Below are 72,089 nucleotides of genomic sequence, written 5' to 3'. Positions count from 1 at the left end.
ACTAGGAGATCGGCAACGGTCGGAGGCGTGCTCACACTATCAACAAACTATTTCGGTATAATGACTTGTATATTTTGGGAATATGGCATGTATAGCATTATAATCATTTTGTGTATATAATCTTATGATATGGCTCATGGATGGCATGGAAATTTTTTAGAATGATTAGCTATTGGAGTGGCTAATCAAGATTATATTTGATAACACGTATGCTTTATGTGCTAACTAATCTATGGAAATCGATAAAATGGTGAAATTGGCTATAAAACAGAATCACACAGCTACAGTGACATGAGTTTGAAAAATCACTAAAAATAGTAGAGATATAATTAGATGATGAATAAAATACTTAATTGAATATTAATGAATCTATTTTCATGTGGAAGAAACAGAATAAGTAAAAGAGTTGTATTTTATGAGATATTTACGTTTTGGTGAAACAGGGTCAGAGCAATTTTCTGGATTCCCTATTCTGACTTTAGAAATTCATAATAAATTTTATAAAAATAATTAGGACTCAAAATTTATATGTTTGGATTCCTTATTGAGTTTATTTTTAATAGAAACAAACGAAATGTTCATTGGATCTATGTACAAGAAGAAATTTGATTTGTAGTGTACAGGGGTCAGAGTAGTAGAACCCTGAAACATGGGAGATTTTAACTAATAAACTGTACTAATTGGCCCTACCAAAAATTCTAGAAAAAAAATAGTAAGTAGATATATGAGTATAGTTTGAGGAAAAATTTACAGAATTTTATTTTGAGTTTTGTAACTCGAGATATGATTTTTTTAGCGACTATGATACAGATGGACAGTTTACTACTAGAATTGTTTGAACTTGTTTAAATGCTAAAATAAGTTTAGTAATGTCTCATGCTCTACTCCGGCAACGGTCTCGGGTAAGGGGCATTATAGCTGATTACATATGCATGGGCCATATATTGAATGGTTTATCTGATGATTTGTTCGACACCTACCAAAACGAGGTCACCATTAAAGAATTATGGGACAAATTGGAGACAAGATACATGATCGAAGATGTTACAAGTAAGAAATTTCTTGTCAGTCATTTCAATAATTATCAAATGGTTGATGGTTGTTTTGTTATGAAACAATTCCGTGATATTGAAAAGATACTAAATTAATTCAAACAATATGATATGAAAATGAATGAAATGATTGTTGTATCCTCCATAATAGACAAACTTCCTCTATCTTGGAAAGATTTTAAAAGAAGTCTAAAACATAAGAAAGAGGAAATATCTCTTGAGGCTTTGGCAAATCATCTTCTTATTGAAGAAGAATATCGAAAGCAAGATCAAAACCTAAATTCTGAAAATGCCAAAGTGCATGTTACGGAGGAAGTACAAACTACTAAACCATTCAAGAGAAAGTTCAAACAGACTGATAGAGCACTTAAGTTCAAAATCAAACAAAAGGGCTCATGCTATCATTGTGGTAAGTAGAGACATTTCAAGAATGAATGTCGATTTTTAAAGAAGAAATCATCTTTTAAGGTTGATAATAACGAAAAGTTCATTGCAATGATATATGAAATTAATATGGCACAAGATGATAATACATGGTGGATTGATACCGGAGCAACCAAACATGTGTGCAAAGGCAAAAGCATGTTCACAAAGTTCACACAATGTGAAAATGACAATGTCTTGTACATGAGAAATTCTTCCACCGCAGCAATCAAAGGCAAATGGTCTGTTGAACTACAATTCACTTCTAGAAAGATTTTAACCTTAAATGATGTATATTATGTACCAAAAGTTAGAAATAATTTAGTGTCTAGAAGTCTATTGAATAAGTTTGGTTTCAAACTTTTTTTTGAGGTAGATAAGTTTATTTTGTCTAAGCGAGGAATTTTTGTAGGGAAAGGGTATATGTTTGAGAGTATGTTCAAACTAAATATTATTAATAAGAATAAAAATACTATTTCTACTTATATGGTTCAATCTTTTTGTTTATGGCATTATAAATTAGGTAATTTGAATTATAGAAAATTGAATGGCATGTATAAGTTAGATTTAATTCCTGATAATATTAAAAAATGCAATACATGTATGTTGACTAAAATTACAAGAAACCCTTTCCCTAAGGTTAAAAGGAAAACAAAATTGTTTGATTTGATACATAGTGATTTTGTTTCTTTTATTGATGATTATTCTAGATATTGGTGTGTATATTTATTGCATTCAAAAGATGAAGCGCTTGATAAATTTAAAGTTTATAAATTTAAAGATGAACTTCAGTGTGAATCATTTATTAAGTGCTTAAGATTGGATAGAGGTGGAGAATACTATAATACAAGTTATTTTGAATCCACTGAAATTGTTCATCAAGTTTCAGCCCCTTACACACCACAACAAAATGGTGTAGCTGAAAGGAAAAATAGAGTCTTGACTGAAATGGTAAATTCAATGTTATCATATTTAGGTCTTGGACAAGGTTTTTGGGGAGAAGCTATTCTAACAGCTTGTTATATATTGAATAGAGTTCCTAATAAGGAAACTAAAATAACCCCCATTGAACAATGGAAGAAAAGGAAACCAAACCTTATTTTTTTTTGAAGGTTTGGGGTTGTAAAGCTATTATCAAAGTTTCAACACCTAAACGTAAAAAGTTAGGTGAAAGAGGAATTGAATGCATATTTATAGGATATGCACATAATAGCAAGCATATAGGTTCATGGTAATTGAACCAAATGATTCAATTTCAACTAATACTGTTATTGAATCAGGAGCTGCTATTTTTGATGAAAATAGATTTAATTCTATTTCAAGACAATTACAGCCACAATAATTGATTCATTCTTCAAATGAGAATGCGATTCCATTGGAACAAATTGATAATAATGACGAATCTTGTCAAAAATTAAGAAGAAGCAAGGGGATTAAAAAGGTCAAAGATTTTCAACCAGATTTCATTATGTTTCTTGTAGAAAGAAAAGCTGAAAGTATATGCAATAAGATACCTTATTGTTATAATACGAAATCTGATCCTATTACATTTGAAGAGGCAATGAAATCTTAAGAATCTGCTTTTTGGAAAGAAGTAATAAATGATGAGATGGATTTAATAATGGGAAATCAAACTTGGATCTTAGTTGATCTTCCACCGGGTTCCAAACCAATAGATTGTAAATGGATCTTCAAAAAGAAAATGATGGTCGATCGAACCATTGATAAATTTAAAGTAAGGTTGGTAGCCAACGGTTTTACACAAAAACAAGGTATTGATTACTTTGATACCTATGCTCCAGTAGTAAGAATTGCTACAATTAGACTCTTAATATCACTTACCTCTATATATAATTTGGTTGTTCACCAAATGGATGTTAAAACTACATTTTTAAATGGTGAATTGGAAGTGGAAGTGTACATGAAATAACTAGAAGGATATGTTGTTCCAGGACAAGAGCATAAGGTATGTAAGCTTGTTAAATCTTTATGTGGACTTAAACAAGCACCAAAAAAATGGCACCAAAAGTTTGACAAGGTTGTTTTAGCTAATGGCTATAAAATAAATGAATCCTATAAATACATATATAGCAAATTTGAAAATGGAAAAGGTGTCATAATTTGCTTATATGTAGATGACATGCTCATTTTTTGCACAAATTTGGAACAAATAGAGAACACAAAGAAATTCTTGTCAAACAACTTTGCTATGAAGGATATGGGTGTAGCAGATGTTATTCTTGGGATTAAAATAACTCGAGATAAAAACACAATAGCTTTATCACAATCACATTACATTGAAAATGTGCTTAAAAAGTTTGATCTTTTCAACATATACCAGTATCTACACCCATGGATCCTCAAATAAAATTAGTATCTAATGCTAATAGGAAAATTGATCAATTGAAATATGCAAGTCTAATTGGTTGTCTTATGTACATAATGACTTGTACAAGACTAGATATTGCATATGTTGTTGGGAAATTGAATAGGTACACAAGTAATCCAAGTAGTTTGCATTGGCAAGCTTTGAATAGAGTACTTAGGTACTTAAAGAAAACTATTAACTATGGATTGTGTTATAATGGATATCCTCCAGTTTTAGAAGGGTATTCAGATGCTAGTTGGATTACAAGTTTGGAAGATCATGCATCTACTAGTGGATGGATCTTTATTCTTGGTGGAGGAGCCATTTCTTGGGGTTTCAAGAAACAAACATGTATTACTGATTCCACCATGGCAGCAAAATTTATTGCATTAGCCGCTGCATTTAAAGAAGTAGAATGGTTAAGAAATTTGCTTTATGATGTACCTTTATGGCCTAAGCCAATTTCACCAATTTCTATCTGTTGTGATAGTGAGGCTACTCTAGCAAAGGCATATAGCCAAGTATATAATGGAAAGTATAGACACATTGGATTAAAACATAGTTATGTCCGATAATTAATCTCTGATAGAGTGATCACTATTTATTATGTGAGGTCAAGTGAAAATTTGGTGGATCCTTTGACAAAACGTCTTGTTAGAGATGCAGTAAAAAAGACCTCAAAAGGGATGAGACTCAAGCCCATTAATTAGAGTACCTATGATGGAAACTCAACTCAACGCTTGGTATAACACCAAGTCTTAAGTTCAATGAGACAAAGTACATCATTAGTATGTGACTGTTAGCACTATAAATAAATCCATCCTGAGATTAAAGTGCTGGGTACCTGTAATGATAAGGAAAGGATAAGTAATGTACTCTTAATGGACTCATAACATAAATATTTTAGAGTGTTATAATTACAGGAGCACTCTTGATGGGATCTACCTATGTGAGTGGAAGTCTGGCCGCTTTTAGGAGCTTAAGGGCTTGGCTCTGGCAGCACTCATGAAAGGAGGACACAGACAAATGGCCATAATGGTGTCTCTAGATACTAAGCATTGATCGATGTTGAAATTATTGTGTGAGATGTGTTCGATTAATCAAATGGAATAGTTGGTTCAAAGCTTAGTCTACCATGCAATTTCGATTAACTTTAACATGTTTTCACTAAGTGAACGTTCAATCGTAAGATACCTTCATTTATGCAAATTGATTTCCAAGAATATCAAAATCTAAAATATTTTGAAAATGGAGAGAGATTTTTGGAATTTTTTCAAATATTATAGTGTTCTAATAACTATAAATGAATGGGTGTAATTAATCAAAAGTTATATTATTTGATTTTTTGGAGAAGAATTATAACTATTTAAATAATATTAGTTGAATAGTTATAATATTAGATGAATAATTATGTGTTTATTTTAAAGGCATTATTATTCAGAAAGATACCTATTGAAAGATGTCTTTATGAAGAGACATGAAAATTCCTATAAATAGGAATGAGATTTCATTTGGAAAACACATAAACAAATTCTAATATTCTTTCTTTCCTTCATTCATTTTCTAATATTATTAGATTATTTTATAAAGTTTTACTGTAGAAATCCTTTGTAGAAATTGAGTTTTTCTTGTTATACATTGCTCAGTGCGTAGTGGACTATTCTTGTCAGTGCAGAACAAAAATAGTCATTGGCTTCATTGTATCTATTCATGTGTTTGAGATTTTCCTCACCAGATATTTGTACTAACATAATCAAATCCCATAAATAAAGAAAAACAAGATGGAGATAAATGTGAAAAAGATTTAAAAAATTAAAATTAGAAAAATGGGGAAAAAAGATGAGTGGAATTGATTTTCTATTGCGGGACAAAAATGCTGAACTGCCTGAATGGAGAAATTGAAGAGAAAGCAAGTGGATTTAGAGGATAGTTTGATTTATTTATTCTTTTTATTAGGAAATCAGCCGAATCTCTATAAAAGACTAAAATTGGCCCATCCACTATGATGATAGTTTAAAAGAAGTAATTGAGAATGAATATATATATTTCAAAGTTATTGTGAAATTTCTTTCATAGCTCTAGAATGGACTTGGTCATTAACGCGTGATACTGAATGTTGTCAACACTAGCGGTGATCAAGTTGACCTTTGTCCTTGAAGGTTTGCAAGCAGCTTCCTTTTAGGTTTCTGATAAACCGTAATTTATACATATTTCCATCCCATGCTTAGCACATTTTATGGATGATTTTTCCTTAGATTTGGTGAATTTGATGCTCCTAATGCCTTAATTTCAAGTTTTATACTTAGGTGAGTATAGGAGAGTGAAAGGAACGAGAAACAGACAAAAAACGGAGAAAATGGGCCAACGTACAAAATCAACACAGCCTAGACTTCCTCACACGGGCAGAGCCGTGTCAATTTGGTAGAATCGAAGCACGACTCACACGGGTAGACCACACGTCCGTGCCTATTTAACAGGCTTGACCACGGCCTGAAGTAATCATACACGGGCGTGTCCTTGTCGAGCCCAAGTAGAGTCCTATTCGAAAAAAAGCCACTTTTGAGGGCTCTTAGGCATTCCAAAGCCTATAAATACACCTTAGAAGAGGAGAAGAGGGGGGATGCATAGGAGGAAGCAAGGAATTGCTCAAGGAAAGCCGATCGATCCATTTCAGAAGCCGGATTCACCATCAAAACTGAAGATCTCCCTTCAAATTCCCTTAGGAGTTTTGGGTTTTCTTATGTTTTGTTATTTTTATTCTTTTGAGATGTTTTATTTCATTAGTATGAACTAAAACCCTTAAATACCTAAGGGGAATGAAACCTAAGACGAATCTTGTTATTATTATCTAAATTGTATGATAAATATTTGACTTGTTCTTAATTATGTGTTCTTAATTCTTGTTTTGATATTCCAGGATATTGATTCAAGTTAAGCTCTTATTCAGAGGAGGAATAGACCCTATCTAAGAGTAAATTTGTCATAATTAAGTGGAGTTGATTGCACGCCTAGAGATAGGGTGACAAGATTTTGCCGGATTAGGGTGAAACCTAATAAGGGGATCCATAGATCGAGTTAACGCAACCCTAGGGCGTTAATTAGAAAGAGATTTCAATTATTCAATCTAGGGTTAGATATTGTTAGTCTCGAAAGAGATAATAATATAACTTAGGGATCTCTACGGAACAAGTTGAATGAATAGATCGTCTGATTCAGAGTCAAATAACAGGTGAAGTCTAGGAGGATCTTTCCTTAGGTATTGTCTTAATCAATCGAGTTTTCCAAAAAGTATTTTTCCCAAATTTCTTTTCTGTGATTTCTTAGTTTAATTAGTTAGATAAACAAAACCCTTTTATTTTTTTAGGCTAGATAATAAAAAGAAAGTTAATGCTAGTACTTTTAGTTCCTTTAGGTTCAATAATCCGGTCTTGCTAAAGTTATACTACTGTTCGATAAGTACACTTGCCTTCATCGTGATAATAGTTAGTTTCAAGAACGATTCATTATAAATATTTAAAACCTGTCACGAATATCACGTATCAAGTTTTTGAAGCCGTTACCGGGGAACTAAGATATTAGAAACACTCAATTTTTATTACTTTAGCCATTTACTTTTACTGCAATTTAAATTTTATTCTAATTTTTATTACTAATTCTTCTTTTTCCCTTTTTCTGGCAGGTTCTTATAGTTTATGACTAGAAGAAACCTGTCAGGGCCATTACTTTTTGATAGTGAGATCGATCGCGCAGTTCGCAGAAACCAAAGAGAAATAAGGCAAAGCTTAAGATACACAGCGGACGAGCAAGAGGATGATATTCAAACTACAACTGAGGAGATGGCTGAAAATCAGGAAAACCTGATATCGCCTGCAATTGCTGTTAATACAGTAAATCAGAATCCTGCTTTACGCACTATGTATGATTATGCTAAACATACTTTAACAGGAACTGAATCGAGTATAGTTAGACCTGCTATTGCCGCAAATAATTTTGAACTGAAACCTAGCACAATTCAAATAATACAACAATTTGTTCAGTTTGATGGTTTGTAGGATGAGGATCTAAATGCTCATTTGGCGAATTTCTGGGAATTCTGCGATACATTTAAAATCAATGGCATTTCTGATGACGCCATACGTCTTCGGTTGTTTCCATTTTCGTTGAGGAACAAAGCTAAACAGTGGTTGAACTCGTTACCACGAGGGTCAATTACTACTTGGGAACAAATGACCGAAAAGCTTCTGTTAAAATACTTTTCGCCGGCTAAAATGGCTAAATTACGTAATGATATCTCTACTTTTGTGCAGATGGATTTAGAGACACTCTACGATGCATGGGAGAGATACAAGGATCTCTTGAGACGATGCCCTCACCATGGGTTAGTACTCTGGTTACAGGTTCAAACGTTTCATAATGGCCTGAATCCCTCGGCTAGACAAATGGTTGACATAGCCGTTGGTGGAACTATCAATAACAAGACACCTGAAGAGGCTTACTGATAAACCATAATTTATACATATTTTTACCCCATATTTAACGCATTTTATGGATGATTTCCCATTAGAATTGGTGAATTCGATGCTCCTAATGCTTTAATTTCATGTTTTATACTTAGGATAGTATAGGAGAGTGAGGAACGAGAAATGGGCCAAAAATAGAGAAAATGGGCCAACATACGAAATCAAAATGACCTGGACCTCCTCACATGGGCAGACTACATGGCCGTGTCAATTTGGCAGGCTCGAGCACGGCCTAAAGTAATTGCAGATGGGCGTGTCCCTGCCGAGCCCAAGTTGAGTCCAATTTGGAAAAGGCTAAGTTTGAGGGCTCTTAGGCATTCCAAAGCCTATAAATACATCCTAGAGGATGAGGAAAGGGGACACACAGAATAGAGAGTAAGAAATTACTCCAAGAAAGCCGATTGATCCATTTCAGAAGCAGGATTCATCATCAAGACTGAAGATCTCTCCTCAATTTCCCCTTCAAGAGTTTTGGTTTTTCTTTATGTTTTGTATTCTTTATTATTCTGAGATGTTTTCTTATTTAGTTATGAACTAAATCCCCTAAATACCTAAGATCAATCTTTTTATTATTTTCTGAATTGTATAATAAATATTTAACTTATTCTTAATTATGTGTTCTTAATTCTTGTTTTGATATCCCAGGATACTGATTCAAGATAAGCTCTTATTCAGAGGAGGAATAGACCCTGTCTAAGAGTACATTTGTCATAATTAAGCGGAGTTGATTGTGCGCCTAGACATAGGGTGACAAGACTTTGCCGGATTAGGGTGAAACCTAATAAGGGGATCCATAGATTAAGTTAATGCAGCCATAGGGTGTTAATTAGAGAAAGGTCTCAATTATTCAATCTAGGGATTAGATGTTATTAGTCTTGAATTGTAACGCCCCAATTTTCGGGAATTTTAAAAATGTTGGAAAATTTTAAAAATTCTGTGTCCTGTTTGTTTGTCGTAGGATTAAGTACGTTAGTGGGCCTCTAGAAGGCCCAAGCTTAAGGTAAAACCCGGTAGTTTTAATTAATCTTAATTCCATAAGAAAAAGGGGTCTGGTTAATTGGGCTTTTAAGTGTTGATTGTGTAAAATAAATCACAAGGAAGCATGTGGTAAAGTGGCTAAGTGACGCCACTGGGAATGCTATAAGTGGCTTGTGGATGATTGGGAGGACCCAGGTTCAAGTCACAATGACAGAAAATAAGGGATTAATTTTTATGAATGGAAAAGGTAAGTAGTGGAATTGAAGTGAAAGACTGTTAGGAAGAGTTGGAGTTGCTCAGGAGATTGAGTAAGGAGGGGATAAGGGAGAGAATTTAGGAGCTGATTAGGGAGAGCTGTGTTGGCTGAATAATGGACTCTTGAGGAGCAAGAGTTGGCCAGCCAAGGGGAGCTTTAGGAAGGCAAAATTCGGCTAGAGTTAAGTCAGTATAAATTTGGCATTAAGGGGAAGTTGGGCCGTTTGCTGACCAATTCCCTCTTCATTTTTCTCCCCTCTCTTCATCAACCTTTTTCTTATTCTCCTTTCTCCTCCATAGCCGAACCCTTCTAACCTCTTGTTCATCTCCATCCTTCCCTTCAGACGTTTCAAAACCTTCATAGCCTTTGGCCATAAAAAGCCGAAATCCTGAAAGCTACACTTTCTTCTGTGCCGATTTTTCCTAGCAAAATTCTCTTATTTTGCTTATCATCTTTGGCTGATTCTTTCCTCCTTTAAACCTCAAGTTTTTGTCGATAAGACCACAGTAAAACCCTATTAATTCATCTTTTTCTACACAGTTGCAAAAAAGCCGAAAACCCCACTTTCATAGAAACTTAGCCAAACCTTGAAAACACTGAAGGCTTGAATTTGGTGATCGTTTGAGGGTAGAGCGGCATTGGATTTAAGTAGGCATCAATTGGAAACATTGGTCGAAGGAATCGGTGGTAAGTAGTTTCAAAACATAGTCTTTCTTTCGTATTTTAGGAAAGGCCGAAATCCCTAAATGTTAGGGAGGCTGTCGATTTGGACTTGTATCCCTAAGGGGTTGTAATAACTGTTCTGCTTTGGTAAATGGTGTGATTTAGAGGCTGCTGATCAAGGGCTTGGACAAGTGGAATGATCAGATCTTTGGATTTAAGACATAGTTCGACAACAAGGTAAGAGCAAGAAGGTTCTAAGCATGTTTGGCCGAATATGGTAAGGGGCTATTTACTCAGTATTAATTCAATATCTAGAGTAATATGTTAGTGATTTAATTGTAGGCAGTTCGTGTGTGGATCTCGACAATGAATCGTCGCAAAATAGGTATGTAACTGACACCCTCTCATAGACTAGATCGGCAGAAGCCGAAAAGCCGAAATGCCGGAAAGTTGGTATTTTGGGAATTTGTGAGTGTACGAATGCTCGTAAGATAGTTGGGTTTGCATGTTTGGTATTCTGAAGTTAATAAACTGCAGTATGTGCGATTTCGTACATTTTGATAATGTGGGCTTAATGGGCCAAAAATCGGGTTCATGGGCCAACGGGCTCAATTTTGTAAGTATGCGCGGTAAGTATTCTGATAGTATGTAAATGGATAGGATATGCATGAAAACACTAGAAGTAGCTAAATCACTACAATACCCTTATGTATGGAAAATTACCATGATACCCCTAGGTGTAAATGACCAATATGCCCCTAAGGTTAATTTTGTCTGAAAAGCATGTTGATTTAAATCTGTATGATGTATTCCATGAATGAATATTTGTTGCATTGGGAAATGGGTTATATTTTGGAGGAAGCGTCCTGGTGGCTATGCCACAATTATTTGATCTGGTGGCTCTGCCACATATTTCTGTTCTGGTGGCTCTGCCACGATTATCTGTATTTGGTGACTCTGTCACATTATCTGTTCTGGCAGCCATGCTGCATAATTCTGTGGCGTGTAGTGGTTGGGTGGGTCGAGCAGTCTCTCCACATGGTGAAAGGTTGGTAAGGGGGTGTATGTGGTTGGTTATGTGTTGGGTTTTGCATATACATGAAATATCTGATATGATCTGTTATGGGCCTATGGGCTTAATTCTGTATTCTGTTCTGGGCTAAGGCCAATTTATTCTGTTTCTGTAGTTTGAGCTGATATGGGCTATGGTTGGGTTAATTTTACACACTGAGTTTCCCCAAACTCATCCCCTATTTTCATCCATGCAGGTAATCCCCAGCCATAGTGGGCTTGGAGCTGCGAGGGATTCGGAGTGGCCACTCGTTCTGCAATATGGATTTCTTCTGGTGATTTGGACTTCAATTTTCTTTACTTTGATGATTTGGGTTTTGTTATGTAATAAGGCCGCTTATGATTATTTTTAATTGGGTTTCAATTTATAACTTATTATGATGACCTTAAATTATATTAACTATCAAAATGGGCTAGATCTAGGGTTCGTTTTCCAAAAACATAAACTGATTTTGAAGTGACACGATTACAAACAAGGCTTCTGCTATGATAACGTTTTACAAACTTAAATACGTTTTATTCTAAAATAGACATAATTTCAATGGTAACCCAAAAATATACGCGATGTTAGAGTGTGGCAATGGCGGTGTGCATGTCTAGGATTGGATCCGAAAGAGCTTGGTACTTAAGCAGTCCGATGGACTCACCTCCTTTTTCCGGTTTCCTACCTAGTGCGCATCTTCCATTCACTTTAACCCTCAATGAATTAATCCTTTGAACATCAAGTACGATTTCCTAGACTTAGAATGAAGAAAATGTTTTAACGTTTTGATGTGGCACGTCGGATCCGGTCATAACGTCTAGGCCGGGTTTGGGGTGTTACATGAATAGGGATAATAACATAACTTAGGGATCTTTATGGAACAAGTTAAATGAATAAATCGTCCGATTCGGAGCCAGAATAACAAGTACAGTCTAGGTGGATTTTTCCTTAGGTATTGTCTTAATTCAATCGATTTTCCCAAAAGCAATTCCCAAATTCTATTCTCTGTGAATTCTTAGTTTAGATAATTAGTTAGTTAAAACAAAACCCCTTTTATTTTTAGGCTAGATAATAAAAAGATGGTTATTACTAGTACTTTTAGTTCCTTTGGGTTTGACAATCCGGTCTTACTATAACTATACTACTGTTCGATAGGTACACTTGCCTACATCGCAATAATAGTTAGTTTCAAGAACGATTAATTATAAATATTTAAAAGCTATCACGAAATCACGCGATCACTTATGAATTTATAGAAGAAATGTTACTGAATAATTATCAGTGGCAAGTTATGAGGATAAAGCCAACAAAAGCAGCCGACATTTTTAAAGTCGATTCAGTCACCATGCTTTCCAATCAGGTAGAACTGTTAAATAAAAAAACTGATGGCTTTCTTGGCTCTTCACAGGTTCACCCAGTAATGCAATGCGAAGCAAGTAGAGGATCAAACAATTCAGAATACCCACCATATGGCCACAATATGGAGAACGAGCAGTTAAATTACATGGGTAATAATCCTCGATCTCAAAACAATCCATATAGTAACACTTACAATGCAGGTTGGAAGAACCACCCAAATTTCTCATGGGGAGGCCAAGGAAATCAGAGACCACCTCAGGCTTCCAACAACCATCCCACCAGCAAGAGAAGAACCCAAACCTTGAAGAGATGCTCATAAAGTTTATATCAGCGTCAGAAACTCGTTTTTAGAATACCGAGACAGCACTTACAAATCAACAAGCATCGATCCAAAGGCTCGAAGCTCAGATTGGACAGCTTGCCAAATTGATTTCTCAACGACCATAAGGTAGTTTACCAAGCAACACAGAATCTAACCTAAGGGAGCAACTCAACGCAATTACTAGTCAAGATGAGGAAGGGTTAGTCACCTGAACCAGAACCAAGGCAAGAAACTGAGATAAGCAAAGGAAAGGTGAGGTAGACCACAATGAGTAGAAACCGGTAAGTATAGAATACAAACCTCGTGTGCCATATCCTAATGCGACAAGGAAAGACCGCTCAGGCGAACAATTTGGTAAATTCCTTAAACTTTTAAAGAAATTACTTATAACTTACCGTTTATTGAAGCTCTTTCGCAGATGCCAAACCCAGTCAAATTTTTAAAGGAGCTTCTAGCAAATAAGTGAAAGATAGATGAAGCGTCGCATGTGGAGCTAAACGCAGTTTGCTCATCCATTTTGCAGAGTAAGTTGGCCAACAAATTGAAAGATCCAGAAAGTTTTACAATTTCTTGTTTAATTGGTAGCTTAGATGTTAATAATGCATTGGCTAATTTAGGGGCTAGTATCAATGTCATGCCTTACAAAATGTTTAAGCAACTAGGTCTTGGGAAACCCAAACAAACTAGGATGAGTATCCAATTAGCCGATAAAACTATCAGATTTCCTAGGGGTATTATTAAAGATGTACTCGTTAAAAACGAAAAATTTATATTCCCAATTGATTTCGTTGTTTTAGACATAGAGGAGGATAGTAATGTTCCTTTAATTTTGGGAAGGCCTTTTTTAGCAACTGCTCGAACAATTATTGATGTTGGCATAGGTGAACTCACACTTCATGTGGGAGACGAAACAATCACCCTTCAAACTCGTAATTCGAGTAACGCATCAAAAATTGAAGGTGGTTGTATAAATCAAACTATTAAGACTGATCATGTGGTGCAACCTACTTTGCAGGAAAAAGGTTCGAAGAACGTATATGAGCCTTGTTCAAGCAACATCAAAAATCCTATATATGAAGAACGAAGGCTACAGATTGAGGAGCTAGATGAATGGCGGACACATAAATCAAGAACACACCATAAACCAAAACCAACCCAGGACGAGCTCAATACTCCACCAAATCAACTTAAGATTGGAGACAAAGTACTACTAGATGCAGCAGATCCGCGCATTGCCACTTCTAAGCCAAATGGAGAAATTCCTCTCACGGTACTCAGTATTTTCCCATATGGTACAGTTGAGGTAATGCATCCCAAATTCGGCACTTTTAAGGTAAACAGTACTCGTCTTAAACCTTATATTGATAAAATTGTTAGCAGCGATGAGGAGTGCAAACTCCTCGCACCACCTTGACCATGCAGAAGAGAGGTAAGTTCAGCTTGGACTATAAACAAGCGCTTCTCGGGAGGCAACCCGAGCGCTAATAGTATTAATTTATTTAAATTTTAGTTTTTAAAATCTAACATACTAACCAAAACATTGAACATAGGCTTTCCAAAACCACACGGCCAGGCACATGGGCGTGCCTTATGCTGAGCCTACACCACGGGTAATGACATGACCGTGCAATACAGCCGTGTGCAAACAGGGCAAAAAGTTTTTTCCCAACACAGGGCTGCGATAAGTTTCCATGACCGTGTGATATGAACATGGGCAAAACTGTCAAAATAACACGGGGGTGCGACACGCCCGTGCCACACACCCGTGGTCGACACTGTCAAAATAACACTGGCGTGCGCATGGGTACACGAGCGTGAGAGAAGCGTACCACATCACACACGGTCGTGCAACACAATCATGCAGTCACACGGCCTAGACACACGGGCGTGTCCTCAGGCCGTATGACGATCTCTCAATTCTCGACAAACACGGGCTGGACACATACCACACTGGAGTGGGACACGGCCGTGCCACTTTTAAAATTAGATTATCTCTTTTATTTTACTTTCTTTTACCTTTGTTTTTACTCTAATTTATTTGAAGTCTCATTTGTTTCGTACCTTTATGATTACTATCATATTATTCCCTCAATTCTCCTTTTATCCTTCAGAATCATGCTTGCCCTCTAGCTTTATTTCCCATACTCGCTTTTGCTAACTCAGGAATTTCATCCATTTTTAACCCAGGAAGTTTCACTTCTCTCCCTATCTTATGAACTTATATTTGTCAATATATCTATCGTTGTACATTGGGGACAATGTACATCTTAAGTGTGGGTGGTTACTTACATCTATATAAGAAAAATCCCTGAATTTTGTTAAAATCCCTGAATTTTGTTTTATTTTCATGCGATCTTCTCATATCATTATTGGAATGAATTCTGATTAGTCTATAATGTTTATTGATATATCTTCAATTAAAACATAGGCATTTATGCATTGATTGTTTAAACTTTAAGACATTAGGGAATCAAGCATGATAAGTTGATTTTTGAAGAATTAAAAACTTTTAGGTTCTGAGATCTTGAGTTGGAATTCAGAAGTTTAAACATCAAAAAGCCATAATTTTTGTGAGATCTTGAGCCTTTAGAGCATCAATTATTTCTTTCATGCTCACTTTAATTATGAGTGCGTCAGTATTGAATTGTTATTCTAGAACTTGCTTGATTATGCATGTCAAGACCAAACCATTTGATTTGAGATGTCAAAATGATTAAAGCACTTAGGTTTAACCCACTCACTCCATAAAAGCCTATCTTCACAATTAACCCTTAGTGAACCCCCTTGAGCCTAACAACCCATTCATTGATTTACCCTCAGTATTAACCCATAACTCATTATTATTGAAATCCTCTAAATTAATTGGATCCCTATTTTTTTCGAGATTTGAGTTGGAATAGTCGCTTAGCTATGTTTTATTCTATTTTGTATTTGACTTGTTCTAAAAAAAACAAGTATACATATTAGTAGTAATGATCTTGTGAGCTAAAGTAGTTAAATTCCATATTCTAAGAAAAAGCTCTGTTCTACGCAAGTGATGATTAAATATTTTTTTCTAGTTGCCGAAACCATTTTTAAATCGGGTTTTGGAAAACGGGGATCGACTTTAAAAATGAAAACGGGAGTCGCCACCAATCTTTTTAGGTGTGATTGGATCACCTTTAAAACATTCTGTTTTAAAATCATTAGTTTTGGTCTACGAAATCAGAAGATAGGTTCGGGAGCCGGTTACGTACGAGGAAGGGTTAGCACCCTCGTAACGCCCAAAAATTGGTAGCTAATTGATTATCAAGTGTCTTTAATGTCGGAAATTCAAAAAACTTTAAGATGCAATCCTCTTTTAATATTTTAATTTTGAAAATTGGGGTTCACTCGTATCAAAGTATTGACACTAAGTTAACTTTTTTTGGAAATTCCTATCTCAAAACAACAAAACGCTATATCCAACAAGTTAGGACATATTGCTTTGAAATTTCAAGATAGTGGCTTGCATTTAGAAAACCTTAAAAAAAATTTAGAAGGGTACTTGATTATTCAAACTCAACAAGAAAAGTGGCAACCCAATAAGTTAGGGTACTACCTTCTCGAAATTTCCAAACACCAAGCATTGTCATTATATTTTTTGAAAACTTTGGAGTCTCATTTTTTACAAAATGATGCATAAGGAATCACATTATCACTATAGAATAGAATATTGCAATAATAAGCAAATAAAACATGCATTTTAACAATACAATAACAATAATACAAAAATCATATACTAGATGCATACGTGTTTAGAATTACATAACATCATATATACAAAGATACATGTATCCTATATTGAAGATGGATAAGCAAAACATACAAACATACATTGCAATAATTAAATAATGCATGATATACAAAAGAAGAAGTAATAAAATAGTGCATGACATACAAAAAAAAAAGTAATACAATATCAATGTACATGTTTATAATATGTAATATCAAATAATAAATATAAACTAACATTTAACACATGATATATGCAATATAAAAATACATAAAAGAATTAAAATATAAAGTGAATAATTATTAACAAAATATACATATAATACAAATAAAAATATGATGTTTAATAACAATTTTAAAATAGTATTTAGTTATACAATATGTAATATATGATAATAGAATTTAAAAATATATCGTCTTAGAAAAATAATGTATAGGAATTTATATTTATAATAAAATAATTATAATATAAGTTTAGCATAATATAAAATAAGTAATTAATGATGAAATATACATGTTATACAAATTATAATATTATAATATCCTCAAAATATGTAATAATAGAATATGAATAAAGTAATTATTAATATATAATTAAAGATGAGTATGTAATACAAGTTAGAACCTTTAATGATAATAATATACGGATAAAAAATATATAATAGTATAAAAAAATAACATAATAATCTAAAATAATATATAATATGTATATAAAAATAATGTATAATATATATATATTAATATATAATATAAGCACAAATATAATAACCATATATAAATAATAATGTAAAATAATAATAATATAAAATAATATAATTAAAATGTAAGATAATATAAAGATAAAGATATTTAAACATTAAGTGATAAAAAATATAGTATAGATATATATAGGAAAATAATATATGATAAAAATATAAGTAGTATTTTTAATAATAATATATGTATAGTATTTTTAATAAATAAATTATATAAAATAAAATAACATAATTTAAAAATAGTAAAACAAAGGTTAAAATTGAATTTAAATAGAATTATAAGGCTAATTTGCAAAATAGTATAAGTTTTGGGCTTGATTTGCGAGAATTAAGACGACAAAGGACTCACTAGGAAATTTGCCCTAATCCTAAACGACGCCGTTTCCAGAATGTAATAACTGTTGGGACTAAATTGAAACTAAACCAAAATAATAGGGCCAAATCATAGATAAAATAAAATGTAATTATAAACTAAAAAAGAATGGAAGGACCGATTGGGTAATTAACCCAATCCTAAAAATGCGCGGATCCTCCCCGGGTAATCAGGTCAATGCGCAGATCCTGAAGCCTTTGAACGACGTCGTTTTTAGGCTTATTAACTTAAGCCCAAAACGGTGCCGTTCTATTAAGGCTATATAAGCCAATTTTAGCTTTTGAATCATTTGTAACCTGAGTAAAAAAAAAACTAAAATTCTCTCTAAAGTGAGAGGGGGGAGAGAGAGCCTGGCTCCGGTCTCTGTCAAGCCGAGCCTCAATCATCGGCCTCACCCGCCTACGCGCCGTCATCGGCTCCTCCCCGTACGGTGGTCGAAAGTCCAAAATCCTGATTTTCAAAGCAAATAAAAGGTTCGTCTTTTTGTTTTTCTACCATATTAGCATATATTTAAAAAAAAAAGAACAAATGATCACCTCGATATTCTTTCTTGGGACTGTTGATTTTTAGTGTAAAATTTGTAATCTGCCTTTTTTGTATTGAACCGCTGTATTTTTATTGCTTCTCTGTGTGTATTTTTCAGAACGTAACTTTTACAAGTGAAAGGAAAGGCTTTATAGCCTTGGTCCCTTACATATTCTGGGAAAGAAATCTAAGATTTCTTTCCATTTTATGTCTTCTGTATCTTTGACTGATATATTGTGATTTTCTTGCCATTTCTGCTTTGCTTTTTTCGCGTATCTGCTGTTTGTTTCTTTTTCTTGCAGGTATCATCGAGGAATCTGGTAGTGATCGTGTTGGTGTGGATTCACACCTGATTACGGAGGTAGAGTCACGGCGCTGATGGAGGGCAGCTGAAACAACGGGAGTTGAAAAGGCACAACCCTTAGGCTGATTGCGGCGCGAACCCTAGCTAGGGTTTCTCTGCTGCTGAAAATAAGTTAGGCTAATTAGGCCAATTAAATATTGGGCTAGTTTAGTATATCTGGGGTAGGGTATAGCTGGGTGTGGTTGTTTGGGTCAAGGGTGTAAACGGGCTTAGCTGAATTGTTTCAGTTTTGGGCCTACGATTTGGGCTTTGTAACCTGGACTTTTTAAATAAACAAACATTTATTTATTTATTTTTTGTGTTTCTGTTTTGGTTTTAAGGCCCGGTCAAATTTGGGCTATTACAGCTACCCCTCTTTGCTCATTGCAGTGTAACAGGAATCGAGCAAAGACTCATAGAAAGACCAAATTTGACCAGTCTTATTAAATCATGGTCTTCAGTCTACTTATTGGAAACTTATAACTGTCATGTTGATATCTTCGATCTGCTCTCCGCCGAACCAAAGACACCAAATCAGCTTTTTCGATCTGTTCTCTGACAATGCAAATCATCTTAAATCTTGTTTCAATCTAATCGTCTGAAGGTCAAATCTGCCATGTATCTGCTCCCCATTGAATGTGGAGATGCCAGACTTCGATTTTGTTCTCTAACAATACAGAGATACCAAATCATCTTAGATTTGCTTCATCATAAACACGTGAAAGCCAAATCAGCTATGTCTTCGATTTGCTCCTCGTAAGCACAAGGATGCCAAATCATCTTGGATTTATTTGAGAACATCTGAGAGTCAAATCTGCTATGTCCTCGATTTGTTCCTTGTAAATACAAGAATACCAAATTATCTTGGATCTTACTTCAGTTTAATCGTCTGAAGGTCAGATCTACCATGTATCTGCTCCCTATTGAATGTAGAGATGCCAGACTTTGATTTGTTCTCTGACAATACAGAGACGACAAATCATCTTAGATTTGCTTCATCGTAAACAAGTGAAAGCCAAATCAGCTATATCTTCGATCTGCTCCCCGCTTTGAATACAGAGAGATAAGATCTGTCATCTTGGATCTGCTTCAACGTAAAAATCTGAAGGTGAGATCTGCTATGTGTCTGCCTTCAATCAAAGTGGAAATGCCAGACTTTGATTTGTTCTCTGACAATACAGAGACGAAAAATCATCTTAGATTTGCTTCATCGTAAACACGTGAAAGCCAAATCAGCTATATCTTCGATCTGCTCCCCGTCAAATACAGAGAGATAAGATCTGTCATCTTGGATCTGCTTCAGCGTAAAAATCTGAAGGTAAGATCTGCTATGTGTCTGCCTTCCATCAAAATGGAAATGCCAGACTTCAATTTGTTTTCTGACAATACAGAGATGACAAATCATCTTACATTTGCTTCATCGTAAACACGTGAATGCCAAATCAGCTATATCTTCGATCTGCTCCCCGCCGAATATAGAGAGATAAGATCTGTCATCTTGGATCTGCCCCGATGAAGGTCAGATCTGCTATGCTGTGGCCTATTACCCTACTGTTTTGGGTTTTAAACCACGCTGTCTCCAATAACCTGTAAAATGATTATGCTTGATAATTTAGGATGCTAAGCTTGAAGTGAGTTGAATGTTCCTAATTAAACATGTTATGATGCAAAATGTCATGAATATGACCCCTATCCTAGACGTCATCATTCATTCCTTCATTTGCCTTTTCTTTTCTCAAAGTTTCATTCATGCTCAGCCTGTAAGCCGTTCTCCAATGCTACGATCCACTGAGGATGTCTGTAAGAACTGAATTATTGGCTTTGTTTATTTTCTTTTTGGACTGGAAGAAAGGAATTCCTCGAGTTCTTTCATCCCTTACTTACGTGAATTTCTCGAACAATTGTCCTGTTTTAGTTTCTTGTGTTATCTAGAAATTTCAGAGTAATGCGCAAAACTTCATTTGTAAACATATTTAGTTCATCTATCATTATTTCAATGCAACATACTTAAAGAATAGTGAAATACGAATAAATTTTTAAGAATAATTAGATTTGAATGAATTATCAAAAAGATACAAAAGGGAATTAATCTGCTAGCCTATCTTCTAGAAGAAATAGAATCTAAAGATAGCAAACAACATAGAAGTTAGATCCTCTAGATATCGCCGCTTGAGCACCTATACACCAGCTCCATGAAGTCTTTCTTGAATTCAACATGTGTTAAAAAAAATCCCAAGTACTCTGTTGATGCCCCAGTTTGCAGCATTCTTCGCTCTTTATAGCAAGATCATTGTGTACTCTTCAAAATTTGAGCTTCCCTTTCGGGTTTTCAACTCAAAACCCCTTTGGTCATAAGGTGCCCTTTGCGGGTTTTCACCTTGGCCTCTCCTTTTTTTTTCAAGACGCCGTTTGCGGGTTTTCACCTTATATTCTCTTCTTCTTTAGACAAAGTATTTTTAACTGAGTCCGAATTCACTGGATTGGGTAAACTTTTCCCATCCATTTCCGCTAAGATCAATGCACCACCAGAGAAAGCTTTCTTTACAACATATGGCCCTTCCCAATTTGGCATCCATTTTCCTCTAAAGTCCTTTTGAATAGGAATGATCTTTTTCAATGCAAGGTCTCCCTCCTGGAATTCTCTTGGTCGGACTTTCTTGTCATAAGCTCGCATCATTCGCTTCTGATACATCTGACCATGTTGAATGGCTTTTAGCCTCTTTTCCTCAATCAAGTTCAACTGGTCATACCGGGATTGAACCCACTCAGCTTCATCTAACTTTACCTCCGTCAAAATTTGAAGAGAAGGTATTTCTACTTCAATAGGTAATACTGCTTCCATCCCATAAACTAGCGAGAATGGAGTTGCCCCAGTAGAAGTTCTGACAGATGTTCGATAGGCTAGGAGTGCAAATGGAAACTTTTCATGCCAATCTCTATAGGTCTCAGTCATCTTCTCCACTATTTTCTTAATATACTTGTTGGCAGCTTCCACTGCCCCATTTATTTTTGGACGATAGGGAGAAGAATTGTGATGTTTGATCTTAAACTGGTCGCAAACCTCCACTATCATTTTGTTATTTAAGTTTAATGCATTGTCGGATATGATCTTCTCAGGCATTCCATATCAACAAATGATCTCCTTCTTTAAGAATCGACTCACTGCTGACTTATTAACATTCACATAAGAGGCGGCCTTTACCCACTTTGTAAAGTAGTCAATTACCACGAAGATAAACCGATGTCCATTTGAAGCTTTCGGTGATATTGGTCCAATAACATCCATGCCCCACATGGAAAAAGGGCCATGGAGAAGTCATAACATGCAAAGGTGAAGGTGGAACATGAATTTTGTCCCCATAAATCTGACATTTATGGCACTTCTTGGTGTAGTTAATACAGTCTCCTTCCATGGTAGCCCAATAATAGCCAAACCTCATAATTTGCCTCGCCATTGTGAACCCATTTGCATGTGTCCTGCACACACCTTCATGAACTTCTTCTAAAATCAGCTTCGCTTCCACAGCATTGACACATCTCAAAAGTACTTGGTCTTTCCGTCTCTTGTACAGGATATCTCCATCTAAAACATAGTCGCAAGCTAACCTCCTCAAAGTTCATTTATCATTTTCACTGGCCTGTTCAGGGTATTTATGATCTCTCACGTATCGCAATATATCTTGATACCAGGGGTTATTGTCATTTCCTTCCTTCTCAATGTTACAACAATGAGCTGGAGCCCCGTAAACACTCATTTGAATTAGTTTCATTTGTTCTTCTTTATTCGCCTTGATCATTGAGGCCAAGGTTGCTAAAGCATCTGCCATCTGATTTTTGTTTCGTGGGAGATAATTGAAGGTGATGCTATCAAATTTCTCAAGTAACCCCAAAACTACCTTTCGATAACTAATCAATTTAAGGTCCCTTGTCTCCCATTGACCTCTAAGTTGATAAACAACCAACGCTGAATCTCCATATACTTCTAGGGTTTTTATACCTCGCTCTATAGCTGCTCGAAGTCCCATGATGCATGCTTCATATTCAGCCATATTGTTCGTGCAATCAAAGTCCAACTTGCACGTAAAAGGATAATGATCGCCATTCGGAGATACCAAGACTGCCTCAATTCCCTTTCCGACTGTATTAGAAGCCCCATCAAAATTGAGCTTCCAAGAAGAATTTTCAATCATTGCTATACACATCTACTCCTTATTTGGAAAATCGAAGTTCAATGGCTCATAATCCTCTAGAGCCCTACTAGCCAAGAAGTCTGCTACCGCACTTCCTTTTATAGCTTTCTACTTATGTAGACTATATCAAACTTTGAAAGAAAAATTTTCCATCTCGCCATTCTCCCATTTAGAGCCGTTGACTCCATCATGTATTTCAACGAATCAAGTTTTGAGATAAGCCAAGTGGTAAGGTATAGCATATACTGTCTTAATCTCTGAGTTGTCCAAATCAGCGCACAACACAACTTTTCAATTGGTGAATATCTCATCTCACATCAGTGAACTTCTTACTGAGATAATAAATTGCCTTCTCCTTTTTCCCTGACTCGTCATGCTAGCCAAGCACACATCCCATAGTATTATTGAACACTAACAAGTACAGTATTAATGGTTTATCTAGGCTAGGTGGAGACAATACTGGAGCATTCAACAAATACCGCTTGACCTTTTCAAAAGCATTCTGGCATTCCTCATCCCAAGTACCTTGATTGTGCTTTCTGAGAAGGCGAAAGATAGGATCACATTTCTCAGTTAGTTGTGAAATGAACTGAGAAATGTAATTCAATCTTCCTATGAATCCTCGAACTTCCTTCTGAGTACGTGGCGGAGGTAACTCTCGTATGGCTCTGACCTTGTCTGAGTCGACTTCAATTCATTTTTCACTGACTACGAAGCCTAATAACTTTCCTGATCTGGCTCCAAAAGTACACTTTGCTAGATTAAACTTCAACTGAAATTTTCTCAACCTCAAGAACAATCTTCTCAAGACCTCAATGTGCTCTTTTTCTGTATGTGACTTGGCAATCATATCATCAACATATACCTCAATATCCTTATGCATTATGTCGTGGAACAAGTTCACCATGGCCCGTTGGTATGTTGCCCCTGTGTTTTTTAGTCCAAATGGCATTACTTTGTAGAAAAAGGTGCCCCACAAGGTTATGAATGTGGTTTTATCCATATCCTCCAAATGAATCCTTATCTGATTGTATCCTGAGAAACCATCCATAAAGGAGAACAATGAATATCCCGCTGTGTTGTCTACTAAAGTGTCAATGTGTGGTAAAGGAAAATTATCCTTTGGGCTTGCTTTGTTCAGATCTCTGTAATCAACACACATTCGTACCTTCCCATCCTTCTTAAGAACCGGCACAATGTTAGCTACTCATTCGGAGTACTTCACTTCTTGCAAGAATCCTGCATCGAACTGCTTCTTGACTTCATCCTTTATTTTCAAAACGATATCTGGCCTCATTCTTCGCAACTTCTGTTGGACTGGCTTACAATCCTGTCTTATCAGAAGTTGATGTACCACAATGTCGGTACTCAATTCGGGCATATCCTGGTATGACCAGGCGAAGATATCCTTGAACTCTCGAAGCAACTCAACCAGACCATGTCTTGTGTCCTCGCTAATTAGGGTTCCGATTTTCAACTCCTTCCCTTCCTCTAGGGTTATATTCTCTATTGCCTCTTTCTCATGTGGCATGATTTGTTTCTCCTCTTGCTTTACCATTCTTAATAGATCGAGAGAAATGTCACAATCTTGAACATCTTCAAAATCCTGAGGTTCCTCTAAACACATGTTTTGCTCGCTAGAGTAATTAGGAGCTGCAGTATCAGCGCTCATATCATTGATATTTAGGGACCCGTAGGGGTATGAAAGAATATACAAAGAATGAATGAATCTAAGAATGATTGTTTATGTGCTATGAATAAAAGAACAATAATTGCCAGAATTTAAAGGAATATTGGTCGATAAAAATGAAACAATACTCGTTTAAATTGATAAAAGTTATGTTTTATTTAAATAATTATAGATGAACATAAGCCTATTTCAAACATGTAATCTTATAACTCCTAGGCCCTAGAGTAACAAACATGTTTCGAGAATTACTCTGAAAAATTCCTAAAGACTACAGGAAGGTCTTCCGCAGTCCAATTGTTCAAAAAGCTCCCCGATTCGTAAGGGCGAATGCCCTCGAGGTTTTTTTGCTCCGATCCTTCATTGTGTACAGCATTAACTTGATGACTTTCCTCTATCAGCAATCCTCCTAACTTAAAGGATTTGGATATAGGTGGGAATGCCTTCAAACGCGTCTTTCTTCTCACTTGGCGCTTCTCCATTTCTTGCCTCATGTGCTTATGGTCTGGCTTGAAACCCAAACCAAAACGATCCTTCTTCTCACTCAGTTTTGGGATTTGAACCCCTCCTTGCAACTGTTTTCCTAGCCCTTTTCCTGGCATGCTCCATTCCCTATCATCATTTGTAGGGCCATCCTTGTGGCTCTAGACATTTTGGGTGCCGGCATCTCACTTTCTTCCGAAATGAAGGTGGCATTAATGATTTCTAAAGAGCAGAAAGAACACTCGATAGCCTCTTCATTAGCCTCAACATAAGGGGCCTTGCTGGTGACTGCCGCTATGATGTCCTCCTCCGCATTGATGGTTATTAAGCGTCCATCTGTCACGAACTTCAATTTTTGGTGTAGTGAGGAGGGCACCGCTCCTGCCGAGTCTATCCATGGTCTCCCCAACAAACAATTATAGGAGGGCTCGATATCCATCACCAAGAAATCAACTTCATATGTATTCGGTCCAATCTCTAGAGGGATGTCAATTCGTCCCATCACTTTCCTTTCAGTTCCATCAAAGACTCTCACCATATTATGACATGTCTTCATATGTGAACTGTCAATAGGTAATCTGTTTAATGTGGATAATGGAAGGATGTTCAAAGCAGACCCATTATTAACAAGTACACTTGGAAGCGTGTATCCCTTGCACCGAGTAGTGATATGCAAGGCCTTGGTTGACCTTATGCCCCTGGGTGGAATTTCATCATCATTGAAGTAGATGAAATTGTCAGCACTAATGTTGTTTACTAACCGGTCCAACTTGTTAACGAATATGTCATGGGTGACATATGTTTCATTAAGCACTTTTAACAACACATCCCGATGCACCTCTGAACTCAGGAGTAGGGCTAACACTGATATACATGCCGGCTGCTTGCGCAACTACTCGACCACGCTATACTCGCTATGTTTAAGGAACTTTAGAAACTCCTTAGCTTCTTCCTCCTTTATCGGCTCATTGATAGGTACTTCAGTCTCTTTCTTCCTTTCAACCTCGGCATCTTTTGTCTTTGCGGGCTCCACTTTGATATTCCCCCCATCATAACGTTTCCCACTTCGTGTATGGGAACCTTCATTTTGTGTGCCCCTGGCCGTGCTAGCTATACTCTCCCCCTCAGGTATTGTTATATTGCAGTCATAACTCCATGGCACCCTCTTATCATCCTTGTAAGGGAAAGGATTGGGTTTATGAATAACTATTTTGGGCCCAGTTTGCGACATCGCCTCATTATTCCCTGGCAAAGAAATAATAATTCTCGGTCGGTGGGTTTCTTGTCGTTCATTCTCCAGCACACATATTTGTCCTTCACAAGAACTACCCTCAGAAACTTGTAGTTCTTTGTTAACCATAAGGCCATGTACCATGGCCTTGAACTCTTCGTAATTTTCGATCATATGACCCACCTTTCCGTGGAATTCACAATAGTTTTCCATTCCTTCTCTTCCTCTTCTAGAGGTCAGCATACCTCTTTCACCATCTCCTTCCATATTACTTTCGTAGGTGTCTTCACCTCAGCAATATCTTCCTTGACTTTTCCTTTCTTTATTTCATCGATGGCATTCACTCCTTGATTGCCATGATCTGGTAATGGATTTTCAGTATTAGGGGTACTATCGAATTTCACCACCTCTATTTTGATTAGCCTCTCCACGACCTTCTTGAACCCAGTGCAGTTTTCAATTGAATGCCCCGATATTCCCGCGTGATATTCGTATTTAGTATTTGCATCATACCATTTGGGGTACGGTGGCTATAGTGGTTTTAAGTGAAATAGAGCAATGGCATGTGCATCGTATAAGCATTGATAAAGCTCATGATATGTCACAGGGATAGGAGTGAATTGCATCCTCTCCAAATTCTGTCTTGTACCCGATTCCTGTCTTTGAGTACTTTGTTGCTCACCCGTAGCTGCCTTAGGTTGTCCAACTGTGATTGCCCTGGAGTTGAAACTATTCATGTTATTCACCTCATTGTCTTTTCTCCTTGGGGCCGATCTTTTAGCCACTTCCCCCTCAATTTTACCGCCCCTCGCAGCATTTTCAATCATCTCACCCGCCATAACTATATCGACAAAACTTTTCGTAGTACTTCTAATCATATGTGTGATGAATGGCACCTTCAAAGTATTAATAAATAACATGGTGGACTCCTTTTCCAACAATGGTGGTTGTACTTGCATTGCCACCTCCTTCCATCGTTGTGTATATTGCCTAAAATTTTCGTTAGGCTTTTTCTCCATGTTTTGAAGTGTGATCCTATCTGGCGTCATATCAGTCACAGGGTTATACTGTTACGTGAAAGCCTGTGCAAGATCTCTCCATGAATCGATTCTTGCACGGCTCAACTGATTGTACCACCAAGCCGCTGCTCCTACTAGGCTATCCTGAAAACAATGGATCAATAGTTGATCATTGTTCACATATCCAGTCATCCTCCTACAAAACATTGTTATATGTGCCTCTGGACAAGTAGTCCCGTTGTACTTTTCAAATTCTGGCATCTTAAATTTATGAGGAAGCACCAAATCTGGAACCAAACTTAAATCTTTGGCATCAATCCCATGATGATTACCTGCACCTTCTAAAACCCTAAACTTCTCCTCTAACCATCTACAATGATCTTCCAATTTTTTCACGAATTCAATTTCCATTCTTTCCTTCTCCATCAAGTCCAGATCAGGAGTGATAGGGTTGATCGAGCTATCACCCAAATTATTTCCCAACCCAGATGGGAAATTTACGGGGATTCCAGCATCAACTGGCCCATGTTGAGGCCTTACGGTGACAAATGGCCTTCTAGGAGGTGCCTCGGTTTGCAGTGGCACATGAGGTGGAGTAAAACCCGGAGGAGGACCTTCATTCTCTTCTTCAGTGATTTCCATGAGACCTTTTCCTTTATCAGTGGCTCTCAGCAGCTGAGCCATTTAAGCCATCATGTTTCTCTGAGCCTCTAGCATCTGTTCCTTCATTTCATTCTGCATTTTGGCCAACTGCTCCTGCATTTGATCTTGCATATCTTTTTGTAATTGCTCGAGCCTTTGATCCATACTCGTAGTCTTACTACGAGTGCCGTAAGGATGCGTGATTTCCAGATTTTCTTTTCTACCTTTTGAAGTAAACTTTAACTAATCAGGGCCTTTCTATAACTTTGAATGCAAATGATGTGATGAAATGCTATGAGATGCAAATGCATGAATGCAAAAAAGAATATCGATTCTGGTTCAACTTCATTTAGAAAATTATTTAGAAAAATAATATCTTTACATATAAGAGGATTACAAATACACTTTCGCCCTAAGGCCCAAAGCTTTAACTCTATCTAATAAAAGGGCTAACTCTCATCCTATATCTGACGATGATGAATACATCAGACTTAATACATCAACTCGAATTGCCAAGTCTTGCACATATTCAGCAACCTCTCGAATCTGGGCTATGGCTTCACCAATGACATGATCTCTTTCTCTGACCTGTCCTCTAGCCTGATGAAGCTCTCCCTTTAGATAATCTTCTTGCGTCTCGAGCTGCTCAACTCGGAGTTCACCATCATGCAATGCCACTTCTAAATCCTCAATCTTACTTTTTAGCTCATTTAACTTGACCGCAGAATTATGGTTTTGGTGCCAACGTAGGGATCTTCCAAGCTCAGTTACCTTAGTCTTCAATCCTCTATTCTCTTCCTCTAATGCCAAAATTTTCACTTGCATCTCTTGGAACTTCCTCTCCCAATACTCGGCTCTAGCCTTTTCCTCTTGGACCTCTTTCTGCAACTGATCTGAAAATCCTCCTACTCTCGCTCTCCTCAAGGATACTTGTGCCCTTTTGTAATGCTCCTTTAGATTATCTTTTGAACATCGACGTCCAAACTCAAGTACATCTTTTCCTCTTCGAGCTTTTCTATCCTCTTCTCGAACTCCAAGTTCTTTCTCTCGAACTCCTGCTTCATAATTTCTGACTCTGAGGGCCTTACTTGCAAATATTCTTCCATCGGTCGAGCTCCTTCCACACTTGGCTTAGGGATATTATCGTTAACCCTTCTGCCTCTCCATTCAATGTTTTCAGGCGTGGTTGCAGGACTAATAGCTACTCCTTTCAACCGACAAGTCTTTTTCTAAACACTAGAAACTTCACTAACCTTCCTCTTGTAATCGGCTCCTCTATATACGAACTCACTTTGAGCCAACCCTTGAGTCGCTGGTACGAACTATCTCAATCCATGCTGCCTCAGCACGAGCAAAGAGGCATAACCAATGGCACCCTAAATTCCCAACAAGGGGACCCAATCAAAACTGCCGCATCGGTAAAGAACCTCACCAGGAATCATCCACGGAGCCCTCCACTTGACATCTTTCGACTGAAGGTTCTGAAGTAGCACAATCCAATTCTTTTCTAGAACATCAACTCTCCTAGTTGAAGCTACTATGTCTTTCAACAGTGAATAATCCTCGAACAAGACCCGACAAACCATCCTATCTATCAATCAAAAATGACTGTAGAACCAAGCCAAAAGTAACTAAGCACACCCTATAAACCTGCCAGCACCAGCCCTCCTACATGCACCTAAAGACCTGAATGTTTCCGCCAAAATTGCAGGAACAGAAGTGACCTTTTTACTGAGTCGATGAAAGAGATCCGTGGCTGCCTCATCCACGTATCCCAAAGCCCTAAGGAAAACCATCAATCCATACAAACTTAAGGCAAAAACATCCACCTTCTTCGTCTCATCAGGGTGTGTCAGAATCAAATCTTTCAAAACGTCCCACGAAATGCACTTGCACTCACCCTTTTCCTTAATTCGAGTCGTGGCCCACTGCTCGCTCATCCCCGTAATAATCATCAATTTCTTCTAAAAAGTAGGGACACAAGCAGCTCGAGAATAGATCCTATCGTTCTGAAACCTGGGACAACGAAGCAAGGCAGTGTACTTCTCCACAGTAGGTACCATATCTACTTCCCCAAAAGTGAAGCAACTGTACGCTGGGTTCCAAAACTGAGCAAGGGCTCGGAATAAGTGCTCGTCTATCTGAACATCAAGCAAGTACAGTAACTCTCCGTAATTACCGTAGAATAACTGCTTGGTCTCTTTGCCCCACTGATCCCAAATTTCCTTAAGCTCCTGGAGATTATTCTGCTTGACACTAATACGAGTGTAATCTAACAACTCCGACACGTATCCCTCAGCTATACTATCTCCCTTTTCTAGTTGAGTTTGCTCAGACCATCTATGGACGTTGGCGTTGCCTTCCACTCTATCAAGAAGTCCGTTCTCCATAATAAAACTTCCTAACTTAGAAATTGATCGTGAACCGATATCTTTTGTAAATGCAAAATGACATGCAAACAAAAGAAAATAGATAGTCAGTATCACATGATATCAAGAAATTTCAATGATAACTTATAAGGGTAATATCTAAAGTTTAACTCTAACCAAGTTGGGCTCTTACGGTTTTTCTATATGAGGTTGGTTTCTAAAGTTTGAAATACCCGAACCAGCAGATTCCTCGATCCTCACCCATTATAGGCTCATTTGAATCAAGTTCAGTTCAGGGGAATACATTTTCCTATGGCTACACGGAGATGAAAATCTCACGAAACCATAGGTACGGATGTATCCCGAAAGTGATCTACTATCCTGCACGGAGGCGAAAACCTCACGAAGGCGTAGCTTCTCACTCTCACTTAAAGGTGTGACCACAATGGTCAAGCAAATACAATGCGTATCAGAATATAGCAACACATGCAATAATACAAACACATGTAATGCAAAGAGAATTAAATTTTAAAATTTTAAATTTCCAACATTAAGACAAGAGATAATCAATTACACGGCTTGACTCTCTTATTAGTCCCCAGTGGAGTCGCCAAGCTGTCGAAACCATTTTTAAATCAGGTTTTGGAAAATGGGAATCGACTTTAAAAATGAAAACGGGAGTCGCCACCAATCTTTTTAGGTGTGATTGGATCACCTTTAAAACATTCTGTTTTAAAATCATTAGTTTTGGTCTATGAAATCAGAAGATAGGTTCGGGAGCCGGTTACGTACGAGGAAGGGTTAGCACTCTCGTAACACCCAAAAATTGGTACCTAATTGATTATCAAGTGTCTTTAATGTTGGAAATTCAAAAAACTTTAAGATGCAATCCTCTTTTAATATTTTAATTTTGAAAATTGGGGTTCACTCGTATCAAAGTATTGACACTAAGTTAACTTTTTTGGAAATTCCTATCTCGGAACAACAAAACGCTATATCCAACAAGTTAGGACATATTGCTTTGAAATTTCAAGATAGTGGCTTGCATTTAGAAAACCTTAAAAATAACTTAGAAGGGTATTTGATTATTCAAACTTAACAAGAAAAGTGGCAACCCAATAAGTTAGGGTACTACCTTCTCAAAATTTCCAAACACCAAGCATTGCCTTTATATTTTTTGAAAACTTTGGAGTCTCGTTTTTTACAAAATGATGCATAAGGAATCACATTATCACTATAGAATAGAATATTGCAATAATAAGCGAATAAAACATGCATTTTAACGATACAATAACAATAATACAAAAATCATATACTAGATGCATACTTGTTTAGAATAACATAACATCATATATACAAAGATACATGTATCCTATATTGAAGATGGATAAGCAAAACATACAAACATACATTGCAATAATTAAATAATGCATGATATACAAAAAAAGAAGTAATAAAATACTACATGACATACAAAAAAAAAGTAATACAATATCAATGTACATGTTTATAATATGTAATATCAAATAATAAATATAAACTAACATTTAACACATGATATATGCAATATAAAAATACATAAAAGAATTAAAATATAAAGTGAATAATTATTAACAAAATATACATATAATACAAATAAAAATATGATGTTTAATAACAATTTTAAAATAGTATTTAGTTATACAATATGTAATATATGATAACAGAATTTAAAAATATATCGTCTTAGAAAAATAATGTATAGGAATTTATATTTATAATAAAATAATTATAATATAAGTTTAGCAAAATATAAAATAAGTAATTAATAATGAAATATACATGTTATACAAATTATAATATTATAATATCCTCAAAATATGTAATAATAGAATATGAATAAAGTAATTATTAATATATAATTAAAGATGAGTATGTAATACAAGTTAGAACCTTTAATGATTATAATATACGGATAAAAAATATATAATAGTATAAAAAAAATAACATAATAATCTAGAATAATATATAATATGTATATAAAAATAATGTATAGTATATATATTAATATATAATATAAGCACAAATATAATAACCATATATAAATAATAATGTGAAATAATAATATAAAATAATATATTTAAAATGTAAGATAATATAAAGATAAAGATATTTAAACATTAAATGATAAAAAATATAGTATAGATATATATAGGAGAATAATATATGATAAAAATATAAGTAGTATTTTTAATAATAATATATGTATAGTTTTTTTAATAAATAAATTATATAAAATAAAATAACATAATTTAAAAATAGTAAAGCAAAGGTTAAAATTGAATTTAAATAGAATTATAAGGCAAATTTGCAAAATAGTATAAGTTTTGGGCTTAATTTGCGAGAATTAAGACGACAAAGGACTCACTGGGCAATTTGCCCTAATCCTAAACGACGCCGTTTCCAGAATGTAATAACTGTTGGGACTAAATTGAAACTAAAACAAAATAATAGGGCCAAATCATAGATAAAATAAAACGTAATTATAAACTAAAAAAGAATGGAAGGACCGATTGGGTAATTAACCCAATCCTAAAAATGCGCGGATCCTCCCTGAGTAATCGGGTCAACGCGCGGATCCTGAAGTCTTTGAACGACGTCGTTTTTAGGCTTATTAACTTAAGCCCAAAATGGTGCCGTTCTATTAAGGCTATATAAGCCAATTTTTAGCTTTTGAATCATTTTTAACCTGAGTAAAAAAAAAAACTAAAATTCTCTCTAAAGTGAGAGGGGGGAGAGAGAGCCTAGCTCCGGTCTCTGTCAAGCCGAGCCTCAATCGTCTGCCTCACGCGCTCACGCGCCGTCATCGGCTCCTCCCCGTACGGTGGTCGGAAGTCCAAAATCCGATTTTCAACGCAAATAAAAGGTTCGTCTTTTTGTTTTTCTACCACATTAGCATATATTAAAAAAAAAAGAACAAATGATCACCTCGATATTCTTTCTTGGGACTGTTGATTTTTAGTGTAAAATTTGTAATCTGCCTTTTTTGTATTGAACCTCTGTATTTTTATTGCTTCTCTGTGTGTATTTTTCAGAACGTAACTTTTACAAGTGAAAGGAAAGGCTTTATAGCCTTGGTCCCTTACATATTCTGGGAAAGAAATCTAAGATTTCTTTCCATTTTATGTCTTCTGTATCTTTGACTGATATATTGTGATTTTCTTGCCATTTCTGCTTTGCTTTTTTCGCGTATCTGCTGTTTGTTTCTTTTTCTTGCAGGTATCATCGAGGAATCCGACAGTGACCGTGCTGGTGTGGATTCACGCGCTGATTACGGAGGCAGAGTCACGGCGTTGATGGAGGGCAGCTGAAACAACGGGAGTTGAAAAGGCGCAACCCTTAGGCTGATTGCGGTGCGAACCCTAGCTAGGGTTTCTCTGCTGCTGAAAATAAGTTGGGCTAATTGGGCCAATTAAATATTGGGCTAGTTTAGTATATCTGGGGTAGGGTATAGCTGGGTATGGTTGTTTGGGTCAAAGGTGTAAACGGGCTTAGCTGAATTGTTTCGATTTTGGGCCTACGATTTGGGCTTTGTAACCTGGACTGTTTAAATAAACAAACATTTATTTATTTATTTTTTGTGTTTCTGTTTTGGTTTTAAGGCCCGGTCAAATTTGGGCTATTACACTAGTTAGGTAATTTTCCAATTCAATCTCGATTCTAACCTTTCCTTACAGCTTGTGACAACACCCCCTAACCAAAGCCACATTACAACCTTTTAAAGACCTTTTGATTAATGGATCATCTCAATATATAGTGGTGGAGATTTGATTTTCATACAAGCCTATGGTAATAACTTTTCATATTGACTAATACGTGCTTAATTTTTTTTTGTCCTTAAACACCTCGAGTGATTTGAGCGAATCCTTAATGAGGATGTTAAACTTTTTGATATTTTGAATCAAAGGTAATCACTTAGATGAAGGGGAAACACCTATATTTTTGTGATAAAATGCTCAACTTGGAATGTTTGAAACTTTGATCTTCTTTCAGTTGAATTTTCAATGTATGATTTACTATGGATTATTTTGAGATATTACTGATAGAAATTATAAGTTGAGAAGAATTTATTTTGATTATGAGTTGAGGATTTTGCTTGAGGACAAGCAAATGCTTAAGTGTGGGGGTATTTGATAAACCATAAATTATACATATTTCTATCCCATGTTTAGCACATTTTATGGATGATTTTTCCTTAGATTTGGTGAATTCGATGCTCCCAATGCCTTAATTTCATGTTTTATACTTAGGTAAGCATAGGAGAGTGAAAGGAATGAGAAACAGACCAAAAACGGAGAAAATTGGCCAACGTACGAAATCAACATGGCCTGGACTTCCTCACACGACTACACTGCCATGTCAATTTGGTAGAATTGAAGCACGAATCACACGGGTAGACCACACGATCGTGCCTATTTAATAGGCTTAACCACGGCCTGAAGTAATCGCATACGATCGTGTCACACGGACATGTCCCTGTCCAGCCCAAGTAGAGTCTTATTCGGAAAAGGCCACTTTTGAGGGATCTTAGGCATTCCAAAGCCTATAAATACACCTTAGAAGAGGAGAAGAGGGGGGACGCACAGGAGGAAGCAAGGAATTGCTCAAGGAAAGCCGATCGATCTATCTCAGAAGCCGGATTCACCATCAAGACTGAAGATCTCCCTTCAAATTTCCTCAGGAGTTTTGGGTTTTCTTGTATTTTGTTATTTTTATTCTTTTGAGATGTTTTCTTTCATTAGTATGAACTAAAACCCCTAAATACCTAGGGGAATGAAACCTAAGACGGATCTTGTTATTATTATCTGAATTGTATGATAAATATTTGACTTGTTCTTAATTATGTGTTCTTAATTCTTGTTTTGATATTCCAGGATATTGATTCAAGTTAAGCTCTTATTCTGAGGAGGAATAGACCCTGTCTCAGAGGAAATTTTTCATAATTAAGCGAAGTTGATTGCACTCCTAGAGATAGGGTGACAAGATTTTGTCGAATTAGGGTGAAACCTAATAAGGGGATCCATAGATCGAGTTAATGCAACTCTAGGGTGTTAATTAGAAAGAGATTTCAACTATTCAATCTAGGGTTATACATTGTTAGTCTCGAGAGAGATAATAATATAACTTAAGGATCTCTACGGAACAAGTTGAATGAATAGATCGCTCTATTCTGAGTCAAATAACAAGTTAAGTCTAGGAGGATTTTTCCTTAGGTATTGTCTTAATCAATCGAGTTTTCCAAAAAGTATTTTCCCCAAATTTCTTTTCTATGATTTCTTAGTTTAATTAGTTAGATAAACAAAACCCTTTTATTTTTTTAAGCTAGAGAAATAAAAGAAAGTTGATACTAGTACTTTTAGTTCCTTTAGGTTCAATAATCCGGTCTTGCTAAAGTTATACTACTGTTCGATAGGTAGACTTGCCTTCATCGTGATAATAGTTAGTTGGAAGAACGATTCATTATAAATATTCAAAACCTGTCACAAATATCACGTATCAAGTTTTTGGTGCCATTGCCAGGGAACTATGATATTAGGAACACTTGATTTTTATTACTTTAGCCATTTACTTTTACTGCAATTTAAATTTTATTCCAATTTTTATTACTAATTCTTCTTTTTCCCTTTTTCTGGCAGGTTCTTATAGTTTATGACTAGAAGAAACCTGTCAGGACCATTACTTTTTAACAGTAAGATCGATCTCGCAGTTCGCAGAAACCAAAGAGAAATAAGGCGAAGCTTTAGATACACAGCAGACAAGCAAGAAGATGATATTCAAACTACAATCGAGGAGATGGCTAAAAATCAGGAAAACCTGATACCGCTTTCCATCACTGTTAATACAGTAAATCAGAATCCTGCTTCACGCACTATGTATGATTATGCTAAACCTACTTTAACAGGAACTGAATCGAGTATAGTTAGACCTGCTATTGCCGCAAATAATTTTGAACTGAAACCTAGCACAATTCAAATGATACAACAGTTTGTTCAGTTTGATGGTTTGCAGGATGAGGATCCAAATGCTCATTTGGTGAATTTCCTGGAATTCTGCGATACATTTAAAGTCAATGGCGTTTCTGATGATACCATACGTCTTCGGTTGTTTCCCTTTTCGTTGATGAACAAAGCTAAATAGTGGTTGAACTCATTACCACAAGGATCAATTACTACCTGGGAACAAATGACTGAAAAGTTTCTATTAAAATACTTTTTGCCAGCTAAAACGGCTAAATTACGTAATGATATCTCTTCTTTTGTGCAGATGGATTTAGAGACACTTTACGATGCATGAGAGAGATACAAGGATCTCTTGAGACGATGCCCTCACCATGGGTTAGCACTCTGGCTACAGGTTCAAACATTTCATAATGGCCTGAATCCCTCGACTAAACAAATGGTTGACGCACCCGCTGGTGCAACTATCAATAACAAGACACCTGAAGAGGCTTACTGATAAACTGTAATTTATACATATTTTTACCCCATGTTTAACGCAGTTTTTGGATGATTTCCCATTAGAATTGGTGAATTTGATACTTCTAATGCTTTAATTTCATGTTTTATACTTAGGAGAGCAAAGGAGAGCGAAGAACGAGAAATAGGCCAAAAACGAAGAAAATGGGCCAAAGTACGAAATCAAAACGGCCTGGACCTCCTCACACGGGCAGACCACACGGCCGTGTCAATTTGGAAGGCTCGAGCACGGCCTGAAGTAATCGCACACGGGCGTGTCCCTGCCGAGCCCAAGTTGAGTCCAATTCGGAAAAGGCTAAGTTTGAAGGCTCTTAGGCATTCCAAAGCCTATAAATACACCCTAGAGGAGGAAGAAAGAGGACACACAGAATACGGAGTAAGAAATTACTCCAAGGAAGCCAATTGATCCATCTCAGAAGCCGGATTCATCATCAAGACTGAAGATCTCTCCTCAATTTCCCCTTCAGGAGTTTTGGGTTTTCTTTATTTTTTGTATTCTTTATTATTCTGAGATGGTTTCTTATTTAGTTATGAACTAAATCCCCTAAATACCTAAGTGGAATAAAACCTAAGACGAATCTTGTTATTATTTTCTGAATTGTATAATAAATATTTAACTTGTTCTTAATTATGTGTTCTTAATTCTTGTTTTGATATCCCAGGATACTGATTCAAGATAAGCTCTTATTCAGAGGAGGAATAGACCCTGTCTAAGAGTACATTTGTCATAATTAACCGGAGTTGATTGCGCGCCTAGACATAGGGTGACAAGATTTTGCCGGATTAGGGTGAAACCTATTAAGGGGATCCATAGATCGAGTTAATATAGCCCTAGGGTGTTAATTAGAGAAAGGTCTATTCTCTATGAATTCTTAGTTTAGATAATTAGTTAGTTAAAACAAAACCCCTTTTATTTTTAGGCTAGATAATAAAAAGATGGTTATTACTAGTACTTTTAGTTCCTTTGGGTTCAACAATCCTGTCTTGCTAAAACTATACTACTGTTCGATAGGTACACTTGCCTACATCGCGATAACAGTTAGTTTCAAGAACGATTAATTATAAATATTTAAAACCTATCACGAAATCACGCGATCAGTTACGAATTTATAGAAGAAATGTCACTGAATAATTATCAGTGGCAAGTCATGAGGATAAAGCCAACAAAAGCAGCTGACGTTTTTAATGTCGATTCAGTCACCATGCTTTCCAATCAGGTAGAACTATTAAATAAAAAAATTGATGGCTTTCTTGGCTCTTCATAGGTTCACCTAGTAATGCAATGCGAAGCAAGCAAAGGATCAAGCAATTCAGAATACCCACCATATAGCCACAACATGGAGAACGAGCAGTTAAATTACATGAGTAATAATCCTTGATCTCAAAACAATCCATATAGTAACACTTACAATGCAGGTTGGAAAAACCACCCAAATTTCTCATGGAGAGGCCAAGAAAATCAGAGACCACCTCTAGGCTTCCAACAACCATCCCACCAACAAGAGAAGAACCCAAACCCTGAAGAGATGCTCACAAAGTTTATATCAGCGTCAGAAACTCATTTTTAGAATATCAAGATAGAACTTAAAAATCAATAAGCATCGATCCAAAGGCTCGAAACTCAGATTGGACAGCTTGCCAAATTGATTTCTAAACAACCACAAGGTAGCTTCCCAAGCAACACATAATCTAACCTAAAGGAGCAACTCAACGCGATTACTAGTCAAGATGAGGAAAGGTTAGTCACACCTGAACTAGAACCAAGGCAAGAAACTGAGATAAGCAAAGGTAAAGGTGAGGTAGACCACAATGAGCAGAAACCGATAAGTATAGAATACAAACCTCGTGTGCCATACCCTAATGCGACAAGGAAAGACCGCTCAGATGAAAATTTTGGTAAATTCCTTAAACTTTTAAAGAAATTACATATAAACTTACCGTTTATTGAAGCTCATTCGCAGATGCCAAACCCAGTCAAATTTTTAAAGGAGCTTCTAGCAAAAAAGTGAAAGATAGATGAAGTGTCTCATGTAGAGCTAAACGCAGTTTGCTCATCCATTCTACAGAATAAGCTACCAACAAATTGAAAGATCCAGGAAGTTTTACAATTTCTTGTTTAATTGGTAGCTTAGATGTTAATAATGCATTGGCTGATTTAGGGGCTAGTATCAATGTCATGCCTTACAAAATGTTTAAGCAACTAGGTCTTGGGAAACCCAAACAAACTAGGATGAGTATCCAATTAGCCGATAAAACTATCAGATTTTCTGGGGGTATTATTGAAGATGTACTCGTTAAAATTGACAAATTTATATTCCCAGTTGATTTCGTTGATTTAGACATAGAGGAGGATAGTAATGTTCCTTTAATTTTAGGAAGGCCCTTTTTAGCAACTGCTCGAACAATTATTGATGTTGGTATAGGTGAACTCACACTTCATGTGGGAGATGAAACAATCACCCTTCAAACTCGTAATTCGAGTAACGTATCGAAAATTGAAGGTGGTTGTATAAATCAAACTATTAAGACTGATCATGTGGTGCAACCTACTTTGCAGGAAACAGGTTCGAAGAACATAAATGAGCCTTGTTCAAGCAACATCAAAAATCCTATATATGAAGAACAAAGGCTACAGATTGAGGAGCTAGATGTATGGCGGACACATAAACCGAGAACACACCATAAACCAAAACCAACCCAGGACGAGCTCAATACTCTACCAAATCAACTTAAGATTGGAGACAAAGTACTACTAGATGCAGCAGATCCTCGCGTTGCTACTTCTAAGCCAAATGGAGAAATTCCTCTCACAGTACTCAGTATTTTCCCATATGGTATAGACGAGGTAATGCATCCCAAATTTGACACTTTTAAGGTAAACAGTACTCGTCTTAAACCTTATATTGATAAAATTGTTAGCAGGAATGAGGAGTGCAAACTCCTCGCACCACCTTGACCATGCAGAAGAGAGGTAAGTCCAGCTTGGACTATAAACAAACGCTTCTCGGGAGGCAACCCGAGCGCTAACAGTATTAATTTATTTAAATTTTAGTTTTTAAAATCTACCATACTAACCAAAATATTGAACACAGGCTTTCCAAAACCACACGGCCAGGCACATAGGCGTGCCTTATGCCGAGCCTACACCACGGGTAATGACACGGCTTTGCGATACAGCCATGTGCAAACAGGGCAAAAAGCTTTTTCCCAACACAGGGCTGTGATAAGTTGCCATGACCGTGGGCGAAACTGTCAAAACAACACGGGCGTACGACATGCCCGTGCCCCACACCCGTGGTCGACACTGTCAAAATAACACTGGCGTGCGCATGGGTACATGAGCGTAGGAGAAGCGAACCACAACACACACAGTCGTACAACACAATCATGTAGCCACACGGCCTAGACACACGGGCGTGTCCTCAGGCCGTGTGACGATCTCTCAATTCTCGACAAACACGGGCTGGACACATACCACACTGGAGTGGGACACGGCCGTGCTACTTTTAAAATTAGATTATCTCTTTTATTTTATTTTCTTTTACCTTTTTTTTACTCTAATTTATTTGAAGTCTCATTTGTTTTTAAACACGGCGTATATTTATGATTACTATCATATTATTCCCTCAATTCTCCTTTTATCCTTCAGAATCATGCTTGCCCTCTAGCTTTATTTCCAATACTCGCTTTTGCTAATTCAGGAATTTCATCCATTTTTATCCCAAGAAGTTTCACTTCTCTACCTATCTTATGAACTTATATTTGTCAATATATCTATCATTGTACATTGAGGACAATGTACATCTTAAGTGTGGGGGGTTACTTACATCTATATAAGAAAAATCCCTGAATTTTGTTAAAATCCCTGAATTTTGTTTTATTTTCATACGATCTTCTCATATCATTATTAGAATAAATTATGATTAGTCTATAATGTTTATTGATATATCTTCAATTAAAACATAGGCATTTATGCATTGATTGTTTAAACTTTAAGACATTAGGGAATCAAGCATGATAAGTTGATTTTTGAAGAATTAAAAACTTTTAGGTTGTTTCCCCAAGTTTAGGTATTAGTTTGAGTTGGAATTCACAAGTTTAAACATCAAAAAGCCATAATTTTTGTGAGATCTTGAGCCTTCAGAACATCTATTATGTCTTTCATGCTCACTTTCATTATAAGTACGTTAGTATTGAATTGTTATTCTAGAACTTGCTTGATTATGCATGTCAAGACCACACCATTTGATTTGAGATGTCAAAATGATAAAAGCACTTAGGTTTAACCCACTCACTCCATAAAAGCCTACCTTCACTGTTAACCCTTAGTGAACCCCCTTGAGCTTAACAACCCATTCATTGATTTACCCTCAGTATTAACCCATAACTCATTATTGTTGAAAACCCCTAAATTAATTTGATCCCTATTTTTGTCGAGATTTGAGTTGGAATAGTTGCTTAGCTATGTTTTATTCTATTTTGTATTTGACTTGTTCTAAAAAAACATGTATACATATTAGTAGTAATGATCTTGTGAGCTAAAGTAGTTAAATTCCATATTCTGAGAAAAAGCTCTGTTCTACGCAAGTGATGATTAAATATTGTTTTTCTAGTTAGGTAATTTTCCAATTCAATCTCGATTCTAACCTTTCCTTATAGCTTGTGACAACACCCCCTAACCAAAGTCACATTACAACCCTTTAAAGACCTTTTGATTAATGTATCATCTCAATATATAGTGGTGGAGATTTGATTTTCATGCAAGCCTATGGTAATAACTTTTCATATCAATTAATGAGTGCTTAATTTTTTTTTGTCCTTAAACACCTCGAGTGATTTAAACGAATCCTTAGTAAGGATGTTAAACTTTGTGATATTTTGAATCAAAAGTAATAACTTAGATGAAGGGGAAACACCTATATTTTCGTGACAAAATGCTCAACTTGGAATGTTTGAAACTTTGATGTTCTTTCAGTTGAATTTTCAATGTATGATTAGCTATGGATTATTTTGAGATATTATCGATAGAAATTATAAGTTGGGAAGAATTTATTTTGATTATGAGTTGAGGATTTTGCTTGAGGACAAGTAAATGCTTAAGTGTGGGGGTATTTGATAAACCATAATTTATACATATTTTATCTCATGCTTAGCACATTTTATGGATGTTTTTTCCTTAGATTTGGTGAATTCGATGCTCCTAATGCCTTAATTTCATGTTTTATACTTAGATAAGCATAAAAGAGTGAAAGGAATTAGAAACGGACCAAAAACGGAGAAAATTGGCCAACGTACAAAATCAACACAGCCTGGACTACCTCACACGGGCAGACCACACGGCTGTGTCAATTTGGTAGAATCGAAGCACAAATCACACGGGTAAAGCACATGCCTGTCTCTATTTAACAGGCTTGACCGCGGCCTGAAGTAATCGCACACGGGCGTGTCACACGGACGTGTCCCTGTCGAGCCCAAGCAAAGTCCTATTCAGAAAAGGCCACTTTTGAGGGCTCTTAGGCATTCCAAAGCCTATAAATACACCTTAGAAGAGGAGAAGAGGGGGGACGCACAGGAAGAAGCAAGGAATTGCTCAAGGAAAGCTGATCGATCTATCTCGGAAGCTGGATTCACCATCAAGACTGAAAATCTCCCTTCAAATTCCCTCAGAAGTTTAAGGTTCTCTTGTATTTTGTTATTTTTTTTCTTTTGAGATGTTTTCTTTCATTAGTATGAACTAAAACCCCTAAATACCTAAGGGGAATGAAACCTAAGATGGATCTTGTTATTATTATCTGAATTGTATGATAAATATTTGACTTGTTCTTAATTATGTGTTCTTAATTCTTGTTTTGATATTCCAGGATATTGATTCAAGTTAAGCTCTTATTCAAAGGAGGAATAGACCCTGTCTAAGAGTAAATTTGTCATAATTAAGTGGAGTTGATTGCCCGCCTTGAGATAGGGTGACAAGATTTTGCCGGATTAGGTTGAAACCTAATAAGGGGATCCATAGATTGAATTAATGCAACCCTAGGGCGTTAATTAGGAAGAGATTTCAATTATTCAATCTAGGGTTAGACGTTGTTAGTCTCATGAGAGATAATAATATAACTTAGGGATCTCTACGGAACAAGTTGAATAAATAGATCGTCCAATTCATAGTCAAATAACAAGTGAAGTCTAGGTGGATTTTTCCTTAGGTATTTTTTTAATCTATCGAGTTTTCCAAAAAGTATTTTCCCCAAATTTCTTTTCTGTGATTTCTTAGTTTAATTAGTTAGATAAACAAAACCCTTTAATTTTTTTAGGTAGATAATAAAAAGAAAGTTGATACTAGTACTTTTAGTTCCTTTGGGTTCGATAATCTGGTCTTGCTAAACTTATACTACTGTTCGATAGCTACACTTGCCTTCATCGTGATTATAGTTAGTTTCAAGAGCGATTCATTATAAATATTTAAAACCTGTCACGAATATCACGTATCAATTTCAATTCTGACTCTCTTCAATTAAATTAGTAGCTTTCTCTAATGAAATCCATGATTAAAATGCTCTCACTAACTCTTCGGATTCAACCTTAACTGTGTTAGTGTTTCAAGTAGTTTTCAGAATTTAACAATGCTGCTCAAAAACAAGTTGGTGTTCCCACCATGAAATGGGACAATGAGTTGGAGGCCTATGCATTCAATTACACTAAAAGAAAGACGTACATTTGCGATATATGGCCTGAAGCTGGTGCTAGAAAAAATAGATACTTTAGAAGTTTTGAGGCATATTTTTTATTAGTAAATGTAGAGATTTGAATCATAAAACTATGTTTTTATATTCTACTCCATGAGATCTTTACAACGGTATATCTTATGCTCAAAATGGTTGAGTGATGAATGAGAAATTGATGTCCAAAGTAAGCCACTTGTGAATTAAGTTAAGGAAAATAAAAAAGTTTAGTCCCACATTGGGTAGATAACAAAGTAAAAATATATTTATATATGAGAACCAAATTAATAATTTTTGAATGACTAAAATAATATTCTCCCTCACGTGTAGGGGGGAGCATTTCCACCAGGGTTGGAGCCACACCCGCACAATGTAGACAACGCGAAATGTTTGGGCCTGCAGATATTTTAGCCCAATATGTATTTTTTTCTCAGCAAATATTATACAGAATCTGTTTTAAAAAGACAAATATCTCGTTGATAAACCGTAATTTATACATATTTTTACCCCATATTTAACACATTTTATGGATGATTTTCCATTAGAATTGGTGAATTCGATGCTCCTAATGCTTTAATTTCATGTTTTATACTTAGGAGAGCATAGGAGAGCGAAAGGAACGAGAAACGGGCCAAAAACGGAGAAAATGGGCCAAAGTAAGAAACCAACACGGCCTGGACCTCCTCACACGGGCAAACCACATGACCGTGTCAATTTGGCAGGCTAGAGCACGGCCTGAAGTAATCGCACACGGGCGTGTCCCTGCCGAGCCCAAGTTGAGTCCAATTCAGAAAAGGCTAATTTTGAGGGCTCTTAGGCATTCCAAAGCCTATAAATACACCCTAAAGGAGGAGAAAATGGGACACACAGAATAGGGGGTAAGGAATTACTCCAAGAAAGCCGATTGATCCATCTTAGAAGCCGAATTCATATCAAGACTGAAGATCTCTCCTCAATTTCCCCTTCAGAAGTTTTGGGTTTTCTTTATGTTTTGTATTCTTTATTATTCTGAGATGTTTATTATTCTGAGATGTTTTCTTATTTAGTTATGAACTAAATCCCCTAAATACCTAAGGGGAATGAAACCTAAGACGAATCTTGTTATTATTTTTTGAATTGTATGATAAATATTTAACTTGTTCTAATTATGTGTTCTTAATTCCTGTTTCGATATCCCAGGATACTGATTCAAGATAAGCTCTTATTCAGAGGAGGAATAGACCTTGTCTAAGAGTACATTTGTCATAATTAAGCGGATTTGATTGCACGCCTAGACATAGGGTGACAAGATTTTGCTGGATTAAGGTGAAACCTAATATGGGGATCCATAGATCGAGTTAATGCAACCCTAGGGTGTTAATTAGAGAAATGTCTCAATTATTCAATTTAGGGATTAGACGTTATTAGTCTTGAATAGGGATAATAACATAACTTAGGGATCTCTACGGAACAAGTTAAATGAATAAATCGTCCTATTCGGAGCTAGAATAACAAGTACAGACTAGGTGGATTTTTCCTTCAGTATTGTCTTAATTCAATTGATTTTCCCAAAAGAAACTCCCCAATTCTATTCTCTATAAATTCTTAGTTTAGATAATTAGTTAGTTAAAACAAAACCACTTTATTCTTAGGCTAGATAATAAAAAGACAGTCATTACTAGTATTTTTAGTTCTTTTGGGTTCGACAATCCGGTCTTGCTAAAACTATACTACTGTTCGATAGGTACACTTGCCTACATCGCAATAATAGTTAGATTCAATAACTATTAATTATAAATATTTAAAAGATATCACGAAATCAAGCGATCAAGTTTTTGGCGCTGTTGCCGGGGAACTAAAATATTAGGAACACTCAATTTTTATTACTTTAGCCATTTATTTTTCTTGCAATCTAATTTTATTTTTAATTTTATTTTAATTTACTAATTTTCTTTTTCCTCCTTCTGGTAGGTTTTTATAGTTTATGACTAGAAGAAACCTGTCAAGACCACTACTTTTTGACGAAGAAATTGATCGCACAGTTCGCAGAAACCAAAGAGAAATCCGACGAAGCCTAAGATACACATAGTACGAGCAAGAAGACGATACTCAACCCCCAACCGAAGAGATGGCTGAAAACCAAGACAATCAGTTACCTCCTGTAATTACGGCTAATCAAAATCCTGCTCCATGCACTATATATGATCATGGTAAACCTTCTTTAACAGGAACTGAATCAAGCATAGTAAGACCTGCTGTAGCTGCAAATACTTTTGAACTGAAACTTAACACAATTCAAATGATACAATAGTTTGTTCAGTTTGATGGTTTACAGGATGAAGATCCCAACGCACACTTAGCAAACTTTTGGAACTATGCGATACATTTAAAATTAATGGTGTTTCTGACGATGCCATTCATCTTCGATTATTCTCTTTTTCATTGAGAAACAAAGCTAAGCAGCGGTTGAACTCGTCACCACGAGGTTCAATTACTACTTGGGAACAAATAACCGAAAAATTTTTACTAAAATATTTTTCACCGGCTAAAACGGCTAAATTATGTAATGATATCTCTTCTTTTGTGCAGATGGATTTAGAAACACTCTACGATGCATGGGAGAGATACAATGACCTTTTGAGAAGGTGCACTCACCATGGGTTACCGCTTTGGCTCCAGGTTCAAACGTTTCATAATGGCCTGAATCCTTCAACTCGACAAATGGTTGACGCAGCTGCTGGCAGAACCATCAATAATAAAACACTTGAAGATGCTTATGAGGTCATAGAGGAGATGTCACTGAATAACTATCAGTGGCAAGTCATGAGGACAAAGCCAATGAAAACAACTGGTGTTTATAACGTCAATTCGGTTAAAATGCTCTCTAATCAGGTAGAACTCTTGAATAAGAAAATTGATAGTTTTCTTAGTTCTTCACAGGTTCACCCAGTAATGCAGTGCGAAGCAATTGGAGGTGGAACAAGCTATTCGGAATACCAACCTTATGGCCACAACATGGATAACGAGCAATTAAATTACATGGGTAATAATTCTTGACCTCAAAACAATCCATATAGTAACAGTTATAATTCAGGTTGGAGGAACCACCCAAATTTCTCATGGAGAGGCCAAGGAAATCAACGACCACCTCTAGGCTACCAACAGCCACCCTATCAATAGGAAAAGAAACCGAACCTTGAAGAGATGCTCTCAAAGTTTATATTGGTGTCAGAAACCCGTTTTCAGAACACCAAAACGGCACTTAAAAATCAACAAGCGTCAATCCAAGGGCTCGAAACTCAGATAGGCCAGCTTTCTAAACTAATCTCCGAACAACCACAAGGTAGCTTGCCAAGTAATACTATGAGCCTAACCCAAGGGAACAGCTCAACGCGATTAATGTTTAAAACGAAGAAGGATTTGTTGAGCCTGAGCCAGAACCAAGGCAAGAAATGGTGGTAAGCAAAGGTAAAGGTGAGGTAGATTATAATAAAAACAAACCAGTGACTGTCGAATATAAACCTCGTGTGCCATACCCCAACGCGACAAGGAAAGATCACTCAGATTAACAACTTGGTAAATTCCTTAAACTCTTAAAATAATTACATATTAACTTACCGTTTATTAAAGCTCTATCGCAGATGCCAAACGCAATGAAATTTTTAAAGGAGCTTTTAGCAAATAAGCGGAAGTTGGACGAGGCGCCGCATGTGGAGCTGAATGCAGTTTGTTCAGCTATTCTCCAAAATAACCTACCCAACAAACTAAAAGATCCAGGGAGTTTTACAATTCCTTGCTTAATTGGTAGTTTAGATGTTAATAATGCATTAGCTGATTTAGGGGCTAGTATTAATGTCATGCCCTACAAAATATTTAAACAATTAGGTCTCGGGAAACCCAAACAGACTAGGATGAGCATTCAATTAGCAGATAAAACTATAAGATTCCCTAGAGGTATTATTGAAGATGTACTAGTTAAAATCGATAAATTTATATTTCCTGTTGACTTTATTGTTCTAGATATAGAGGAGGATAGCAACACTCATTTAATTCTGGGAAGGCCCTTTTTAGCAACTGCTAAAACAATTATTGATGTTGGCACAGGTGAACTCACACTCCGTGTGGGAGACGAAACAATCACTCTTCAAGCTCGCAATTCTGGCAACACATCAGAAATTGAAGGTGATCGTCTAACCCATTCTTCTAAAACTGAAAATATGGTACAACCTACTTTGCAGGAATTGAGTCTGAAGGTAACACGAGTCATTTGCAAGCAATAGTAGAGGACCCATTCATAAAGATCGAAAGCTACAAATCAAGGAGCTAGATGAATGGCAGATGCATAAACCGAGAACACCTGACAAACTGAATCTACGACAGAACAAACTCAATCCCTTTCCAAATCAACTTAAGGTTGGATATAGAGTCTTATTAGATGCCATAGATCCCCACATTGTCGCTACCACATCGAATGAAGAAATCCCTCTTACGGTACTCAGCATTTTCCCATTCAGTACGGTCGAGGTGAGTCATCCCAAGTTAGGCACTTTTAAGGTAAACAACACCCGTTTAAAACATTATTTTGATGAGATTAATAACAGGAATTAGGAGTTTAAACTCCTCGAACCACCATGACCATTCAATGGAAGAGGTAAGTCGAGCTTAGACTATAAATAAGCACTTCTCAGGAGGCAACCCGAGCACTAACAATATTAATTTCTTTAAATTTTAGTATTTAACACCTAACTTACTAATAGAGACCTTGAATATAGGCTTTTCCACAAAGACACGGTCAAGCACACGAGCGTGCTGAGGGCTGTGTGAAAACAGGGAAAAAGATTTCCCAACACGGGCTACGATAAAATGCCACGGCCGTACGACATGGCCGTGGTTGAACCTGTAAAAACAACACGGGTGTGAGACACGCCCGTGTAGGAGACCAATGGTTGAAACTAAGAAACTAGCACGGGCGTTCGACACGCCCGTGTCTAGTACTCGTGGTCGAACCTGTTAAATTAACACGGGCGTGGACCTTCCATACACGGGCGTGGGAGAAGCGAACGAAGCTAGACATAGTAGTTCGACACAGCCGTGTGCACCCACACGCCCAAGATACACGGGCGTGGGATGAATTTCAAATACGCCAAAATAAGAAAAACGCAAAACACACGGGCAAAAAAATTGGGGAACACGGGCGTGTTACCTGGCCGTGTGCCCCAAAATCTATAAATACCTTGCACTATTCATTGTCTTCCCCACTCAAAAACCGTAACCCTAGCCACTGCAATTCCACACGGCCTCCTTGCCATGCCCGTGCGCCGCCTCCATATCCATTTTTGACGCCCATTCTCCTCTTTCTAGCGTTTGTTCACTCTTTTCTCGTTTATTCGTACTAATTTCTAGGGCTATTGATCATAATAATATGAAATTTTTCATGTTCCTTACTTTTTTCATACAAATGTTATATCTAGAATAGTTATTATCTTTTTCACGTTAAAATTTTTACTCATTATATGATTTCTCTATTTTATTGGATTAATTAGAAGTAAATATTCATGATTAGAATAGTATTAAAACTCATGCCTTTAGTGTTTTTCATCCGTCACACATATTACATTCCATGAAATTCATTGCCATTTTTATGCCATACAATTGATTGCTTTGATTAACTTGTTAGTCTTAGTAGTTGCTGACATTATGATTGTTATTTACAAATTATCTTCATTTTACTTTGATCATTCCTCAAAATGAATTAATGGTTCTTGATCACAGGTACCATATCGTCTTCATGAGGAAAGAAAACCATCGTACTTGTTTCGAAGAAGGGAGTGTCATATTCCACGGGTCCAACCACGAAAATTCATCACCCTCTCTTGTAGTTCCCCCGAGGGCCCCAAGAAGAGCTTTTCCAAATACTTTGGGCCCGACCTTTAATTGCGGGCTGCTGCATCGACTGGGTTGCCGTAGAACAAGTTCAGATGGCTGATGCGATTCGAGCCCTCCTAACCACCGACCCTTGGGAGCTATTCTTTGGGATCATCAAACCAACATACCTCGAGTTCACGATGGAACTATGCTCAACGTTTCATTTTCAGACCGTAATGAAGAATTACGATGATCCCAGCACGGCCTAATTTTGTCTAGGCGGATTAATCTGCCAGCTAAGCATCCCAGTAATCGGTGCTACACTGGGCTTATATACGGAGGAGTTCAAGGAGGAGAATGAACTACATGCTCGCACTCGCCACATACATTTCTCTCCCTCGAAGTGCTGGCACACTTTGGCCCCTGGCATAGCCTCTTACAATCCTTGCCGCTCCAAGGCATCAGTTCTCCCACCATCCTTGAGGTACCTACACGTTATTTTGTCTCACACGATTACAGGGAGGTGATAGAGCACTGGCATCATCAACACTCACGACGCCTACTTCTTATGGTGTATGTTGCACGGGTACGTCATTGACCTTGCCTATTTCATCACCCTCGCAATTTAGCACCAGACGGAGCAGCATAGGAAGGGGGTCATCTCTATTGGCCCCTATGTAACGTGATTGGCTCGACACTTCGAGCTCATCGACATCGCTGCCCAAGAATCATCCTTGACCCTCATTGGCCAGATGTCTCCACAAGCCATCTCGAGCATGCTTAGCATGAGGATGATTGAGAGGCACTGAGGAACCTACCCTCCTCAATATCATCTCGCCTAATCTACTGAAGAGGAGGCCTACGAGGACATTCCTGATGATGTCCCTCCGCGGCACAAGGACCCACCATCCCAGCCACCACCACCCTCTCGTCCAGTTCATGCGGCGGCTTCATATACTGACATCTCTGAGCGTCTAACTCGATTCGAGTAGTAGTGTTTTCAACAATTTGACAACATTGATGCTACTCTACAGAAGATTTGTCAGCACCTCCACATCTCATCGCCAGACCTACCTCGCGAACCATCCAGCGATGAAGATGTTTAAAAATATTTATTTATTATTTTATGTTTTTAATTTTTATTAAAACTACTTTTTATTTTGATTAGATTTTAGAATTTTATTTTAATTATTAATTTCGGTTATTTCTTTATGAATAATTATTCTCCCTAATATCCCCTAAAAAGTTCCTAATCTTATCACAGTTATATAGAGCTCTTAAAGCTAATCATCGCATAAGAACTAAAAACTCCACCGGGAAAGGTTCTTTACGACTGCCATGTCCTAATCGACCACGACTATAGCTACCGCTAGATATAATATTCTTTTGTCACAGGATTTATGGACTAATGAACCTCTACGACCGCCGGAGTATCCTCCTCCACTCTTGAACCGATCACTCTCCAAAACTCCAGTTCGAGGAATTCATCATACAGGAAGTTTCACTTCTCTCCCTATCTTATTTTTTTTATATACTCTAATATCTATCTTTGTACATTGAGGGAAATGTACATCTTAAGTGTGGGGGGTATTTATTTTATTATCAGAAAAATCCCTGAATGACTACCTTGTTCTCTTGAAAAGCTCTCATATCATATTTAGGATAAATTTTGATTGATTTTTTATTTTTGTTGATATATCTTGAATTAAAACATAGGCATTTATGCATTGATTGTTTAAACCTTAAGACATTAGAGAATCAAGCATCATAAGTTGATTTTTAAGAATTTAAAATATTAGGTTGTTTCCCCAAAGTTAGGTATTACTTTGAGTTAGAATTCACAAGTTTTAAACATCAAAAAGCCATAATTTTTGTGAGATTTTTGAGCCTTTTGAGCATCTATTAATTCTTTCATGCTTACTTTTATTATTGCTTTGAGTGCGTCAATACCGAACTGTTATTCTAGAACTTGCTTGATTATGCATGTTAATACCACACCATTTGATTTGATGTCAAAATGATTAAGGCACTTAGGATTAACCCACTCATGCCATGAAAAGCCTACCTCCACGATTAACCCCTAGTAAACCCCCTTGAGCCTAACAAGCCATTTCTTGTATTACCCTTAATATTAACCCTTAACCCATTATTATTGAAATCCCCTAAATTAATTTGATCCCTATTTTGGTCTAGATTTAAGTTTGAGTAAATTGCTTAGCTATGTCTTGTTTGTAATAAGTTAGTCTATTTTATTTAACTTGTTCTTAAAAAAAAAAACTTTGTATATACATTAGTAATTCCATATTCTGAGAAAAAGCTCTGTTGTATGTAAATGATGATTAACTCTTTTTATAGTTAGGCAATTTTTCAATTCAATCTCGATTCTAACCCTTTCTTTCAGCTTGTGACCACACCCCCTAACAAAGCCTCATTACAACCCTCTAAAGACCTTTTGATTGATGTTTCATCTCAATTTATCAGTGGTGGAGATTTGATTTTTATGCAAGCCTATGGTAATGACTTTTCATTATTAACTACTGAGTGCTTCATTTATTGTCCTTAAAACACCTGGAGTGATTTGAATGAATCTTTAGTGAGGATGTAAAACTTTGTGATATTCTGAATCAAAGGTAATTACTTAGATGCGGAGAAACAGCTATGTTTGCATGATTAAATACTCAACTTGGAATGTTTGAAACTTTTATGTTCTTTTAGTTGAATTCTCAATGTATGATTACCAATGGATTATTTTGAGATATTATCGATAGAAATTATAAATTGAGAAGAATTTATTTTGATTATGAGTTGAGAATTTTGCATGAGGACAAGCAAAGGCTTAAGTGTGGGGGTATTTGATAAACTATAATTTATACATATTTTTACCCCATATTTAACGCATTTTATGGATGATTTTCCATTAGAATTGGTGAATTTGATGCTCCTAATGCTTTAATTGCATGTTTTATACTTAAGAGAGCATAGGAGAGCGAAAGGAACAAGAAACGGGACAAAAACGGAGAAAATGGGCCAAAGTATGAAATCAACATGGCCTGGACCTCCTCACACGAGTAGACTACATGGCCGTGTCAATTTAGCAGGCTCGAGCACTACCAGAAGTAACCGCACACGGGCGTGTCCCTGCCGATCCCAAGTTGAGTCCAATTCAAAAAAGGCTAATTTTGATGGCTCTGAGGCATTCCAAAGCCTATAAATACACCCTAGAAGAGGAAAAAGGGGGACACATAGAATAGGGAGTAAGGAATTACTCCAAGAAAGCCGATTAATCCATTTCAGAAGCATGATTCATCATCAAGACTGAAGATCTCTCCTCAATTTCCCTTTCAGGAGTTTTGAGTTTTCTGTATGTTTTGTATTCTTTATTATTCTAAGATGTTTTCTTATTTAGTTATGAACTAAATCCCCTAAATACCTAAGGGGAATGAAACCTAAGACGAATCTTGTTATTATTTTTTGAATTGTATGATAAATATTTAACTTGTTCTTAATTATGTGTTCTTAATTCTTGTTTCGATATCCCAGGATACTGATTCAAGATAAGCTCTTATTCAGAGGAGGAATCGACCCTGTCTAAGAGTACATTTGTCATAATTAAGCGGAGTTGATTGCGCGCCTAGACATAGGGTGACAAGATTTTGTCGGATTAGGGTGAAACCTAATAAGGGAATCCATAGATCGAGTTAATGCAACCCTAGGATGTTAATTAGAGAAAGGTATCAATTATTCAATCTAGGGATTAGACGTTATTAGTCTTGAATAGGGATAATAACATAACTTAGGGATCTCTACGAAACAAGTTAAATGAATAAATCGTCCGATTCGGAGCTAGAATAACAAGTACAATCTAGGTGGATTTTTCCTTAGGTATTTTCTTAATTCAATCGATTTTCCCAAAAGCAATTCCCCAATTCTATTCTCTGTGAATTCTTAGTTTAGATGATTAGTTAGGTAAAACAAAACCTCTTTATTTTTAGGCTAGATAATAAAAAGACAGTCATTACTAGTACTTTTAGTTCCTTTGGGTTCGACAATCCTGTCTTGCTAAAACTATACTACTGTTCAATAGGTACACTTGCCTACATCAAAATAATAGTTAGTTTCAAGAACGATTAATTATAAATATTTAAAAGCTATCACGAAATCAAGCAATCACTCGTTTTGATTTGATTCCAATCAAATTGAATCAATTTTGAATTGATTTAATTCAAATTTGATTTGTTTATATTATTTATTCGGATCTTATATATTTATATTTATATTTGTTTGCTAAAGTGTTTGGTACCACGGTTAGCCCTTTGGGTTAGAATCCTGCTTGGACTAGCACTAATGATTTGTCACCAACAAGAGCTGTCCAAGATGGGGTGGATCAGAAGGAGCATTACAACATGGGATCTTGTGATTATGCTCAAGGTGTCGTGCAGTTATTATACTCATGTAATTTGGATTAATTTAACTCGACTTGGATGTGCTAAAGTTAGATGCAATTACGATGGATCTTTTGCAGTTTGTTACTATTACCTAAAGGGAAATATTCCTGAAAAGTGTCCGGCTTACGGGATTAAACTCCATGTTTAGCCACCGCATGTTGCTCCTACCAATCCCACAACCCCTCCACCACCTGGTATGTTTCCTCCCAATAAAAGGAAATTTATGGTAGGGCTAGTTATAATTATCACTTTATTCATTATAAGACAAAAAAGGAAGAGAGAAAATGTGTTGGAGTTAAGAATCAAAACTAAGCAATTACAGAAAAGTCTTAAGCTTTAAGCAATAGTGACTTGTTAAACAAACATTTAAAATCGAGCTAGGAGAACAAGCAAAGGTTGGCCAGTTTGAACCAGAAAACAAGGAGAAAAATTGTTGAATGATTCACCATCATATCAGAAAAGGAACAAAACATTACATATAACAAGTAATTAACTTGTCAAAATGAAGAAAGTGTTACCTAAACACACCTAACTCCACTAACAATGTCTTGGAACTTATAAAACATTGCTTGCACATTTGGTTAAGCTGATTTATCAAATCTATCAACACCAAATTACAACAAATTAATTACAAACTTAGTTCAATTTAACTAAGTAACAAAACATCATCAAAATAGCAAAAGGATAGCTGCATGTGCTTCAGCTGCTAACTGCATGGCTCGATCCCAAGGGCTACATGTAAGCCAACTTTTAACACTCCTCCTTAGCTTCCATGCTACAAACTCCTAGCTTGGCTCTCAAATTCTTGAACCTTGACAAACAAAGAGGCTCTGTCAAGATATCTACTAACTGATCTTCAAAATTGCAGTGAGCCAGTCTGATTTCTTGATATTGTTCTATTTCCTTAACAAAATGAAACTTGATCTTAAAATGCTTTGTTTTTCCATGAAACATTGGATTCTTTACAATTGCAACAACAGATTGGTTATCACATCTAATCTCTGTTGCTTCTCTTTGATGCAAGTTCATATCTGCCATGATCTTCCTTAACCAAATTGCTTGGTTAATAGCTCCTGCAGCTGCTACATATTCAGCTTCAGCTGTTGATTGAGCAACAATAGTTTACTTCTTTGAACTCTAGCAAAATATAGCTGAAACAAGGGTAACCAGATACCCTAATGTGCTTTTCATGTCATCTATCGATCCTGCCCAGTCACTATCTCTAAAACCAAGAAGCTTTATGCTGTCCATTTTGGTGAACATAACTCCAAAGCACAAAGTTCCCTTAATGTACCTCAGTACTCTCTTTGCAGCTTGAAAATGGTTCATGTTGTAGCAATGCATGAACTTGGATATGAGACTAACTGCAAACATTATGTCTGGCCTAGTGCCTATTAAGTAGAGCAAACATCACACTGAGCTCTGATAGGTTGATTCACTTACTTTCTCGAAATCACCTTGGCTTGACAATTTTTCTCCAACAGCAACTGGGGTGCTAGTTGCCTTGTAATTTTGCATGGAGAACTTGTTCAGATTCAAAGCTAATGCCTTTTGGCTTAAAAAAATCCTTGCTGAGTCTGAGACACTTCCATGCCAATGAAGTAGGACATTTCACCCAAATCTGACATTTCAAACATACTCTGTTTTGTCTTTAAAATCAGTCAGCATAGCATTATTTCCTCCTATCACAAGTAAGTCATCCACATACAAGGAGACTATGAGCAGTGTTTCATCACCTTCCTTCTTCACATACAATGTTTGCTCACTAATGCTTCTTTCGAACCCCAAGCTTATTAGGTAGGTGTCGATTCTGTTATACCAGGCCCTTGGTGCCTGTTTTAAGCCATATAAAGCTTTTCTTAGCTTGAACACTTTGTATTCTTCACTAGCAACCTTAAAACCTTTTGGTTGTTCAACAAATATCTCCTCATCAAGAAAGCCATTGAGGAAAGCAGATTTTACATCAAGTTGATGTACTTTCCACTACTTCTAAGTAGCCAATGCAACCAGTAGTCTGATTGCATCAAGCCTATCCACTGGTGCAAATGTCTTAAAGTAATTAATCTCATACTTCTGACTGAATCCCTTCACTACTAACCTTACCTTCAGCTTGTTCAAGGTTCCATCAGCATTGTGCTTGGCTCAAAACACACATTTTACTCCTATGACCTTCTTGTGAACTGGTCTTGCAACTAACTCCTAAGTTTGGTTTTTGTGAATCATGCTCATTTCATCAAGCATGGCTTGCCTCCAGCCTTCTTGAGCTTAAGCTTCTTCAAAATAGGTTGGTTTAACAGTAGCCACATCTGCCCTTTCATATATTTCACTAAGTGGTCTGGTTCCCCTAACAAGCTCATGATCAATGTCCATCTCAGGATCATTTTGATCAGCTGCAGTTTGCTCTGTTACCAAGTCTTCAGCAGTACATTCAGGTTTACTTTTATCCCAATTCCAGCTTGATTTCTCATCAAACACAATCCTCGCTCACAAAGACTTTGTAAGTTGTAGGATCCAGAATCCTATAGCCCTTCTTGACACTGCTATAGCCCACTAGAATGCCAAGTGAGCCTTCTTTGCCAATTTGTCACTCTTGGTTGCAGGAATGTGTGCATAACATATGCAACCAAAGACCTTCAGGTGAGCAATTGATGGTTTGAGACCAAACTAAGCTTCAAATGGTGTTTTTCAAGAAGTGTTTTAGTTGGTAGCCTTTTTTGAAGGTATATTGCAGTATTAACTACCTCAGCCTAAAAAATTTTAGGCAAATTCCTTTCAAACATCAAGCATCTGGTTATATCCATCAGAGTTCGATTCTTTCTCTTATTGACACCATTTTTCTGAGGTGTGTAGGTGTTGGTGAGCTGACGTTTAATGCCTAATTCCTCACAAAAGGTCTGAAACATTGCTGATGTTTACTCTGTCCCATTGTCTGACCTTAGTGTCTTAAGCTTGCAACTTGACTGAGTTTTTGTGATGCGTCATTGAGAGCACCAAAAATATCCTATTCCCTGTAAAATAGTAAAAATAACAGTAAAGGGGAAGTAGGGTCTAATCCTTAAGGACCGAATTATATGAATTCGCGTTTCTTGAAATCCTGGACAATTTCTTGGCCAAGAAAATTTGCGTTCCTGAAAAAAAATTAAGAATCTGGAAAAATAAAAACATAATTTAAAGTGAATTGAAATTGCGAAATTAAATAAATTGCAGAAATTAAAATGAGGAAAAATAAATAGAGTTGGAAAAAGAGAAAGTTTCTTATGTGGCGAGATTCCAGCCTCCGGTTGTCTCGTTCCGCCTTGGGTTCAATCCTTGGCTTTTAAGTAACCCTTCTCGAGCAAGATAAGCCAGTTATAGTGGAAGAGGACGCCTACGACCACCATCTCCAAAGATTTAGACTTAAGATTTGGCGGAACCTAACGGCGAATACCACACCGTTTTATCTCTTGGATTTGTCAACCTCTGACGCAGAAAGCCAACGAACTGACTGTGTAATCTTCCCAAAATGTACAAAGCGGTCGTTCCTTGCACAAGTTGAAAAGATCACCTATTAAGGGACATGCACGGAAGCGTCAGCCTCGTAGTGCGGAGAAGTGATGAATACCCTGTTGAGAAGGCTAAGCGCAGATTCTAAGCCTCATGAACCTTTTCGGGGAATTTTGACAACCTTCGGCTAGATTGGTTTAGTGGCTCATGATTTTTGGGAAAGAATTAAATAAAATAGATATGAGATTTTTATTGAAGAAAATATGGAGAGAACAAAAGATAGAGTTTTTGGGAGAGGGAGTGATTACATAAAAAAGAGATGTCAAATATGTGCCACTCCATCCCCTATTTATAGTACTAGAAAACCTAGTCTATTCCTAATGAAATTCTAAAAGATAAATACAAATAAATAAAGATAAATAAAGATAAATAAAGATAAATGAAAATATATCCTAGAATTAAATCTAAATAAAAATCCTTAATAATTATCCTAATATAATTGAAATTAAAATAGAGTCTTGTGCTATAAAATCTCTTCTTTTGCATTTTTGGCACCACTTCTCTCTTTCTTTGCATGTTTGCCCATTATATCTTCAAATTCGCACTTTTTGCCTTTAAATTTCCTCTTGCCTCTAATTTAGTCCCTAAAAGATAAAAGACCACAAAATAATCCAAATTAGTAGGATCATACTCAAAATAAGCATGCTATTAGCACATAAAATATGTCGTTCTAGAGTATTATCATTTTGTTATAGCTTTGAACTTCCAAAACACTGAAACCACTTCTGATTTACACTTGAGAAAATATCCCCAACAGAATCTTGAGTAGTCATCAATAAAAAGAAGGAAGTCCCTGCTGCCATTCAAAGATTCAGCCTTCATAGGGCCACACACATTAGTATGGACCAATTGTAATTTTTTAGAGACCCTCCAAGCCTTATTAGTAGGAAATGGTAGTCTAGCTTACTTTCCTAGCTAACACACTTCACAAACATCCTATTTTTGAATTTTTTTTGTGAAATTTTCAACCAAGTCTTCTTTAGACAACTGAAGTAGAGACTTATAGTTGACATGACCTAACCTTTTTGTGCCACAATTTGGATTCATCTAATGCAGTTGTATTGGTGAAACTCATCGATTAGTGCCACGAAAAAGCCTAGTTTACGAGTTCATGCCTAATGGAAGCTTAGATACTCATCTTTTCAAAGGAAAAAGCTTACTGACGTGGGAAACTAGATACAAAATTTATCACGGCACCAACATTGTTATATCTGCAAGAAGGAGATTACTGTGTGGTACATAAAGATATCAAAACCAACAACATTATGTTGGATTCTAACTTTAATGCTAAACTAAAAGATTTCAAATTAGCTAGTCTAGTTGATCATTCAAAAGGTTTAGAAAACACTTTTAGCAGGCACTACGGGTTACATTGCTCCCGAGTGTTCTTCTTCAGGAAAGGTGTTGGCGTTTTGAAAAGTTGAGAGAATAAAACAAGGAGAAAAAATACTTAGCAAATTTTTAATGAACTACTATCAAATTCTCATCATCTTACATTTTGAAAGAGTTAAAATATATATGGGTGTAGTGGTTATAGATAATTCAACAAATCCCATTAATACACCTTGAAAATACAAAGATGAAACTTATACATAAATTGATTAGGTAAAGGTCAGTACCTAAAAAATGTCAGTTCAATACTAACTCTATTTGATTTAACAAGTAATCTCAACAAACAGATTAATCACAAAACATCTATATCAACATATGTGAACCCTACCATCATCACAACCAGTAGTACTTCACCAAAAACTTTAACAACTCACACTTTGATGAGCTTGCAACTAGGTTGAGCTCACACTTTTAGTTAAGCTCGCAGCTTTAGGTGAGCTCGCATATTTGCTTGAGCTTGCAACTTCACGTGAGCTTGGAACTTTACGGGAAGGGTTCCCCATTGCATGAATGGCAACTTCGCAACAAAAGGCTAGCAAAGAATCTGTTGTGTATAGCTTTGGAGTGGTGGCATTAGAGATTGCTTGTGGTAGAAGGTCAATTGAACCCAAATTTCATGAGCCTAGGGTATTATTAGTGCAATGGGTGTGGGAATCATATAGAAATGGAAGAGTTCTAGATGTAATTGACAAGAAAATAGGAATGGGGTTCAACTCTAAACAGATGGAATGTTTTGTGGTTGTAGGACTATGGTGTGCCCATTTATGTCACAATTTAAGATCTTTAATCAAGCAAGTCATTCAAACTCTTCATTTTGAGGCACCATTGTCAAATCTTTCAAGCACAATGCTGGTTCTATGTTATAATGCACCTATTGCTCTGGGAATTGGATCAAGCGAGGCAGTGTGTCAAACATCACTCTCACCCTTCCTCATTAATTAGAATGCTATGCTAGTTCTTGCATCAAATTTTTATACAGAAAATTTTGATGGGATAATCTTCCTTTGATGTCTAAAAGCTTTAAGAAAAATGCAAAACCAAATGACCCTTGATCTTGCCCCAAGCTTCAAGTGGGATAGAAATCATTACTGATAGCTTGAACCATAACAGATTGAATCAACCATACAAGCTCTTCCTTATCAAGCGTCTAATAATGATAAAATTATTTCGTTTCTCGAAGATAACCCATTATTGCCAGGTGAGAAATCCAAAGGGGTCCTTGTAAAATAAGAAACCAGGTTGTTTAGGCAAAGGCAATTTGTTATGACTTCCCAACATCATGACCACGGATGACATACTTAGTCTCTCCTTAGGATGATGCTATACACAAAAGATGTGTATGCATCGTAACAACTCGGATAAGTTGCTAGTCTCTACTAAGGAATCATCAACAAGATCCAAAGGATTGCCTTTTTCCCATAATGTCCATGCTTGCAGTGAAATTCAAACCTTTTAGCATTTGTAGTTTAAGTGACAAAACATAGTGATAGTAGTATCCGTTGATGTTTACATGTTCAATGAAGTTGTCGCTTTGATTTGGATGATAAAACTCTTTATTCTTTCTTCCATTTATAATCTCCACCCCAGAATATTGTCAGAATAAAAAAAATGAATTTTTTTATGGAGAATTATGGATCAAATAGGATGGTAATGGCATAATAGTATACTTACAAAGTTCCGACTATTATATTTGTATAGCCTTCTCTTTGATCTCCTTCAAAAGTTATTGCGATGCTAAAATCCAAAATGGATAAATATATATAAATAAAATAATAGTAATATGTGGAATATGATCTAAAAGACTGTAGGAAACCTAGGCGAATCAACAATTAAATTGTAGAATTACCGAATTGAATTTCTTGATTAATTATAATATCAGTTTAGAAAACTAATTATATTAATCCCAAGTTTTGAAATCAAGTGATAATTAGTTTTGAAAACTAATTATATGCCATAGCTAATTATTGGGGTTTAGTAAGAGGTGAGAAATTTTTTCAATGGGATCTAGTGGCGAAGCCCGAGCTTACAAGCCCTGGCCCCCTAGGTTCTTTTATAATTTATAAAATTTTAAATTAATAATGATAAAATTGCACTTCCCTCCTCCCAAAAATGATAAAAGTTTGATTTAATCTTTTAAAAATAATAAAATTATAGGTCATTGAAATAGTGAGATTGCAATATACTTTCCACCTCTCCAACTTCACCTTCTGAAGAGGTCCCAAATGACAATGATCTAAACCAGAATTAAAATTGAGAAGGCTTTTTACTTGTATACTAATTTGCTTTTGCATCTACAACATTATTCAAGAATCTAAACACTAAATTTAGACAATTTGTCAAGGGAACAAGAATTATCACCACAACAATTATCCTCCTAAAATGTTTATAAAGATTTATGAAAAATCTAAAACCTGATGGCTCTTGCTTGATCTTGCCCCAACTTCAAGTGGGATTAATAGTTTGGAAAATAACAGATTGGGTGAGCCATACAACCTTTTTCTTATCTAGCCTCTAATAATGATAAACTTATTTCATTTCTCGAAGGCAATCCATCGTTTCTGAATGAACAATCTGCTTCAAAGGGTTTCTTGTAAAACAAGAAACGGGGTTGTTTAGGTGAAGGCAATTTAGTATGACTTCCTAACATTAGAACCAAGGATGACATGCTTGGTCTTTTGTCAGGATGCTGCTATATACATAAAAGGCTAATGTGTATGCACTGTAGCAATTCAAATAGGTCTCCAGTCTCTGCTAAGAAATCATCAGCAAGATCCAAAGGCTTGCCTTCTTTGTATAATCTCCATGCCTGCATCCAAATTCAAACCTTTGAGCATTTGTAGTTTAACTGACAAAACATAATGATAATAGCATTTGTAGATGTTTACATGTTTAATGAGGTTTCCATTTTGATTTACATGATAAAATCCTCTGTTCTTTCTTCCACTTATAATCTCCAACAATAATATCCCAAAGCTAAAAATATCTAACTTTACAGAAAACAATCCATCGATCGCGTATTCTGGTGCCATATAACCACTACAGAACAATGTTGGATAAAAGAAAATGTAGTTATGGGGATTTACAAATCAAATAGTATAGCAATGGCATAATAGTACACTTACTATGTTCCGACTACTCTATTTGGATTAGCTTCTATTTGATCTCTTCCAAAAGTTCTTGCAGACCAAAATCCAAAATTTTTGGGTTCATCTCACTATCAAGTAGAACATTACTGATGCATCATTGAGAGCACAAAAAATATCCTATTCCCTGTAAAATAGTAAAAATAACAGTAAAGGGGAAGTAGGGTTGAATCCTCAGGGATCGGATTGTACGAATGCTCGTTTCTTGAAATCCTGGACAATTTCTTGGCCAAGAAAACCTACGTTCCTGAAAAATAAAAAAAAATAAAATTAAGAATCTGAGAAAATAAAAATAGAATTTAAGGTGAATTGAATTTGAGAAATTAAATAAATTGCAGAAATTGAAATGAGGAAAAATAAATAGAGTTGGGAAAAGAGAAAGTTTCTTATGTGGCGAGATTGTTCTTATGTGGCGAGATTCTAGCTTCCAGTTGTCTCGTTCCGCCTTGAGTTCAATCATTGGCTTTTAAGTAACCCTTCTCAACTCAAGTAAGCTAGTTATAGTAGAAGAAGACGCCTACGACCATCAGCTCCAAAGATTAGACTTATAATTTTTAGGGAACCTGACTCTAGCTAGTAATCTATGCTAGATCAACGCTTCTCAATGGCGAATCCCACGCCATCTTGTCTCTTTGGCTCGCCAACCTCTGACGCAGTAAGTTAACTAACCGACTGTGCAATCCTTCCAAGACATACAAAGCGGCCACCTTTGCATATGCTCAAAAACCCTTTTTGGAGAATATTGACAACTTTCGGCTAGATAGGTTTTAGTGGCTCATGATAATAGTGAAAAAAAATAAATATAAAAATGAAAAAGAGAATTTTATTAAAAGAAAATATGAAGAAAAAAAAGCCTAGACTTTCAGAGAGAGAGTGTTTACAAAAAAAAAGATAAACACCAAATAGAGTCACTTAACCCCCTATTTATAGTGCTAGGGAGATAGTCTAATTTAACTTAAATTCTAAAAAGATAAATACAATTAATTAAAGATAAATAAAGATAATTAAAATAAAATTTTAAAATTGAAATAATCCTAATAATTATCCTAATATTAATTATCCTAATAAAATGGAGTCTTATAAAATAAAATCTCTTCTTTTTGCTTTTTAGTCCTTGTGTCTTCCATGCTTGCACTTTTGGCACAATCTTTTTCTTGTGTCGCATATGAACCCATTGTGTCTTCAAATCCGCACTTTTGTCCCTTAATTTTGCTTTTTCCTCCAAATCAGTCCCTAAAAGATAAATAGCTCAAATTAGTAGGATCAAACTCAGAATAAACACATGATTAATACATAAAAATACGTTATTCTAGAGCATTATCAATTACTAGTTTTAAGATCTCTATGGATAATCCTCAACCTCAAGCCTTGATGAAGGTAGAGTAGTCCCCTAGCAATCCCGCAGATGATCTGGAAACGCTTAGACCAAGTTAAACTATGCGTCTCGTTTGATCTGGAAAGTAGGTATTCTTATTAGTCCTGCAACTCATTTGATTATTGACGAAGCAAAAGTGATATTGAAAGGTTTGTACTGATTTTCATACTGAAAATTAACAAGTCAAGGCTTCTATTAGGCATATATTCATAAACCAGCATTCTCTCATCTCCATGAATGCAGCATCCAAGAAGCCTTACAAGGTTCCGATGCTGAAGTTTGGCAATCAACTTTACTTCATTCTTAAACTCATTCAATCCTTGTCCGGAACTCTTTGAAAGTCTCTTCGCTGCAATTTCTTGTCCATTTCCTAGTGTCCCCTGGAATATTTTACAACACTTTTATGAGCTTTCAATATAATAAAGAAAGACCATTGTGCTAAATGACAGCAAGTTTTACCTTAAAAACAGGACCAAAACCTCCTTGACCTAGCTTGTTATTAAATGAAAAAGAATCAGTAGCTTGAGCTATGGTACGAAACTCGAATGCTGCAAGCGCCATATCTTCATTCTCGTCTTTATCCTCTCTATCATTTAGATTCTTGTCTTTCACTTCATCTGAAAATAGTATAAAACATAGACAAGCACTTGGTTCATACACTATGGGACTGTTTCTTAGATAAAAAATTTGTAAGAAATTCAATAAAAAAGGAAAAAAAATCAATACTACTGTTTAATTTTCTTAAAAAACTGAGATGGAGATTGAGATTTTCTATGATGCGCAACGTCTAACTCTTCATTTTCTTGAAGCATCTCACACATTTTTGGATTTGGGTATGAGATATAATCCTCCAATTATCTTCTGAATACATAAACTTAAAAAACCAAATAAATCCATGTCGGACACAAAATGAGTATCTAATACACAAGTTCGAGTAAGCAAAATTACTGGTATTTGTAAAAAAGAACAAAATTAGTACATTTATGAGGACCATAATTAGTGTTACCATTTAATTTTCTCCTACTTCTGAGAGTGTAACAGACGATTAAAAGAAACCCCAAAAGCGCAGCAATTACCGTCCCAAGTATGAAGGCAAGTTTCACCTTAGCCTTTTTCTTTTGTTCTGCCATTATCAGTAGTGATAAAAAAGCACAAATATTAATTTTTTTATTACACAAAAATCCCAAAAAGCATTATAACAATCACTACAAGAAAATAGACTTTTAGCGGCGTTTTTTTTGCCTTTAGCAAGCGCTTTTAAGCACCGCTAATACTTTTAGCGGCGCTTGGGAAAAAACGTCGCTATATGCAACGCAACAAAAATTAGTGGCGTTTTTTTGAAAAAAACGCCGCTAAAGACCATGACCTTTAGCGGCACTTTTTTCGCAAACGCCGCTAAAGACCATGACCTTTAGCGGCGCTTTTTTCGCAAACGCCGCTAAAGATCTTGACCTTTAGCGCCACTTTTCTCACAAACGCCGCTAAAAATAATGATCTTAAAAAATATTTTATTTTAATTAAATAATATTTATTTCTATGTTAAATATTATATTATGATTAATTTTTGAAATTTGAACTTTAAACTATATACTTTTAAGGATACATAAAAAATATTAATTAAATTAAATTTTCCATTAAAATTTAAACTTCAAAACTAAATATAAAAATTAATGAATTTAAATTTAATACATAAACATTAATTCAATATGTAATTTAATACATAAAAAAAACATACATACAAAGTATTAGAATTTCTAAAACATAATTCATCCTGGTGAGAAAATAATGCCAAAATGTTGAACTCCATATTCCAGTTGACTCCATATTCCCCCACAAGTACCTACAAGGGAGAAATTCCATTAAACGAGAAAAAGTATTGATCATCAATCATCAACAGCTAAAATGTTGAACTACCAACATTAAGAAAGGCGTCATTTAACTAAAACCAGTCTGTATAAATTCTATGCTTATTATGCAAAATGCTTTTGAGTACAAACTGGTTTAGAGCATTATTTTAGACATCTCCCAGAGTTCCATTTGTTTTCTATTAGCAAGTAGATATAGTACACAACTTATCCTATTCCATTGCAAACAACTATTCTTACAAAAAGTCCAGCGCAAAGAAATATATTCTACCTGATAGTCTAGACTCAATGTAGAAGCAAGTCTAGCAAATCCTAACAGTAGTAGCGGAGTTGCAGATTTAAAGGCTGCCTTCCACCAACTCCTTAGGAAGCATTTTGAAAAGTTAGTGGAACATAGATCTGAAACAATATACATCTATATACTGCATACCAAATTTAGATATGCTGCATGCACAAAAGAAAATTGTGATGCCAAAATTATAACGTATGCTCAGAAGAGAAAGAATTTACAATGGTAAGCAATATACATGACAAATTAACACCAGCATCTGGAAAATATAACGATTCACATTGATGATTTGATGTTTCGTGCTTGCCGTGAAGTAACTGCATTCATTAGCACAAAGGAGCCAACTCCAAGGTCCATCTAAAAATATTATGTAAGGTTCAAAAACATTAATATGATAAAATATTTGGGATTGATATTTTCCAGGATAAAAACATAAAAGTTTACTGAAAATACAAACAAATTCAATAAGTTTTAAGATATTGGTAGGACAAGTTTAGAAGTTTTCAAAGTGAATGAATGTAGACATCCACTTCTCATACATAATAATCTTTCTGAAAGGATGTAAAGACCCCTTATGAGAACAACAATAACAAAAATATTATGTACGAGGGTATAGGATTAAATGTTAACATGGGTCCAGACATGGCAAAAATTCCACAGCCTTGCTCGGAGTTGGCTGGACCACTCGACTGTGGTCATTGTGGTTTTTGAAGATTCTTGCATTTTAAGGCAAGCAAGATTTGCCAAATAATAAAGGAGAAAAAGACTTTCCATGGCACTTTGTGAACAAGATGCCAGGCTTTTGGAGCTAAGTTCCACACCATCCATTCCTTAAAATTGAGATGATTCGATGGAGTGGTTAAGCTCGTAAGCCAAGCTATTGACCACCACTGCTGCGACCAATCCTTTAATACATGAGCAAATACTCCTGTTGTTCACAAAAATGGACAAGTATGTAAATTTATACATAATACAGGACAGATAGCAAAATTTTACCAATAAGATTTATAGTAATATATAATACTATAATGTAAGCATTAAAAAATAAAATGACTATACATAAAAATTTAATGAATGAAAAATACATAAAATACTAAATATTAGATTAAATATAAAATAGAATTTTTAAAAAATAAAATAAAATAGACTTAAGATGAGTTTAGACAAAATTTTAAGTGCATATTTCAAATCAAGCTGAATTTGAACAAATATAAAATCTATTAACAACATGCTTAATTCTAAGTTGAATCTCGCCAACAACACCTCTAATCGTGAGCTATGCTTGTTACTGTCGGCTCTAGTAACTCACAAATCTGTACTTTTCGAATCATATTTGGTTCCACTTCATAATGTCTACTGCATACAAAGAATTTTGTAATTAAAATGTGACAGGTTTTGCTAAGTGCTGAAGCTAGAAATGTTAAATTCCCAACAGCCAAGATACACAAGTAAGTGACAAAGTATATCAATAAATTCCCACTACATGTAAGGCAAAGAGTGTGGGTAGAACAATGAAGACATAATCCAAAACTACATGTAAGTTAAATCAGAAAATGAAGTGAATGATTAAGTTAGAGAATGGAGAGATGTGTCCAATCAGTTTTAGTGATTTTATTATTAGGCATTTTGTTTCCACTTATGTAAATTACATAAATATATAACTTCCCTCTAAAACTCGAAAGACAAAGCAACAGTTATGAAGTGCACACAAAAAGCAACGGTTAAAGGTTGCAATCAACCTTTCTCTTTTAACTAATGCTATGTTATACAGACTACTAGTATTATATTGTTCTTAATATTTCACCAAAAAAATGGTTTTATTAAATAAAAAGATTGCACCGCCATGAATGTCTGGAAATGGAACCTTAAAGCTAAGGTTGTTCAGTTAAAGTTTTGTCAGAAAAGCCAAATTATGCAGTTATATCGTGTCTCCACTTGCAAACATATCGTGTCTCCAAGTAGTTATATCTACGTAATAGTATCCCCTCATTCAAATAAAATTAATGTTAGAATCAGATATACATATCCCCATTATTTTCCTGTTGGACTTCTTCTCGAACACCTATAAAGCAGCAGCCTCATAATATTCAGCCAATTTTTATCAGAAACTGAATTAAATAAACATGAAGTTAAAATAGTAACGTAAAACTTGTTTAGATACCTTCTTGAACCGATCCATAGTGCCAGACATTATGCCCCCTGTAGCATCCATGCCATTGCCATGTTTTTTTGCAGACAATAGTAATATATAAATTATCAAAAACTTTACAGTAGTGTGATCTATCTTTAGCTCACTGTAAATCTAATTATCTTTATTATATTTTGAAAGCCAGGTCGACTGAAGGCAAACAAAAAGCTTTTCTTTATATATATTTGATGTATAATGGAGATCCTATAATGTCTTAAAAAATGAAACTATGTCATCCCATATTGTCACTCGGTCTCACCACCACCATTGATCTTGATGAGCTTAAACCTCCTCATTAGTCTCCATATATAGCTGCTCCTATGTGTGCTGTTCTTCCAGTTCTAAACACTGTTTTGCCTTTTTCCCTTGCATCACTTCTCTTTCCTGTACATACAATAGAAGAAATTAATACAACTACCCTTTTAGCATACGGTCTGAATTTAAAACTTTAAACAATTTAAAATTTAATCGATGTGAGATAACACTGGTATAATACATGATGATGCAAAAAAAGGTGATTGTTTACAAGATCTAGACAATATCTGATAAATTGGAGGGATGCATTTCTTTCCTTTGAAAAGTTTGATATATGGATATTAAGTTCATTGGACATATAAAATCAGTACCTCTAGGAGTCTCTCAGCTGCTGCTGCTTCCTGATCCACATGTAAGATGAGAAAGGCCAAAAATCAATAAGTAATACATAGCAAATAAGGAAAATATTGTATATTTTCTCAGTTTCTTGCCACTTGCCAAGAAGAAACATGAGGTCTCTCACTAGGGAAAGTAATTTCTTTAAAAGTGCATTCTCATTTCTCAATTGCTCCACTTTTTCTTCCAGAAATCTTGTATGCTCCTTCAAAACAAGATCGCAGCCTTAGTATAGGAAAACAGTTACATCTGTGGAAATTAAAATCGTAAGAACTAAGTTCCCGTTTCAGCTCTACTAATAAAACAGGAAAAAGAAAGGAAGAATTGTAATTTTCGACTAGTATGCTTGCATATATATACATGCTGCCTTCTAGATATGACTGTATGGAACAACTTGGCTAAGTTTGGGGCTGTATTCTAGATTCTACTACTACTGCGCACACATACGCACCTGAGACCTGGCTCGAGATTTTGCAGCTGAAATTCTATTTTTGATCTTATTCTTCCTCTTCTTTTGCTCAGCCTCTTCAATGGCTTCTTGTATTTTGTTCCTCCCTCTCTTGTAAACAGGTAAATCATTCATTATGAGCAACTCTCCACTTCCTGATGGTGCATCTGCAGCCAAAACCTGCATTCGAGACCTATATGGGAACCCTAATGGATTAATTAAACACCTTCTATTTCTGATAATCTTATTCTGATCATTTAGACGATAAGAAGAAGATCTAGTTTCTTTCACGATATTATGAATCCCTATTTCCTGCTGCTGTGGTACACTGTTGCAGGTTGCATTAGGAATTTGTTGCTTTCTTGCGGCTGTTCATCGTCTGGTTTCTCAACTTTGACATCACTCATTTCTCTCATTCAACTATAAGCGTGAATTAATCGAATATTTACCTTTTCTCCAACATTGACAGAAACTCTAGATGCTGAAAAACCTGGCCGAATCGCTTTCCCTAATACCTGAAAAAAATTGATTTTTTTAAATATAAGGGCTTTACTTAAACGAAGAACTATTAAAAAAAACTTAGGAATTTTGGGGGAAATTTAGAGATTAGGGGAAATGTAGAGAATTGGGGAAATCAATTTTGGGGTTTTGCTGGAAATGGCTAAACGTTTGGGATATATGTTTTGGGATTTTGGGGGAAATGGCTAAGTGTCGGGCATGACACAAGAAGATGAAATTTAAGAAAAAAAGACGATGTCGTTTTCATAGTGTTTTTTGTGGCGTTTTTTAAAAAAACACCACTAATCTCTTAATTTTCATATTTATTTTTATTATAGTGTTTTTGTGGCGTTTTTTAAAAAAACACCACTAATCTCTTAATTTTCATATTTATTTTTATTATAGTGTTTTTGTGGCGTTTTTTAAAAAAATGCCACTAATCTTTTAATTTTCATATTTATTTTTATTTGTTATAATAGTGTTTTTTGTGGTGTTTTTTTAAAAACGCCACTAATCTCTTAATTTTCATATTTATTTTTATTTGTTATAATTTAGAAGCCATAATAATTAATTAATGATTGTCAATATTTAATAATATATATATAAAGTTTATCTATTATCTCTTAAATAATTTAAACTATAAATATAATTTTAATATATTAAGATTAATATTATTTCTTTTACAATTATATAAGAAATCGTTTAATATATAAATTAAATAATACTAATTAATTTAAACCCTAAACCTCTAACCTTTACCCCTAAATATTAAATTCTAAACCCTAAACCCATAACCCATATCCCTTAACCCTTAAAACCTAAACCTTTAACACATAACCCTTAAACCTTAAACCCTAACACATAATCCATAAACCATAATCCATAAACCTTAAAATATTAACTCATAAATCATAAACCCCTAACCCCTATCCCTTAACGCCTAACCCTTATCCCCTTAACGCCTAACCCCTATCCTCTTAAAACTTGTTTTGGTGTAATGTATCTCTTTTACAATTATATAAGAAATCATTTAATATATAAATTAAAAAAATACTAATTAATCTAAACCCTAAACCTTTTAACCCCTATCCCATAAACACTAAACTCTAAACCCTTAACCCCAAACCCCAAACCCTTACACCTTAAACTCTAACCCTAACCATTAAACCCTAATTAATCATAATCCCTAAACCCATAATTCATCATAAACCTTCAAATACTAGTTAACTCCTAAACCTTAAACCCTAAACCATATATCTTAAACTATAGTTAACTCATAAACCTTAAACCCTAAACCATATATCTTAAACCATAAACCATAAACTATAATGATAATTAATTCGATATTTTAAATTCAATACTATCTCTTTTACGATTATATAAGAAAATATTTAATATATTGTATAACCATAAATTTTAATAATCATTGTTTTAGGGGTTATAGATTAGTGTTTATGATTTTTTTGGGTTTAGGGGTTATATGACTTTTAACGGCGTTTTTCCAAAAGCACTGCTAATGCTCTAGTTTTTAGCGGCGTTTCTGGTTTTTCACGGCGTTTTTCCAAAAGCGCCGCTAATGCTCTGGTTTTTAGCGGCGTTTTGCCAAAAGCGCCGCTAATGCTCTATTTTTCGCGGCGTTTTTGTGGTTTTAGTGGCGTTTTTGGTAAAACGCCGCTATTGCTATGTGTTTTATAATTTTTGCGGCGTTTTTTGATAAAACGCCGCTAAAAACCTATTTTCCTGTAGTGAATATGTAATAACATGTTGTAGTTTTATAAAGCACTACCTGCTTCTGAAGCAGACAGTCTGATGTAAAGATCCTGACCATCTGATTGAAATTGTTTGATATCAAGCAGGTTACCAAACCATATGGCACAGCCACTACCTCCTCTTCTAACATATAGATTAGTGTAGGCCATGCAAGAACAGTTCCTCAAGCACTTGGCTCTACATTGCTTGAGATTCATAGTTTTATTAACCCAAGAGTTTGTGGTTTCTGGGATTTTCACCTTCCCAATTCTGATAAATCCGTCTCCACTCTTGCAGTTAAGTGACTTACTGTAGGAACTAAGAAAACAGAATGAGAAATTTGACAGAAGCTTAAGCAAGAAGCATCGATGTCTTGCTGAACAAAACAAGAAAATTCAGCCTAAGAACTTTAGTAAAAACTAGAGAATGAAGAAGAATTTCTAAAAGATTATCATATTTTTTGAATTTAGGCATAAAGCCATTAGAAATACCAAGCATTTCAGCTGGTCAAAATGATACAATGTCACCTAATCATCACCTAACTCCACTAATAACCTAGTAAATTGATAAACTTAACTTGCACACTTAGTAAAGCTAATTTATCAGCTCAAACATCACCTATTACATCAAGTACAATACCAACTTAGCTCTAATCTAACTAAGTTACAAAACAAACACTTGAAGTAACAAAATGAAAATTAGCAGCATGAGTTTCAGCTGCAATTGCATGGCTCGGCAGCTTGGTCTGCTTCTTTGTCTGCATGCAGGCCAACTTCAACACTTACTGTGTATGCAGCCGTCGGGCCAATCCGATGAGTTCCATCTCTAGAGCCATTTCGGTCTGAACCTTGTCAAACATTGACAAGCCGGGAGCTTATTGTTATCACAGTTCCCATTTGGACCACAAATTCCGCTTCTGTCACATAAGTCACTTGGCATGATTGAGAACAGCTTCCAAGTTTGAGTTTCCGGGTTCCATGTATACCTTTGTCTTACACTTTGGGTTTGGTTCAAAACGAACCTCGACATCACTGATTTGTTTTTGGGGGAATATATGTAGTAA

General features: G+C 35.8%; 3 protein-coding genes and 3 non-coding genes across 24 annotated transcripts in view; all 6 read right to left on the bottom strand.

Moving 5' to 3' along the window:
* Nucleotides 1–8,117: 8,117 nt before the first annotated feature.
* LOC121207656 (small nucleolar RNA R71) lies at nucleotides 8,118–8,224 on the bottom strand. The gene has a single exon (XR_005902761.1). It is a non-coding gene; the product is annotated as a small nucleolar RNA R71 (small nucleolar RNA).
* A 28,411-nt stretch (nucleotides 8,225–36,635) lies between these two features.
* On the bottom strand, nucleotides 36,636–36,742 carry LOC121207846 (small nucleolar RNA R71). Its single transcript, XR_005902961.1, has one exon. It is a non-coding gene; the product is annotated as a small nucleolar RNA R71 (small nucleolar RNA).
* Nucleotides 36,743–46,131: 9,389 nt separating this feature from the next.
* Nucleotides 46,132–46,238, bottom strand: LOC121206679 (small nucleolar RNA R71). Its single transcript, XR_005901794.1, has one exon. It is a non-coding gene; the product is annotated as a small nucleolar RNA R71 (small nucleolar RNA).
* A 16,964-nt stretch (nucleotides 46,239–63,202) lies between these two features.
* LOC121204969 (G-type lectin S-receptor-like serine/threonine-protein kinase SD1-1) lies at nucleotides 63,203–64,333 on the bottom strand. Its single transcript, XM_041075883.1, has 2 exons — nucleotides 63,798–64,333; nucleotides 63,203–63,718 (listed from the first exon to the last, which is right to left on the bottom strand). Exons 1-2 carry the CDS (start codon nucleotides 63,897–63,899, stop codon nucleotides 63,458–63,460), a joined length of 363 nt encoding a protein of 120 aa, XP_040931817.1. The 5' UTR covers nucleotides 63,900–64,333; the 3' UTR covers nucleotides 63,203–63,457.
* Nucleotides 64,334–64,443: 110 nt separating this feature from the next.
* Nucleotides 64,444–69,503, bottom strand: LOC107917775 (protein ABSCISIC ACID-INSENSITIVE 5). Of its 19 annotated transcripts, none has more exons than XR_005900168.1 (8): nucleotides 68,783–69,502; nucleotides 68,307–68,536; nucleotides 67,940–68,064; nucleotides 67,654–67,691; nucleotides 66,756–67,554; nucleotides 65,773–66,420; nucleotides 65,475–65,565; nucleotides 65,010–65,178 (listed from the first exon to the last, which is right to left on the bottom strand). XR_005900168.1 is itself a non-coding variant. In XM_041075865.1 (5 exons), exons 1-4 carry the CDS (start codon nucleotides 69,240–69,242, stop codon nucleotides 68,320–68,322), a joined length of 324 nt encoding a protein of 107 aa, XP_040931799.1. In that variant the 5' UTR covers nucleotides 69,243–69,496; the 3' UTR covers nucleotides 65,885–68,064; nucleotides 68,307–68,319. The 19 variants fall into 19 exon arrangements, 2 of the variants coding, with proteins under 2 accessions (XP_040931799.1, XP_016702573.1); XR_001689834.2 differs by having other exon boundaries at nucleotides 66,756–66,848; nucleotides 68,783–69,499; XR_001689835.2 differs by having other exon boundaries at nucleotides 66,756–66,845; nucleotides 68,783–69,499.
* Nucleotides 69,504–71,049: 1,546 nt separating this feature from the next.
* LOC107917264 (G-type lectin S-receptor-like serine/threonine-protein kinase At4g27290) overlaps nucleotides 71,050–72,089 on the bottom strand; it is a 2,020-nt gene continuing 980 nt past the window's right edge. The window contains exons 2-3 of the mRNA XM_016846634.1: nucleotides 71,874–72,089; nucleotides 71,050–71,344 (exon numbers count right to left, since the gene is read on the bottom strand). The exon at nucleotides 71,874–72,089 is cut by the window's right edge and continues 549 nt beyond it. Of these exons, the coding sequence (XP_016702123.1) occupies nucleotides 71,050–71,344; nucleotides 71,874–72,089 (511 nt within the window). The remainder of the gene's footprint in view (nucleotides 71,345–71,873) is intronic.

This window comes from Gossypium hirsutum, chromosome A01 (genome assembly GCF_007990345.1).
Source record: "Gossypium hirsutum isolate 1008001.06 chromosome A01, Gossypium_hirsutum_v2.1, whole genome shotgun sequence".
NCBI lineage: Eukaryota > Viridiplantae > Streptophyta > Magnoliopsida > Malvales > Malvaceae > Gossypium > Gossypium hirsutum.
The sequence above is the reverse complement of the archived record's forward strand: the minus strand, read 5'-3'. Positions and strand labels throughout refer to the sequence as shown.

Coding starts and splice junctions, on each gene's coding strand:
- LOC121204969 (XM_041075883.1), bottom strand. CDS start 63,899: ATGGCGCTTGCAGCATTCGAGTTTCGTACCATAGCTCAAGCTACTGAT. Junction 63,719..63,797: donor GTTTTGGTCCTGTTTTTAAG/GTAAAACTTGCT, acceptor AAAATATTCCAG/GGGACACTAGGAAATGGACA.
- LOC107917775 (XM_016847084.2), bottom strand. Junction 68,537..68,782: donor AATCTCGAGCCAGGTCTCAG/GTGCGTATGTGT, acceptor CTTGTTTTGAAG/GAGCATACAAGATTTCTGGA.